This window comes from Sphaerodactylus townsendi, linkage group LG10 (genome assembly GCF_021028975.2).
Source record: "Sphaerodactylus townsendi isolate TG3544 linkage group LG10, MPM_Stown_v2.3, whole genome shotgun sequence".
NCBI lineage: Eukaryota > Metazoa > Chordata > Lepidosauria > Squamata > Sphaerodactylidae > Sphaerodactylus > Sphaerodactylus townsendi.
The window spans coordinates 31,716,842-31,776,159 of record NC_059434.1 but is presented as its reverse complement, the minus strand read 5'-3'; the positions used below and the strand labels follow the sequence as shown (position 1 = coordinate 31,776,159).

The following is a 59,318-nucleotide window of genomic DNA, read 5'->3' as shown; positions in this document are numbered from 1 at the left end:
ATAACATTCAGACCTACAGAGGCAGGTAGTGCTTGCTGACTGATGGAATGGACCCTGAAGTTAAACAGAGATTAGGAAGAGAAGTCCCTTTGTCTCCTGAAACAGTGCCTCTTTGGGCAAATACCGGTAAAGAGCATAAACATCTTAACATTGCTAAAATGCCAATTATGGTGCCTGAGTAGATGATTACCAAATTTTGGGAGACAGAAACAAACTCTACAGTGGTGAACAAAGTCTTTAGAACCTGGGATCTTTTGATAACTGGAGAAACTTTCACTGAATGAAAGCTGCAGCAGTTGAAAGCACACAGGAGGTCTTTCTGTCAGTAGGGTTCACTTTAATCTCTTATGCTGAAAGTAAAGCAGAGAGGGAATGAAACAGATCAGAACACTTCCATTCAGTCTATGTTTATTAATAACATTGTAGCACAATGATGATTGTACCGTATTACACCTAATAATAAGAATTGTTAACGCTTTTTAATACTGGGAGGAAATTTATATTTATCATAAGGCCTTGGCACATGAACAGTGAACAGAACAGAATTCACGGCAGACATCTCACTGTCTTTCCCTTCTCAGTGAGGTGCTTTGATCCCACCCCCAGCAGTTCTTGAGGATTCGGGGAGTGTCAGCGACAATATGGGTCAGGCTGCAGTTGGAGGAGATAATCAGCAGAAACCGCTCCACGCTTTTTGGTAAATGAAACAAGAGCTCCTTCAAAGATGATTAATTTATCCTTTCAATTTCTACCCCCTTCCCACTGCAAGCCACATTCACAGGCTCATTTCTCAGGGTCTCCTGACTCTGAGGTGACCTCTGTGAGGTAATGAGGGGTTTCTACCAGCAACAGCAAGATGGCAGAAGATCCCTTCTGAGAACTCTGCTCCATTTATGGCTCAAGGGACTCAATTCTCAAGTTTTATGTCTTTGTCTTTCTGTAATTTGTGTTTGTTAGCAACTGTCTTTCTGCATTTTCCTATTATATACCAGATAGAAGAACTTAGCAAACTAATGTGACAGATTATCTGTTACATTTCACTGTGGCGTAATGTTTCTTTGTAGTTTTCCTCTTACAAAAAATAACGTGAAAATGTTTAATAAAAGTTGAAGATAGACGGGTAAATACGTACAGTGAGATAACCCCTGGAAATATCTTTTTAACCTGACTTCTGTAAGTTATGGCTTGAATCATGACATTTATTTTCATGCAGCTAAGCTAGCAGAACAGCTGCATCATGAGAAAACGAAGGAAGATTCGCTTGCAAGTAAAGGCACTATATGTTATGTTCTGTATGCAGAACATATCATAAATCTGGATTTGACTTACATGAAGATGGAATGAGAACTGGCAAAAGGAATATTAACAATTGGAGGTATGCAGATGATACCATCTTACCAGCAGAAAACAGTGAAGGCTCGAAAAGAAAAGTTCTAAACTGGGATTACAATTGAACATGAGGAAGATTACTGGGGAATTACACAACTTGAAGCCTCCATCACCAGCTCCCGTGCGAACGCCCCCCCCCCCCCACCGGCAGAATTCCTGCCGGTGGAGGAGCGCCCTTTCCGCAGTGCAGAAAGGGCCTATGAGAAGGCAAGAGTCACTGGAAAAGACAATAAAGCTGGGAAAAATCAAAGGCAACAGAATAACAGGAATACCCAATATGAGATGGATTGACTTCATAAAGCCACGCAGCTCGGTTTGCAAGACCTGAGCAAGGCTGTTCATGATGGGACGTCATGGAAGTCATTAATTGCTAAGATCATTACAAGTTGGAAGTGACTTGACAGCACTTAACACACATACAAGCCACCTTAAAGACTGCAAGATAGAAAGGAGGCTAATTAATGGCTAGTTAATGTTTTAAATTAAAACAAATAAAAACAATACAAGTTTGCCTTACACAGAATTCTTACAAGTTGACAGCAGCTGTCCAGCATCTCTGGCACAGATCTTTCATACCACCTGCAACCTGATCATTTTAACTGGGGATGCCAGAGATGGAACTTGGAACTTTCTGCATGCCAAGGATACACTTCTGTGCCACAGGCACTTTTGATATAAATGTACACACCAGATCTCTGCTACCCACAAAACAGGATCTTCTCAAAGTCCCCCCTTTCAAGAACGTGAAATGTTATGTTTTAGGCATTTGTGTTGCTCCCCAGTTTTGATTGTTTTGTGTTGCTCCCCTAGGAGGGCGAAGATAGGCCCCTGTTCATGGATCTTCCGGAGAATAATGGGTTCTGACAACTGGGAGAAAGACAAAGCATATCAATACTCCAAATATTTAAATAATTGTCCCAACACATTTGAGTGCTCGTGAGTTGAGGGAACCCACTTTACAGGGCAGCTGGTCTACACTTGTCAAGGCAAAGCTCAGCTCACTCAAGTATCTTTTTTATTGCAAAGACAGATTTCTTACAGTCGATTCAGAATTAAAGCTAAAAGAACTTTGTCCGGATATCAGTCAGAAGTGATTTAGTGTCACAAAGGACAAAGCCATAAACTGTTATTGGATTTATAATAGAAATCTCTCTATCTCCTCCATACTTGCATTGTGACATTGGCCAACTGCCAATACAGTAAAAGCAGTATAGATATAATAATCTCAAAATGAAATGGCTTAAATGCAGCTACTCTCTTCCCCTTTTACAAGGAAAAATGTATTGGTCAAATCTAAACTCTTCCTGAGATCTCTGTTGGCTTTTGATAAATTTCAAGCCATTCATGTCAAAGCATACTTCATAAGCGAACATTTCATCTCCTGTTCCCCATACATTTGACTTAAAAACTACAGGGAACATCTCTCCTCATCGGAAGTCCCCGTCAGAACTGTTTTAGGCCGCGGTTTTCAAATAATAGACTGGAAAAAAACTAGGTTCATAGTAATTTTGCAGGAACTGAATGGACAAAATACTAAATTGGAGGGGGGGCATAAAGATGTATGAAATCATGTCTGCAGTGAAGGGGAATATAGAAAATTTGTCTTCTTTGTAATACTAGAACTTAGAGGCACCCACTGAAATTGATGGGCAACAGATTCAGGACAAACACATCCTTATTTATTTGATGAGTAATTAAATTGTAGAATTCACTGCCAGATGATGTAATGATGGCCGTAAGAATAGATTATTTCAAAAGGACATTAGGCAGATTAAGGAGAATCAGTCCATCAGTGATTTATGGAGAATAGGTCCATGACTACTAGCCATGATGACTACAGGAAATTTCCACATCCAGAGGCAGTAAATCCTTGCATATAGTTGCTAGGAGGCACCATCAGAGTAGTCTTGGCCTACTGACAATTGGCTGATCATTTGAAACAGGAAGCTGGACTATATGGACTACTGGTGTAATCCAGAAGGGCTCTTATGTTCTTCATTGATATGTATATCTGATAAACACCATGTCTATCATAACTTATTTTCTTTAGAAATATGCAGGCAGTAGGGAATGTTGATTATGTTCTGGGGAGTTCACACAGGGAAAGGTGAAATTCAACAAGCTTGTCTGAGCAGCCTAAAACACATCCAGTCCTCTACAACAGTAATCAATCCACCAAAAAAGCACAACATTTCAAGAGGAATCATGCACAAAAGCATTGTGAATGTGAACATCATGAAGGGTCATTCTATCATTTATGATGGACTTAAAATAAAGTTTAAAAAATTTGATTCAAATGCACTCAACAATCCAGATGATCTTAAAGACTGATATACAAATGAAACCAGGGACTTTTCTTTTGCATCTAATGGACAAACAGTTTTTATTTTAAAGGGAACTTTGCTTTATACATAACAGCAGCAACAAGAATATTATATGCACAGAAGTGGAAAACTTCATTGATACTCATGTATCTGATCCTCGCCACTGGACAGGGTGGGGATATGTTCTCTAAGGAAACCGGCAACCTGGGGCTCACCTGAATGGTCCTTGCTGTCTCCAAGGAGTTACATAGTGGGCCAAAAGAGGCCCCACCCCTAGGTAGTGGGATGCAGATTGTCCCTGATGGGCACAATATCAGGCGAACCCCTGCTTGGGCCCAAACAACCCAGCAGTCATCAGGAACCTTTCAGGATGGGCAATAGAATGGTTTGTGAAGATATTGGAACTGTGGTTTTTGTGTGGCATTTATGTTTATTATTATTTGTTGCTTTTTGTCTTTAAAAACAATACAAAGCAACAACAATTATTTAAAGTAATAGTAGTAGTAGTACCACAGCAAACAAGTTAAATGTGGGAAGCAATCCCTATAAATAAGGATCCCTATAATCCCCATAAGCAATCCCTATAAAGAACACTCCTACAAATGGCCATCATATTATCTGAAGAGCCATTGCCACTACAACTGAATAAGCATAAGCATTTTATTGTCATTGTGCACGCACAACGAAATTTACAATGAAATTTACAATACGAAATTTATAAATGGGAGAGACATCACGAACAACTTCAGTCAGCCAGTCAGTAAAACCTTTATTGGCATAATAAAAATAGACATGAATAGTGTTAATAGGGTGGATTAGAATCCATGCCCTATGAGGAGAGACTTAGGGAGCTGGGTATGTTAAGTTTGGTGAAGAGAAGGTTAAGAGGTGACATGATCGCCATGCTTGGATATTTGAAGGGATGTCATGTTGGTGAGGGAGCAAGCTTGTTTTTTTGTTGCTCCAGAGACAAGGACCAGGAGTAATGGGTTCAAGGTGAAGGAAGAGATTCCACCTAAACATCAGGAAAAACATCCTGACAGTAAGGGCTGTTTGTGGAATGCACTACCTCGGAGTGTGGTGGAGTCTCCTTCTTTGGAGGTTGTTAAAGAGAGACTGGATGGCAATCTGTCAGGAGTGCTTTGATAGGGTGTTCCTGCATTGCATTGCAGGGGGTAGGACTTGATGGCCCTTGGGGTCTCTTCCAACTCTATGATTCCATGAATTTTTATCAGCTAAGAGAAACTTGATTTGTATATCTTCATTGAGCTTGACCCAACCTTTGTAAATATTCTGTTAGTGGAGCATATTGGTGGATAAAATGCTTACAATTTGATAATAAATGTGTAAGGGAGTCTGGCATGTCACATCCAAAGTAACATGAACATTGCAGAAAGAGGATCTTTTGATATCTCCCCATGGTAACATGGGGGGGGGGGAGTATTAAATTGGGCCATCATGAATGCACGTCTATGCAACACTAACAAGTTCTGCAGAAGCAATAGCATATCTGCCTTCAGGGATTATTAGGTCATTCAGAGTGTGCTTGCTACAACAACAAAACTTAATACTATTTTAATTGGTACTTTTTATCCAGTGATAGCCCAACTGGAACTAAACAGTTTGACTGAGGTAGAAGCCTGAAGTAAGATATGTCTTCCCATTTGCTGAAGGTACATCTCTCTGTGTTGTGGACCAGCTAAAACATGTTATGACATAGTTTGTGTGCATGAATTGGTGGTTTAGGCATACTATGGCTCCTTCCGCACATGCAGAATAATGCACTTTCAAACTGCTTTCAGTGCTCTTTGGAGCTGTGTGGAATGGCAAAATCCACTTGCAAACAGTTGTGAAAGTGGTTTGAAAATGCATTATTCTGCGTGGTGCGGAAGGAGCCTATGTGTCCTTTTCCTCTGGTGTGCAAAAAGTATTTGAGCAAACAGAATACACATTAACTTGAGAATGAGACACTTGTAAGAGAAGAATGATTGAAAGGGTGGCAGTACCCAGCATATCGTTCATTCAAATCTGTTCTTACACATAATCTGTTCTTCAAGCATTCAAGCCCTGCTTAAGATCATTCTTCTGTTGTTTTGATCTCTCATTTTTGTTGGTCATGAACAAATAACAGAGAATGGCCTGCTTCAGGTTTGTATGAGGGTAGTACTTCCACTGAAAAGTTTGGGCCTTTCATATACCGGTGGCAGCAATACTTCCCTCAGATTTAGTGTCAATGTGGCAGAAATACCAAATAAGTAAGAACATAAGAACAAGCCAGCTGGATCAGACCAGAGTCCATCTAGTCCAGCTCTCTGCTACTCGCAGTGGCGCACCAGGTGCCTTTGGGAGCTCACATGCAGGATGTGAAAGCAATGGCCTTCTGCGGCTGTTGCTCCCAATCACCTGGGCCGTTTCCGCACGGCCTCCTGCCGCCCCCATGCCGCCAAGAGTGCGGGCGTGAGGCTGAGCTCCGTTCGCACGCAAGCATGCGTAACGGAGCGTAGAAGCGAGAGGCCGGCAGACGGCAGGCGGCTCCCGCGACGCGGGCCGCCCTGCTTCGCTCCCTCCCGCCCCACTCGCGGTGTCCTCCTGAAATTAAGCCTGCGGGGCGTCACAGCCCATTCCGCGCTGCCCTCCCGACCCCTGGAGGTCGGAGGGACAGTGTTAAAGGCGAGAACTGGCTGCACGCCAGGCTGGCGACGCAGGAGGACACAGTGAGTGGGGCCCGAGAGATAGAGACAAGCGCGTCTTCCGGCGGCGCGGTTAGCACTTTTGCGACCGCAGGGAGGACGCTCCCTTCCCAACAACAACCCTTTAAAGGAGGTTGTTGTTTAGAGCGGCTTGACGCCGCCCTGGGGAGGGAAGAAGAAGAGTCAGATGCGCCCGCTGCTGCGTTGCAGCAGCGGCGCCGAACGGGCGGCCTGGGGGCGCGCTTCTTTTTTTGGCGCCCCCAGGTCCGATCATTAAAGCTGGGCCGGGTCACGGAAACGGCCCTGGTCTGTTGAGGCATTTGCAATCTCAGATCAAAGAGGATCAAGATTGGTAGCCCTTTTAAAGCTATCCAGGTTAGTGGCCATCACCACCTCCTGTGGCAGCATATTCCAAACACCAATCACACGTTGCGTGAAGAAGTGTTTCCTTTTATTAGTCCTAATTCTTCCCCCCAGCATTTTCAATGTATGCCCCCTGGTTCTATCATATCATATCATATCATATCATAACTCTTCCCTTCTGGAACACTTCCCTCTAACAACCGCCTGTTAACAGGAATAATAGAGAGATGTCAAAAACATTTCTGCACCACACAGTTCCATTTCTCCAAAACATCATCAACATTAAGAAGAAAGCTACTGTGATCTGGCATTTAATATTTGCATGTTTCGATTAACCATATGCTTCATTGAAGCCTTATTGGTTTCCAATAAGATAGCTGTCAGTAGGCACAGGGCAGATACGGCTTTACTCTCAGTATGGAAATCCACTATTTTGCTCTTCATAAGTGCTACAGAAGAGTCGTTAGTGTTATATTTTAAATGTACATTTGGCCAAGATACAATTCCTTTAATACCCAGTTAATTCACTGCATGAGGAAGAACCTCTCCAGTCATCTTTGCTGTAGATTGCAATATTTGGAGGATTTCCTGGTTCAGAGCCTTATGAGCTTAGCTTCCTGTCGTAAATATTAGATTTTATGTTAAGCCATACAGCTTGTTTTATGAAATCACTTATCTAATAGTTTGCGTCCTGGAAGTATGGTGCATTGTCCTTTTAGGCTATAATTTGGATTATGTAAATTAATATAACAAAGCCCCTACTTCATGGCTCAGATTTGGACGTCAGGTTTTAGACCTGTGCTTTTTATCCCTATAATTTGGTACTAAACACTCCAAGTGATCAGATTTCAAAATGAAACTGTGTACCCTTGAAATAAAAGGTTTTTGAGACATTACCACGAAACTGTCAGTACTCTTCTCTCACAGGCACTATGAAACAATCTGGCTACTCCTTTCAAGTTGATGAAAGAGATTATAGAAGAGTTTCATGGGCAGATTGCTGTAACATAAGCTAATGAATCTTCTGTGATCCCCAAACCTCTTTCTAGAAAACCAGTGGCTAAATTAGCCTTCATTGATGTACGTGAAAAAGCAGACTTCTTTGCCCTAATGAACATCACTTTTGAGTTCATGTAACCTTCAAGTATCATTCTGTTACTCGGTTTGATGAGATCTGCTATCTGCTATATTGGGATTTAGCCTTCCTAAACAATTTGGTCAACAACTGCAAAATTTATCTCTCCATTTACTCAACTCCAGATCATTTATGAATAAATTTAACAGCACTGATTCCAGTAAACATTACTGCATTCACACTGTGCTTTCATGTCATTCTGAGAACTATTTGTTTTGAGGTGTACCATATGGTGTGGAAAGTAACTGAGTAAAGGAATTGTATGGGAATTCTGGGTACTCTGTTCTTCTACTACTTCTTTGTGGTAAATAGTAACCCCCTTCCACTTCCTTTCACACACTTCTCACAATGTAAAGAGACTGGAGATATTGTATGATTTTAATTGAAGAAGGGAAGAAATTAACTCTTCAGTTTAAAAACTATGCTGAATTCCTCAGATTCTCAAATTCTTACATATTATTTAATATTAACTCTTCACTCTCTGTTAAAGTGAAATATTTCCTCAGCATCAATTCAGTTTGTTCAATTCTGTCACAAGTCTACTTAGACCAGTGATGGCAAACCTTTTCGAGACCGAGTGCCCAAATTGCAACCCAAAACCCACTTATTTATTGCAAAGTGCCAACACGACAATTTAACCTGAATACTGAGGTTTTAGTTTAGAAAAACAGTTGCCTCTGAGGCACGCATTACTCTGGAGTAAGCTTGGCATTACTCTGGAGTAAGCTTGGCGAAGCAACCGTGCAGTGCTTTGAATGGGTGAATCACGACCCTAGGAGGGTTTACTCAGAAGCAAGCCCCATTGCCAGCAACCAAGCTTACTCCCAGGTAAAGGCCAGCCTAGATGTGTGTGTGTGTGGCACAGAAAGGACTCTGAGTGCCATCTCTGGCACCCATGCATAGGTTCGCCACAACTGACTTAGACAGTCACTTAGGTTTACCTAGACCTTGCATTGCATTATCTTGCATTGAGCAACAACACTGTTCCATTAAAAATCCCTATTTCCTAGCACCTATTGAGCTACTCTTCTGGCTTCGTTCACTTGTGCCAGTTTTGTTTTTTTTGCTTTCAGTCATATGGTCTCCCATGCTATAGGTAAGCCAGGAAGAGAGACTGGGCTGGGATGAAGTGCAGATGGGCACCCAGCATGATTATCGTGTCTATTAGAGTTCTCCTTCAAATATAAAAAAAACATACAAACTAGAAACATGTTTGAAGGTAGACATTCTTCTCCCTGAAAATAGCTTTAGCAGTTCTATCTCCACTAATGGCCAACAAACTCGCCCACACATGGAAAAACCTTCAAAACCAATTAAGCTAATTTCACATGGAAAATTCAGTCTCAGTCGCTGCAGAACAGAAAATATCTTTACACATTTGCACATAACCACCACAGTAACATCATAACCTTTCTTCAGCAGCCAAGTAATTTTTGATCATTACTCTTTTATGTAATGATATAACAAATGTATAAAATATGCTTTGAATATGATTGCAGAAACAGCAGCACTCTAGACTAGAGCCAAGTACAAGGCGTAATATCACAATAATGAGTCCACTTCAGCAAAGTTGCTTTTTAATAAGACTTTAATAATACTGGTAGCAAGCCAAATTGCATAATGTCTTAACATACAGAAATATTTCAAAGAGAAAATAATAGTCCATCACAACATTTGAAAAAAATAATACCTTTGGGACTGGAAACAGTTTCTAAACACACAATTAGGTTTATTTATTGTTTAAAACCCTATCAGACTGAAGAGGAAGATAAAGAAAAAATTAAAGGGGATCTAGTTTTAGTAAACGTTTCTAAAATGTATGGCGTAGAGCCAGCTTTTAACAACTAAAAGCAAGCTAAAACTATAATTATGACTTATAGCATATACTGTCTCAGCACAGACTAAATCCCCTTGGTTTCTTTTAGAGGAAAAGTAGTGATTACCTTGGAGAATGGTTCTAGAACTGGAGTATGGTGCATTGTCTAGTAAAAATTTAGGCCAATAAAAGTAATTTCCCTTTTAGACACTAAAAGCAGCTCCAAACAAGGCCCCATAGGTGAAAACTGAATGATTTATTAACTTACCCTTTACTAAACTGAAAGTATCTTGGGGAGAAGGAATTAAAGCTACTCTAAAACTACATCCAATACAAAACATTCTTCAAATGTAATTGAACACATGCTCATGTGCTACACTGCAACAGGAGAAGCAATTAAAGAAACGAACATCTGGTAAAATACCACAGTACAATGCATTAGCATAGGTATCACACATACCACAGTATTCTGTCTGTTATATAGATGTCTAGGTTATTGTTTGAATGTCAACGTTATCATTGTTAATAGTTGTGTTTTCTGTTGATCCAGGCTAGCGCACATGTCATATACATATGTGTTGCTGAAGTTTTCCATTGGGGTTTTTCTCCACAGTCAACTGCTCATAGGTTACTAGATTGGAATTTCAGCTTTTTAAAGTCAGATCAGACGTCTGACAAAGGATACAAGGGATAGGACAGCTTTATTGCAGTATACACAAAAGTGCAGGTCTCATTTGTAGATTCCATTTAGGAGAAGTTTAGAAAAATACAGCAAGTCAAAGTTTAAAGGTATGGCAAAGGATGACAACAATTCTTTAGGCATCAAATATAGATAGTAGTGAGTATTAACAAGTTATGCCTAACTGCAGGGTGAAAGCATTACCATCTTCTTAGGAAAGGATAATCACAATCTTCTAGAAATGTAATTAGATGTAACTCACAGAAGCTTTTGACTTGATCTGTTATTAATTGAATCAAAATCAATTACTATCCTACTGCACTTTGGTTTGAATTTCCTAAAAATAAAGAAAAGAAAAAAGATATTAACTAGTGAAGTAGTTAAGCATTTTGTTTGCTTTGGCTTCCAACTAAATTTTAAGAAGGAAAAAATATCTTGGATTCACTGTGTGTTTTATCTCTATGGGAGCCAATTATAGTGCACCATACTGAGAGAAACCTGGACAAGAAAGACTAAGACAAAAAAGACACATAGGGTTGCTTAGACTGTGTGTTTCTCAGCTATTGGAGTTCATAAATTAGCCAGGAGTCAAAGGATTTCTCACAACTTAGCTGCAGGAGGCAGCATCATGTAACCAGTTTTCCTATAAAATTTGATATCTTTCTTTTTCACACCAGCTTTTCATACAGAAACTTGCAAAGTTTGTTTCAGTAGTTTAGAGCAAAGGAGAAATCTGATGCATTATATAAGTAGGACAAAAATATATAAATTAGCTAATATGGATTTAATCACAATTATACAACTGTAAAATTAATACTACCAACTAAGCCCTTTCTTTCCCATCATTACAGCATCTGCGGCTGCAATTAGCAAGAAAGGTATTTGAGGACTGTGTATATATTTTACAATCTACCAGTAAACAGAGGATTATGTAAACAGTGTGGATTTAGTGACTCATTAAGCCTGACAATTCAGTTCTCAAGATTCATTAAGTATAGCCATATCCTCACAAATCAATACACAAGACAAAAACAGTCAACACAACACTGGATAAGCTTGGCAAGGTAATTACATACAAGCTTCATTCCAGCCTAACAGCTGGAAATGCTGGAGGCATTCTAACCATGGACATGTTCCGAAAGGATCTCACTTGTGATATTAGCCGTATCGGGGTTTCCCAATCAGTTTAAGCCTGCAGGCACCTTTGAAATGTTGACACAGGGTAGCGGATGCAACTACAAAAGGGCTACCACAGGAGGCAGAGTCAACCACAAAGTACCAAGGACAGAGGGTATGCATAATTCTAATAGTAGCTTGTCAACTTTGCAGGCAGAAGTTCTGTTTAACAGGGTGTCTTTTAAAGTAGCATATCACACAGTGAATATCCTTATTCAGTGATGTTAGCTGCTAGCCATAACAATACTGTTGGGTTTTTTTAAATCTGCACAGCTAATCAGATCTCCAATGGCCAATCAGAACTCTGCTGGGCAACCCCCCCCCCCCCCCCGGTCTCACTTACTTTCTGAGGGCACTTGGGTGGTGCCAGGTAAGGTGTCAACATCCATAGTGCCCATGGAGACCACACTGTGGACGGACCCCTGGGCCATACAGCATGCTGAAGAATTCTTGGAATGGAATGTCATACATTGCATACTGGTTCATGATTTTCACGGAAGCCTATCAACTGGTTCTCAATCAACATGTTTCAGCATCAGTAAAGTTATGTGTGCAGGCATATTAACATAAGAAGAACTTTGCAAATCAGACTAGTGATCCGTCTCCTATAGCATTCTGTTTCACACAATGGCATCACCTTTCCCTGATATTGCTTCCTAGCTCTACTGTTCAGAGGTTTACTGCTTCAGAGAGCTCACAGTGTTACCAAACCACAATTTACTTCTAGAAACAACTTACCAAAAAGCTACCCCTTTTTCTTTGCACCTAGAGAGTCTACCAAAGAAATTTGCCTGGGCATTTTCCCTAGAATACATGTTTTACTTCTAAATAGATGACCTGGTTTCACCCAGACAAAATTGTTTCAGTGTAGAAGTATGTGTGTCCCAGGCCATAAAATAAAATGTGTATTTTTAAGAAACCCTGATGAAAAGTTAAATAATGCAAGCTGTCATACAGAAATATCACTTAATGAACTGGATCCAAATAACCATAAGTAGAACACATCTTTCCCACCTCTACTGCAATCCTTTACATCCTATAAAGAGCAAAAGAGCATTGTGGGCCTGCAGTGGGATGGGAAAATGGGCAGAAATCGGGGGGGGGGGTGTTAATGGAAAATGCCCCTTTCTGCTTACTGAATGGAGAGTTTGGATCCAATTCATGATATAGATGAAGAAGAGGAGTTTGGATTTATATCCCCCCTTTCTCTCCTGTAGGAGACTCAAAGGGACTTACAATCTCCTTGCCCCTCCCCCCTCACAACAAACATACTGATGCTAAAAGGTTTCCATAAAGGGTATAGTCCCCATAGAAATTAGTATTTACATTTAATAATACTCTGTCATGAATTGCTTTTTTCCTGCAGACCTCATTTTCAGAGTCTGAAGTTTGGCAGGGAACCCAAGCATTTTTTTTTAGGTGGCAACATGTTTGAATTCACTGTGACATCATACACACAAAGAATTCAGAACTGACCACAGAAAATGAAGTCAAAAGCCAACAGCACCATACCCTGGAGTGAGATCATTTAATTAATTAATTAGATTCATTTGTACCCCGCCTTTCTCCCTTATGGGGTCCCAAAGCAGCTTACATGGCTATCCTCTCCTCCATTTTATCCTCACAATAACCCTGTGAAGTAGGCTAAGCTGAAAGAGTGGGAGTTGGCTAATGAGCTTCCATGTTATGTGGGGATTTGAACCTGGGCCTCCCAGATATCAGTCTGACACACTTAACTACTCTACCACACTACAGACTACAGCCAAACATGAAGAAATCCTGAGTAGGTGTGGGACACCACAATATCATAAAATCATGGAAGAATACGGAAAGGCAAAAGTCCCCGAGAATCACCTCACCTGTATATAATTCCAGCTAAATCAAACAAACGTCGAGCAGCTGTCATCTCAGGAGTGTCATGATATTTATCTGACATAAAGATAACTTCTTTTATACCTACAATAGTAAAAAACACTAAAATTACAAAAGTGTTACTCAAGATAAGACAGATATGCTGTTGGTAGAAGATATGCATACAAATCCTTAGACTGCAAAGTAGCTCTGCTGCCAATAAAATATTTTCACATATGTCAGAATTCTTCAGTTGGTCTTTTGTTCACATAGTTCAGGGGCAGCCCAATGCAAGGGTGGGCAGGTGAACCCCCTCAGGAGATGGCGCAGGCTTACGCTGCAGATTTGCACTCCCCGGGGGGACATGGGTGTGGCCGTTTCTGGGGGTGGAACTGACCTTGCTTGGCTACCATTAGTAGTTCAGCCCCCTTGCACTGGTGGAGCCAAGCCTCAAAGATATGCCACAATTGCAGATCTCTTCTTTCCCCTATGGGGGATTCTAGGGTTTTATTTTGTTTTACATGTTAGCCTTCCCATGCCACGGGAAAGCCCTCTGGAGGGTGTGGAGCACCACTGAAGCAGAATCATCTTTACCCACCCAACAGCTCTGAATTGGGCTGTAATTTTGCTATTACTACATATACTGCTAGTTCACTCACCCAGTCCTCCTGGCATGAAGACTCTTCTGCTTTCCATTTTGATGCAAATGTAACTCTGGCTGCCATTATCATATATCTAAACAATTCTTCCAAAGTATTGTGGAAGGCTTTCACGGCTGGACTCAACTGGTTGTTGTGGGCTTTCCAGGCTGCGTGCCTGTGATCTGGTAGATCTTGTTCCTAACATTTTGCCTGCATCGGTAGCTGGCATCTTCTGTTAGGAACAAGATCTACCAGACCACAGCGGCACAGCCCCAAAAGTCCACTACAACCAATTCTTCCAAAATGTTTGGAATATTTTTGGCAAAATGTCCAACAGCATACTCCTAGCTTCCATAGCAAGTTTAATTTTTAGAATTTTCTGGATTTTGAAATGTATTTTCTTTCTATTTTTAAAAATCTTTTTGCACATTCTCCACATATGATAGAGTGCTTTTCCCCCTCTTTACATCACCAGCATTTCCCTTTATAGTTTTTGTTCATCTTCTCAATATTTTTGGTATAATATACCACTGATAAAAACATCTTGTACCAGTTTCCTCTTAATGTTTGACTGGACTGTAAATTTTATATTTTTCATCCACAAGGTTTTCCATTGTTGGGAGAGGTATTTCTTCCTCAAAATTTTGTATGCATCTAATCATGCATGTTCTTTTTCTGTCAAATTGACCTTAAAAGGTTATAAATTCATCTTTAAAATGTTCTTTTTGTTGCATTATCATCCCTTAAAATTTAGTCAGCTCCCTTATTATGCCATTACACTTCTGTGTGATTTTTAAATCCTGAAACTAATTGAAAATATAATAGACGTTTTACCTTTTTGCCTTCTTCCTTCACCTTTTGCCAATATTTTATTTCTCCTTTGAGAGTTTACCATGCCTCCATGTTATAAATATATTATTTTTGTAACATTCTTACCATAGTATGTTTCTATAGGTAACAAGCATGGAGAAATTGAGGGGCTAACAGTGCAATCTTTAGGAGAATTAATCCAGCCTAAGCCCATAGAAAAAAATTGCTTAGGCTGGATTGCATTGCAACTCTTCCTGGGTAGATTCCCACATTTTGAGTAGTCCATCTCTGATTATATGGCTTTAATTTTGCACTGTAGCTTTTTAAACTGACTTTTAGCCCATGGAGAATTAAGCAAGCCTACTTTCAAATCACTATTTCCAATTTTATTATTCTTTAAACTGGGTTTTTAATCTAATCTGCAATCCAAACCAGGCCAGTTTCTTGACAATATAATTTAATGTTAGATACTGCCAGTCCTCCTCTCTTTTCTCATTTTGTAATACTTTAAATCTGATTCTTGGCTTTTTTGCGATTCCATTTTTATCCGTTTCTGTCATTTCTTCAAGGCTTTTTTCCTTGTCCATAGATTGGTTACATGAAATAAAAACATAATTTTGGTAATACACTTATTTTCATTATGGAGATTCTTCCTAGCCTAAATGTTTAGTTTAGACTGTCTCTGAAGGCCCTCTTTTATCTTCACCCACATTGTTTTTTAAACAGTGTGTCATTTTGTCCAGTCTGGTTTATTCCCAAAAAATAACTGGATTTTATATTACTGCATATCCTGTAGACTTTCTGATATCTTTCTCTTCCTGTTCCATTAAAAATTTTAAATTAATTTGTCTTTTTCTTGTTGATTTTACAGTCCAAAATAGGAACAAATTTTTCAATTCGTTCTATTATACATTTCATCAAGAGGTGAGGGTTTATGATTGCCAGCACCACATCACCAGAATAACCTTTCATTTTAAATTCTTCTCCATCCACCCTCCATCCTTTAATTTGTGGGTCTTGTTGGATCTTAGTAGCCAGCACTTCTAGTGCAATAAATAAAAGTGGAGATAATGGACATCCATAATGTGCTCCTTTAAAAAAAATTTAAACCCATCAATTAAAAATCCATTTATTACAATATTTGCATGCTGTTTTATATAAACACTCTGTATCCAGTGAATGAATCTTGAACCACAATTTAAACCTCCAAGGATTTTCAGAAAAAAAAAGTCAAGATACTTTGGCCCCTTCTGCACGTACAGAATAAAGCACTTTCAATCCACTTTCACAATTGTTTGCAAGTGAATTTTGCTATTACACACAGTAAAATCTAGTTGCAAAGTGCATTGAAAGTGGATTGAAAGTGCATTATTCTGCGTGTGCAGAATTGGCCATTGTTAAAACAACTTAGGAACACACAGCCCCATCTAATGGCCGAGCAGCTGAATGCAGCGCCACAGTCACATTGCCTTGCCATTCCCAGGAGGGCTTTCAGAAAGCACAGGGAGCCAAAAGACAAATAACCTCCCCCGCCAAGCCCTCCAAAGGGCTCTCATGGACTTATGCCACTGAAAAGGTGGTGCAAGTCCAGGAGCTGGCATTTTTGGTGGCAAAGTGGGGGTAGAAGCCAACTAATGTCAGCTCCACCCCAGCCACACCTTCAGAATGCCCCCACAACACTGGTATAAGCAGCGGGGGTACAGGAGCACTGGCATGATATGCACCTCGGTGTCTGGCCATTTCGGCAGGCCATGGCAGCTGCCCGCTAGCAGATCCACCCTTCAACCAGGGCAAGAACTCTAGGACAAGTACTCTAGGACAAATGCTTGCACCCAGTGGTGGGATTCAGCAGGTTCGCACCACTTCGGCAGAACCGGTTCTTAAAATGGTGCTTGTATACAACCAGTTGTTAAATTATTTGAATCCCACCACCAGAACCGGTTGTTAAATTATGTGAATCCCACCACTGCTTGCACCGGCTCCACTGACAGATCCTCCCACCCTTTGGATGGAACCAATAAACACTGCTTTTTCCCTTCTTTTCACAAATTTGTATTAACTAGAAAATGTTCATTGTCTTTCATGATTTTTTGGGTATATAGAAAGGCAGTCTGATCTGTATGAATTATTTTTGTTCTACATTCCTTTGCCTCTTTAACATTACTGAGAAAAAAGTTTCAAGCACATCTAGTTGGTTTAATTGCTTGATCTCAGTTAAAATTGCTTTATTAAGGCAATTTTTATGCTATTCCTCCAGCATTTGAATCCTGACCATTATTTTCTGACCACCTTTTCTTTTTGGCTGAGTCTATTAGGTTCCCTCCTATGTAAGCCTTCTGGTTTCCCATATAATTGCCATCAGGATATCAGCTGTGTTTTGTAACATTAAAAAAACTTCTATATCTTTTCTACCTTTTTAAACTATATCTTCTTCTAGTAGAAGATTGTCATTAATCTCAATCTTTTCCTTCTACCTCTGTTTTGTTGCCAAGCAACTGCTAACAGTTTTTTGATCTGAAAAGGTCTGGTAGAATCTTTGTACTCTCTAGATTGATAACTTAAGTTTTTGATATCCAGCACATATCAATCCTTGAGTATGTTTGATGCCCGTCAGAAAATTAAGTGCAGTCTCTAGTATTTGGATCTTTGATCCTCCAAGCATTTTCCAGTTGTAATATTCCCATACAATTAAGCATATTTTTAAAAAGTTTGCTTCCTTTGTTTTTTGGGGCCTATATTATTTAGGATCCAGTACCCCATCCATGTCTTTAAGTATCATTATTTCTCCTTCTTGAAAATCTAATGTAGATTGAAATAAATTTTCAAAATAAAATTATCTTGCATTGTTTGGGGCATAAATCGTAGCTAGTGTGTAAACTGGACCATCCCGGAGCCTGATTTTCAAAGCAATATATCTTCCTTCAGAGTTTCTTAATTATTTTATAAGATTCATCTGTATTTTAATTATATAAACTATAACTTCTTTTTTTGGCCCAACTTCTTATTATTTAAAATCTGTTCATTTTTTCTTTCTATGAGTTTCTTGAATGTATAATATGTTTGAAATTTGTTTTTACTGGGTTAAATATTTTTGTTTGCTTAGAAGGAGAATTTAGACCTTTAGTATTGATTGATACAATCTTCATTTTGCTCATTTTATCCTAATGCTGCACCTGATTTAATTTGTATTCTTTATCTTGTGCTCTTCCCCCACCCCCTTCTTGTTTTTGGAGAGCTCTCTTCTGAACTAACAGGAGATTTTCTTTCCAGTTCTTTCTCAGATTCTTCGGATATATTTTCAGTTAACAGTTCTTCTGCCAGTTACTTAGCATGTTCTGCTGAAGTGATTATTATTAAAGAATTTCAAGATAAATAGAAATCATGCTACTTATATTACTCTTCAAAAATGGGGAGCAGAGAAAGAGGTTGTTGAAATGAGAAATATTAGTTATGAATAATCCTCTTGACATACTGTATTGAAAAGTGTTTAAAGGGTGCAAACATTCAAATATATTATGGATAGATGATATGTGAACTCAACTTTTAACATTTGGGAAATATTTCTAGAAATGTATAGTAGTAATAATCACTGAAGCTTTTTTGCTAAGTTTATTTCATAATAATTTATCATACAACATTATTATCATGTTTATCAAATATTGTATAGGGTATCTTATGATTTATTCTATGATTAATTACTATGATTGCCATTCAATGCTCATTATTATATTTCTATTCACTGCTCATAATTGTTGCTATTATTTATTGTTTATTATATATGTATATTTTTCCTTTTTATGGTGTAATAGTAACTATTTGATATTACTTTTTCTGTTCTGTTTATATTTATAAAAAATCTTATTGAAAAATATATCTCCACATATTCAGCAGAGTTTCACCACTACTTGGTAAAGAAAGGCAGCACACCACTTCAGAGTTCTGTCTGCCATAAGCAGTAACAGCAGTCCTACTGATCATGTATTTTAGCTACAGGGTGTGAAAATGCCAGTGGATTGGATGCAGAAAACTTTTCCCCTGATGATAAAGGGATTACTAACAAAAAGACTACCATCTTCCCTCACAGGGCAAGGTGCTAGAGAAGGCTGATTCTCAGTGGAAGGAGCTCTTGGAAGAGACTGATTTTCAGGACACATTTCAATCTATTGACCATGTTATTCAGCTGGCCACCTCTTGGCACTGGGACTAAGAGATACCATGTTGAGGTGATCCAAGTCTTATCTGGGATGTTGGTCCCAGAAGATGGTGCAAAGGGGATCCCTGTCCTGCCCAGTTTTGATAGGATTTGATTTTATTCCCCATGCTATGTAATATCTACATGAAGCCACTGGGAGAGGCCATCATAACCAGATAATATTCAGCTCTACTTTTCCACCTAATTTTGAGGAAGCTGTTGATGTTTTAAACTGGGGTCTGCAGTCAGTAATGGGTTGGATGGGGGTGAACAAGCTGAAACATAATCTTGTGCTCTGGGTTAATAGAAAGGCAGACCAAACACTTGAGATTTCCCTGGTCTTGGATGTGGTTACACCCCCCTTGAAAAGTCAAATTCATAGCTTGGAAGTGTTGCACGGCAGTCACCTTAGAAAATCAGGTAGCACCCACTAGTGTGGATGGGCCAGGGCCAGATGCCGGGCCCCCTCCCCTTCCTTCCCCTCCCTTGCATGCCACCACCTCCCCTACCCCTCCCTTCACTAGGGTAGATGGGCCAGGTCCAGATGCTGGGCTCCCTCCCCTTCCCTGGTTGGGAGTGCTTTAACCAAGTTCAGCTAGTGTACTAGATGTGTCCATTACAGATTCTAATGGACTGATTTAGCCATAGTTAGCCATGCCTTAGTTATCAAATGCTCTCTACTTGAGACTACTCCTGGAGAGTGTTTGGAATTTGCAACTAGTGCAGAACTAGGGGCCATTATCAAGACCCCAATATTATGGTTGGGGCCATTATCAAGACCCTGTGGCCCCAATATTATAGCAATTACTCTGGTTTCCAGTCCCCTTTGGAGATCCATTCAAGGTTCACTTTGATGTTTAAAACCCTAAGTGGCTTGTTAGCAGGGTATCCAAAGAATTATTTTCGTTTATACCTTCCTGTCCAGGAAATACGATTACAGGGAGAGGCTCCCTTAGCTGTCCCATCAACCAAGGAAGCTCATCTAGTGGGTACATGAGAGAGTTTTTATGGCAGCAACCCCACAATTATGGAACAACCTCCCTGGGAGGTGTGCCTGGCCTCCTTACTCTCAACCTTTAGAAAGAAGCTAAAGCTGCTTTTACTGATGTTAGCTTTCAATTAATTTCAGTTCTGCCTTTTAGCAGTTTTAATTTATTGATTATAAATGAATAATGTTTGTTATTTTTATTATATCATATTACTGTTCCCATTGTGAACCACCCTGAGTTCCTGTAAGGTAGAAAGGCAGCTAATAAATGTATTAAGTAAAGTAAGAAACGATAAATATGCTGTCGATCAAGGGATTTGAATGGACAAAGAGCATAAAGGACTGAGTTGCCATAAGGAAGGAGGCTGAGTGACACTAGACAAAAAGATGTAACCCAATATGTCTGACTACATGGGCAGCACATGTCAGTTTTGGAAAAACTGATAAATACTGAAGATGAGTAGTCACATGCACACATTAAATTACTTGGAAGTTCTGTAGAAGCTGTGGGCATGAAATGTGTTAATTTGTATCTCGTTTCCACTCAATGTGCTTTCTATATACACTACCTTTTTTCTTTAAACCAAACACCTTCTGTTACCAGGTACAGAATTATGACATTCTGTTATCACACTTTAGAAACAAGCTAAAATAGGTCACCTAACATGACAGCAACAACGAGAACCTGCATGACAGATACAGAGCGATGGTATCCTGACATGCTTAATTTGGAAAAGGATAGAAGTGATACAGAGGCCAAGAAACACATCTGCAGCTCAAGGACATAAACAGAAGAATGTTGTGGCATGTTTTTAGGTACAACACATTTAAAGGAATGCATACAAATAACTGTTTATAGTTTCATATATCCTTGGCTCATGGTTAGAATTTATAGGGAATGGTAGCATGGATGGGAGTGCCAGATACTGAACAATGAATTTGTAATTACAAAACAGTTGTTAACCCAATTGTTAGCAACTTTACTATTTTGTTGGCTGAATTTGAAACTACCACCACCCAGTGCACAGTGCCTTACCCTGAAATGGAACTTATATGTCCGAGTTTGTTCATTAAAAATCAGTAGAATATCTCTAAATTATTACAAAAGATTCTAGGTAATAGGTTCTAGGTAATTTTCTAGGTAACTTCTCTTCTGCAATTTCAGCTACTACTTCTACTCCACTGCTTTCCCCACTGAATGTTGTCATTATCTGCAAGGGGACCAAACCAAGCTCATTGTCAAAGTGTCATATCAAGAAAGCCTGTTCTGAGCAAATAAGGAACAATCCTTTACAAAAACCAGTGAGTCATTAATTACTTTACAGTGAAAACTTGGATGTACTGGAATGTTTCTTCAGATGGAAAGGCTTCCAGTTGTGAAGCACGACTTTCCTGTCTTCTCACACTTGCTGCAGCCCAGCATGGTGTAGTGATTAGTGTTGGATGAGGATTTGGAAAACCCAGGTTTGAACCACTGCTATGTATGGAAGCTCTGCTGGGATACCCTGGGCCAGTCACATACTCTCAGCTTAACTAAATTCACAGGGTTGCTGTGAAGATAAAATGGAGAAGAAGAAGAAGAAGAAGAAGAAGAAGAAGAAGAAGAAGAAGAAGAAGAAGAGGAGGAGGAGTTTGGATTTATACCCCCCTTTCTCTCCTGTAGGAGACTCAAAGGGGCTTACAATTTCCTTTCCCTCCCCTCCCCCAAACAAACACCCTGTGAGGTGGGTGGGCCTGAGAGAGCTCCAAAAAGCTGTGACTGGCCCAAGGTCACCCAGCTGGCATGTGCTTGAGTGCACAGGCTAATCAAGTTCCCCAGAAAAGCCTCCACAGCTCAAGTGGCAGAGGGGGGAATCAAGCCCGGTTCTCCAGATTAGAATGCACCTGCTCTTAACCACTACGCTACTGCTGCTCCATGTAACCACTGGAGGGCACGGCAGGGTATTAATGAAGTAAACAATCAAATTAATAAAATACCTTCCTCTGCCCCCATAATTTTGGTCCTGTTCTGAGGACAGTGTGGGTTGCAGCAGAAAGGGGAAGCAAAATGTCACAATCCACAGCAGAAATCCTTCTGTTTGCAGAAACATTCCAGTAGTCTGTGCAATATTTATAAACAATATAGCTTAAAATTACACATGCTTAACTATTGCACTACTGTTTAAAAATGCAAATGTGCACAATGACAAGTGAAGGTAATTTTGGCAACCTTGCCCCATTATTACATGGAGTATCCAGCTGATTAGGAATTAAGAAATTACTACACAGCAGTGGAGATTTCAAAGGCTTGCTCTCTCTCTCCCATAAAATGTATATACGCTACAGAATTAACCATAAGTGGTCTTTATTACTAAAAAGGCAATTATTATTAGATCCAACTTACATTTATGTACCCGACGCTTAATTTTTCTCATTTTACCGATTCTTATTTTACATTTATAGTGTATTTTGGTGATCTGATTTTATAACTGCCCTTTACCTTGTGTTAAATAATTCTACCATAGCCATGAGCTACAGAATCTCATTTTGATGCCTTTAATAGGTATTACTTGTTCTTTTATATAACACGTTAAATGTATCATTTTTTCCCTGATAATGGACTCAACTTTTAATGGTATTAACTGCAGGAAGTCTTCTCTCTTTTCATTTTCTAAAATTCTAGCCAGCCAGAACACAGGATGAATTTGCCAACATGTTACGTTTGTGTCAAAACAAGCCCACTTATATCTAGCTAAAACTTTCCCGTATGCAGCAGATGATATTTTGAAGGTCAAAACAATTGTGAGGTATGCCTATGTAAAAAAAAAGTCAATTCTCAACATTTTACTCTGTTCTTCCAACACTTTAATATGATCAACGAACAGAACCCATAACAGGCATGAAAAGTATCCTGCTGGATCAGACTAGTGAGTCATCCAATCCAGCATCTCTTCCATATAGTGGCCTACCAGCTGTGCTGGAGAGTAACACAAAGAGGGCACAGAGACCAGTTTTCCAGATGTTGCCTCTGATTTTCAGATGTTCTGTGCCTCTGGATGCAGAAGACTTTGGTCATCATCTTTGTTGGACCTATTATCTATGACTCCATCTAACCTCCTTTGAAGCCGTATCTCCTCTTAAACCCTGCCCACATAGAAACAGGCTCAAATCCCAGTGATTAAGCCAAGAAGGAACATGTTTATACCCTTCAACAATATATCTCTTTGCTTGTTCTTATATAAGAAAAGTTAGAAAGAAATAAAGGTTTTGATCTTAGACTCAGTCACCCTCAATTCCCCTACTAACTACAAACCTGGCTCACTTGGCTTTGGTTCATGCTAGAGAACCAGCATGGTGTAGTGGTTATGAATAGGTGGATTCTAATCTCAAGAACCAGATTTGATTCCCCTCTCCTCCACAAGAAGAAGAGTAAGAAGAGTTTGAATTTATATCCCCCTTTCTCTCCTGTAAGGAGACTCAAAGGGGTTTACAATCTCCTTTCCCTTCCCCCCTTCACAACAAACACCCTGTGAGGTGGGTGGGGCTGAGAGAGCTCTGAAGAGCTGGGACTAGCTCAAGGTCACCCAGCTGGAATGTGTTGGAGTGCACAAGCTAATCTGATTCACCAGATAAGCCTCCACAAATCGTAGAAGAGCGGGGAATCAAACCTGGTTCCTCAGATTAGAGTGCACCTGCTTAACCACTACACCACACTGGCAGCAGACTCTTATCTAGTGAACCAAATTTGTTTCCCCACTCCTACATTCCTGGCTGGGTGACCTTGAGCTAGTCACAGATCATTCAGAACTTTCTCACCCCACCTGCCTCACAAGGTGCCTGTTGTAAGCTCCTTTCAGTCTCCTTATAGGTGAGAAAGGCAGGATATAAATCCAAACTCTTCTTCTTCTTCCCATGATTTCCAACATACCGTATATACTCATGTATAAGTCGAATTTTTCAGCACATTTTAATGCTGAAAAAGCTCCCCTTGAATTATATGCGGGTCATTTAAAAAAATTGTGTTTTTACTTTGCCGGCCAGCAGGGGGCGCAGTTGTCATGCTAGCGACACCAAATTTTCAGAGTACCCTCAGAAGACACTCCTGATGATACCAGCCAAGTTTGGTAAAATTTGGTTCAGGGGGTCCAAAGTTATGGACCCCCAAAGGAGGTGCCCCCATTCCCCATTGTTTTCAATGGGAGCTATTAGTAGATGGGGCTACCCTTTTAAGGGTCCATAACTTTGGACCCTCTGAACCAAACTTCACCAAACCTGGGTGGTCTCATCAGGAGAGTTTCTTTATGATACCAGCCAGGTTTGGTGAAGTTCAGGTCAGGGGATCCAAAGTTATTGATCCCCAAAAGGGTGCCCCATCCCCCATTGTTTACAATGGAAGCTAATAGTCGATTTTCCATTTCTGATAATATCCCTCTTAAAATCTAAGTTGAGTTACATTTGGACATACAGATGATGATGAGGAATCCAGTTTTGAAGAATTTTAACTCTTGTGTTTTAGCTTGGTTGCTGATTGAGCTAAGGTTTTTGTACTTTTAAAGTTATTGTTGATACCATATTGTTCTTGTTGACCCTCTTTTCCATTTACAGAGCCAGTTTACTGTTTTTCTTTGAAATAAATATTCAAAAACATTTAACCTACTGATGCCTCAATTAATGTAATTTTATTGGTATCTATTTTTATTTTTGAAATTTACCAGCAGCTGCTGCATTTCCCACCCTCGACTTATACGCGAGTCAATACGTTTTCCCAGTTTTTTGTGGTAAAATTAGGTACCTCGACTTATATGCGGGTCGACTTATACACGAGTATATAGGGTACCCTTTTTGGTGGTCAAATCAGTGGAGAAACTGTTCCAATCCAAACCCAAGGATAATGTTGTAGTGAGGTCAAAGCCTGCCTACTACTCTGGACAATGAACAGATGAGACGCCAGTGAGAGAGTGTCTGTACAGGGGAAAGTACCTTCCCTTCTGGGCAACACAGCCATTTCTCTATGCATTCTCCAACTGTCATTATCAAAGATATTATGCTAGAATCTAATCAGATGGAAAAGGGCCCAGAAGTCAGAGCGGCATATTTAGCTGCAGCAAGGAAGATTTATAACTATTGTAATGAAAGACATAATTATAAGAGAGATCATAGAAGTCTTATGACATTTATGATCAGAGATATAAAATCTTCAAGTGCCGACCATGTCTAATGTTCAAATTAATATGTTACATATATACTCCCAGTAGATCTTTTGTCACACCAAGTTTATTCTCTTGCACCCCCTCCGCCTCCAAACTCTCTCTTCACAAATGTGTCAGAGCACTGTAAATTGACAGTAATTATATGCAATGCCTGCACAGTTATTTGGCAGTTCGTGGACTAGGAAGTTGCGGACTTAAATTAAAAACAAGCTAAGAATCACAGAGGATGCAATTAGCACTGGAAAAACCTGGCACCACTCAAGTAGAGAAAACGCAAGGAGTGTTTTAAAAGTTGATAGTGCAATTAATTTAGATCTAAACAACCACAATTTAAAAACCAAAATACATCTGTGATGAGGTGCTCCACAAACGGGAAAGTGAGGCAACAGTGACAAATAAAGCTGGCAAACTGTTCCTTACCTGCCTGGATGATAAGCTTGGCACATTCATTACACGGAAACAAGGCAACATACATGCTGCAGCCTTTCACATCCGCAGAGTTTTTGTTCATTATGGCGTTCAGTTCAGCATGACACACTGATTAAAGATGAAAAAGAAACCCAACAAATATCCATATGAACATTCATTAAAGTGAGTCATCAATCTAAAACTTAACAAAGTGTTAAGCGGCCAAACGCTGCGCCCTTCAGAGGCAAACAGCCAGTGCAATTTGTCACACAAGGGAGAAATTTAGAAAGGGGTGGAGGGGGAGAAGCGGGGACATAATCCAGAAATACCAAGATCAATGAAGGTCAAGCAGTCTGGCCAGGCTTGCAATGAGTAATGAAATCATTAAGCACATTAAGATGGCAATTTGTGAACACCTACAGGACGAAACAAAGCAGGAGGCTGAAGGCCAAGCAGTTCCAGCCATCCTGAATGTGGCAATATCTCACGGCATCACTGCTTCCACAGAGCATCTAACTGCTACTATAAAGGAGCTCACTGATGTGTTTACAGGCACAGACAGGAAGGTTCTTTCGATTATGCAAGGATACGTTTGTGTTCTTTAAGGGTAGAGGACTTGTAAAATAGAACCAAGCTGTCGCTTGTCCCATGTCTGAGAAGCATTCAGCTCTGCTTTATTGTATTACCTTCTGAACAGACAACTATGTTCAGACATTGTACCAACCTAGCATTAATGACTGCATGAATCTTGCCTACTGCTTAGCTTGCACTTGCATATCATTCCTCCACCCTCAGTTTTCAGAGTGTGAAGCAAGAATCCCAACTGAAAGAATCCCGTATTCCCATAATGCATGGATACAGATAACCATCTTAACTATTTCTCACAACCTTGCCACAAATTGAACCCTGGTGTGTTTGTTTTTGTTTTGTTTGGATGAGGAAATGAGTTAGAACACACTTGCATGTGTAACCAGTTACTTTAAAATCAAAATGCCTTCACTGTGGTCCACAGCAAGGAAGGAGGGAAGAGGTATAAGGCTAGCAAAAAGCCAAGGCTATGCATATTTTCATGTTACCTAAACTTAAAATTTAGAGCGTGTTCAACATTTATGGAAACTGTGGCCCTTTCCGCACGGGCCTTTTACAGCGCCCTGGGGACGGAAAAAACGCCGTCCCGAGGGAGCTGTTCGCATGGGGGGGCGCAGCTGCTTTGCAGCCGCGCCGCCCTTGCTCCTCCCCAGCAACGCAAAGCTGCCATTTTCCCACCTCGCACCCTGAGTGAGGTTTTTGGGAAATGGCAGCTTCCAGCCGCTGCCATGCGAACGGCAGCGGCTGGAAGGCGCCATCCCTCCCCCCTTGCCCAATCGACTTACCGTCCCTGCGACTGCCTGGCGCATCGCCGAGGCCTGGGGACACCCCCCCCCGCCCTGCGACTCTGGAGCAGTCGTGCAGGGCAGGGGGCGTGTCCCCTGGCCTCGGCGATGCGCCAGACGGTCGCAGGGACAGTAAGTCGATCGGGCGACGGCGCAGCGCGGCGCCGTCTTCCTGGTCGTTACCAGGACCGTTTGTGCGAACGGTCCCGGGGGGGTTGAGTCGGCGTCATGTACGCCGACCCGACCCCCAGCGTGGCCGTGCAGAAGCGGCCAATGTGAAGGTGAACGCCTCTTGTTCTAGAAGGAAAGAATGGCTTGGCTCCACTTTAAACTTCCCTCTCTCCTAAAAAACACAAAACACACTTGCATAATCAAAGGCAGGCATACAACAGCCCTACAGAACACTCCAGTAGATTCATTTGGGAAACACGATCAATAAATCCAAATTTGTGACTGCCTCTACTTCATTGGGCTGTTCCTACCACCAACATTTACTTGACTCAAAACAATAATTGCCAATGTGAGGACATGGTTCATTTCTTTTCAGTTTTGCACATCAGGTCTTGAGATTTCCAACGCTGTTTACCAAAAATATAGTTATTTGTAATTCAGAAAAGAAGTCATCTTTTGATATAGGCTTCTACAGGACAATCAATTCTAGAAATTGTTGACAATATGTTTTCATATGGATATTTCTGCTAACTAAGATTCTGCTTTGGGAAGTACAATGAAATAGTAAGAAAGTCCTTTTGCTTTCAACCAACAGCTATATTTTAATCACAGGCAGTTAGAAAAAGCTTAAACAGAAGATTAGCACCAAGTACTTTGAAGGGACTGGGTGAAAATGCCGCCTTGGACACAAACCAGGAGGGGAAATAACTACAGCCCAAAATGTCTGTTTAGACCTGTGATACCCATTCAGTGGCTTGGGAGTCATCTGCTATTTTGAAGAAGAAGAAGAAGAAGAAGAGTTTGGATTTATAGCCCCCCTTTCTCTCCTGTAGGAGACTCAAAGGGGCTTACAATCTCCTTGCCCTTCCCCCCTCACAACAAACACCCTGTGAGGTGGGTGGGGCTGAGAGAGCTCAGAAGAGCTGTGACTAGCCCAAGGTCACCCAGCTGGCGTGTGTGGGAGTGTACAGGCTAATCTGAATTCCCCAGATAAGCCTCCACAGCTCAGGTGGCAGAGCTGGGAATCAAACCCGGTTCCTCCAGATTAGATACATGAGCTCTTAACCTCCTACGCCACTGCTCCCCAATGTGGCACCTACCCTATGTTTCAGAAAAGTGGGCAAGACTCTTCCCCGATGAAAACTAAAGTTGTCAGTTGTTTCCCACCTTGCTACAGCTCCTTCCAGAGAATAGAAAAGCCTCCCTGAAGTCCAGGCCTCATGCTCAGGATAGAAGTAAATACGACTGTTTCAGTTGATGGTAATTGTGAATGTGGTGCTCAACAAAGAGTGAGTACAACTGGTTTAGAAAATCTTGTACCTGTTACCATCATCAGTAATGACTGCCAAGATCAGTTTGGAACAATCCAATGAAAATGGCTCCCTTTTCAGTCGCCAAGGACAACATACTAGGCTCCTGTGAAACAGCAGAATAAATTCACTGGTACCAAATTCACTGGTACTAACAAAATTTATTCCAGTATAAGTTTTCAAGAGTCAAAGCTCCTTTATCAGACACACTGAAATGTAAATCCATCAGGCTGAAAGCTTATGCTGGAATTAATTTGGTTAGTTTTTAAGTTGCTACTGGATTCCTGATTTATTCTGCTGCTACAGACTAACAGAGCTACCCACCTAGAATTCTAATTGTGAAATAATAGCAGCTTATTAAGAAGGAACAAAATCTCCTTTGGTATCACATACAAATTCTACATTAAGCACACTGCTTGCAAACAAACCATGTGTCCAAAAAGTATCTCTAATCTCTGTGCCGGAGCCAATCAACTTTACTACAATTCTGAAAAAAGAGAGGATAGAGTCCATTTCAACCAACAAAATGGCTATGATGCAGTAAGGAAGAGAATTGGGCATGACTGAACAAAAAAACTGACTGGATCCTACCCTCTGTCTGGGATATACACCTTGGGTATCATATGCCCTGTCGGATTCTTTTCTGAGGAAACAAACCCAAATGCCATATTACATATTATAATGTGGTACAGTGGTTAAGAGCAGTGTACTTCTCCACATAAAGCCTGTTGGGTGACCATGGGCTAGCCACAGTTCTCTCAGAACTCTCTCAGCTCCACCTACTTCACAAGGTATCTGTTGTGTGGAAGGGAAGTAATTGTAAACCACTTTGAGACTCCTTAAAGGTAGAGAAAAGCATGGTATAACAACCAACTCTTCTTCCTATGTTTCAAATACAGTATGCCATGTGGCACAGAGAGCTACTATTTGAGAAAAAGAAGCCCATATTACCAGACCAACCCATGATGGGTGGGTACAGGGACTCTGTTTTAAGACAGTGATACCTCCACCCATTCTGCCAACCCTTGGGATGCCTAGAAGTACAGTGCCAAAAAGGGGATGTCCATTCTCTGAATTGGCTAAGAGTACTCACAAGAACACAGTAAAACTTGTCTGGACTTGCCCTCACCCATATCTGCCATGCAAAGAACCTATCTCACCCTCTTCCTGAAGGGATTAAGAGAGCACAATGTCTTTGCCCTGGAGAGAATTCCCATCTAGTCAGGACTTTACACCCATGCAAAGAGTAAGGACTTGTTAATGGGTTTGCTCCAAATTTTCCTGCCTAGTGTTGTATTAACCCAATACTTCCTCCTCTGACTAACCTCTCTAACAACCACTTCATTTGCATTGTCATTGTTCTAATTTCATGAGCTACCTCCCCCCTTTCAGGCACTCCCAAGTTTGGACCATCAAGCTTATGCCTCAACCAATTAGATTAATGACTCAACCATTAAGGTTGATGTCTGTCTCTTGTCTTCCACCAGAAAGGCAGAACTCCTCTTTGTCCTGGGAGATTAAGGGCCACTATGCATCACCCCGAGGGTCCCTTTATAAGAAGCCCCCTCTCCCAGTAGCCCTTGTTCAATATCTCTGGACACCTCTCTGTCTGTGATGTTGTTTCACAATACATTGTTATTCCACCAGAGTTAAGTGCAGACTGCTCAGCTCTGTTCATCGGACCATTCCACTCCAAAATCAGGTGACTATAACCGTTACTCCCCAATTCACTCATCTATTCCAGACCTATATCCTAGGACTATGTTTGATTGTATACCCCCATTATCCCTAAATAAATTTGTTAAACTTTAGTTGCTCTCCTGCAGAATTTCTTACAAAAACTGATTTTGGTAAACCTAGGCAACCAAGATTCTGAGCTTGCCAAAGCCAAGAGTCTGCTCTCACTAATTATTCCCACCCTAAAAGAGAGGCTCCCACCATTTCCGGTAACACCTACATTCATCTTGGATACACAGAAATGATTGTACAGCTCTCTGGATTCTCTTTCAGCTTTGTAAAGCTTCTTCAAACTAAGCAGAGATGAGAATGTTATTGATTAAAGTTTGTTTTTGTTATTGTTTTTTAACAACAACAGTTGTATAAAATTCCAGACAAATCATTTGGAAGGGCCAAAACACATATGTATATCTCTAGAATTATCTAGCCAACAAACATGTTTTAGAGTAATTAATATATTTAAAATATGACTGGAACATGTACATAACTAGGATTTCTCCTTTCTGAAGAACATTTACTTGTAGCATATATGCCAACATAATTAAAATAGTGATAGTCTAATTTCATTTTGCTCACCCTAGCTTGTGGAGTGACTTATAATACAAATGTTTATTTCTTAAAACACATACTTAATCATTTCTGAATCGGTCTTAAAATATTGGAAATCAGATCTGTTCAAAGTCAGCTCCTATGCACAGAATAAATGTTCCTATATTTGCCAGTCTTTTGGAGGTAAACAAACACTTATTCTAGTTAGACTAGTTGTCAGGAAAGAACTCCTGTGGCTGAGTACAAATAAGATACCAGGGGAATGAAATAAAAAGCTTAAGATGTACGTTATGCCAAATTACCGGGAAAACCATCAGTTATCAAACCGCAAACCGAAACTTTTGCATTGCAAAAATAAAACTTCCTGTGCTGAAAGATTGAGAGCAAAAGTGTGCTGCAACCATTTAACCAACTGGGCTATTTCAGGCATCCAATACAAAGAGATCTGAAAAAAAACAATCTGAAAAAAAACCCAATACTGGTAAGATCCAGATCATCTGATTATGGTCTCAAATATATGTGGAAGGCTCAAGTTACTATATATCTGAACAAACAGAATTGCTATCTGTCTAGATGGGGTGAAACTGAGGCATGATGATGATGTATAACAACTTGTTTTGCCATGGAGATTCTATTGTAAAGTCCCGCAAAACACAAGATACCAAGTATACTTTTTAAAACAAGAAAATAATTAAGAGCAGTCCAGGCTTCAGTGTGACACAGCTGTTTGTCAGGAAACAAAAAGTGCAGGTCCCTGGAATTACCTGCAGGTCCCATTTATGACTTGAGGAGTTGTATGACAGGCCAGGCCAAACAAGTATCATCCTCCGGAACTTGCAAGTTTCTTCCTAGCACCCAGGCAGTTTTCATAGGCCCCAGCATCCCTCATCACTGGCCAGCCAATCAGAAGTCTAGCAACTCATGAGCGGGTCAGGGCAGGCAGAGCCTGGAGGACTGGTGTGCCCATATAAGGGCCCCAGGGATGAAAAGGGAGGCAGAAAAGGGAGGTGGAAGCTGAGAACAAGGCAAGCCTGATAGCAGGCTTGGGAACAGTGTAATATCACACCATCGGGTCCCAGACTCCCAGCGGAAGCGCAGTAGTTAGGTTCAACAGCAGAGAGAATCCATCAGGAGTGGTATAGAAGCCTCAAGGACATGACAACCTGCCCAGCATATAAACAGCTTTCGGTGCACGAGGTTTAATTTGCCTTCGGCTGCCTTTCTGAGCAGATGCTGGGAGGAGAGCAGCAGCAGCAACCAAGAAGTGGCAAAACAGCAGCAAGGTGGCACAAAGCAGCAGCACAAGTGGCATTGGCGTTGCCAGTCCCTCACTCTTGTTTGTCTTTCTGGCCCTTGGTCCTCCTCCAGCTTCACTGCCTGCTCTCAGGTATATGCAGCAGTATAGAGGGATGGCAGTCTGGGCCTTTGAACCCCACAAACAGTTTTATTCAGAGCTTCTCGAGAACTGAGAATACGGTGGCCTTTTAGGTCTTGCCCACCCACCCAGCCTTGTCTGCTAGCAGGCAGTAGGCCTGCAGAGGATTTTGGGGTGGCAGGGCTGTGTCTTTTTAGCTATTAAGGCCCTCTTCCACACACGGTTTTTCAAACAGCTTTTTTGGAGCTTTTCTGAAATCACCCATTTTAATTTGAGCCCCACCTGCCGGGTTTTAAGCAGCTTTTTAAAGAGCTACTGTAGCTTTTTAAAGAGCTACAGACTGAAGCCGTAAACAAACTACAATAGATGATTTACGATTAGCTGCATGATGCGTCTGATAAACTTGATATATATATTTATACAAGGAACATTGCATTCTCATGAAAAGCTGGTTTGCCATCACTAGGGCCCTAGTGGTGCATCAGCCTACACAATGCTGACACACACACCCAGGACTGTTCACACGGACAGTCCCGGGAGGGTGGCAGGCAGCGGCGCAGCCTTCACACAGGCTGCGCCGGCCCTAAACGCTTACCTCGTCTCCTGGCTTCCGGCTCGTCGCAGAGGCCAGGGGACACGCCCCTGCAGGCTGGAGCGATGGCTCTGGAGTTGCAGGCCTGGGGGGTGTGTCCCCTGGCCTCTGCGACAAGCCAGAAGCCAGGAGACGAGGTAAGCGTTCAAGGACGGTGCGGGGGAAATGGCACCTTCCAGCTGCTGCCGTTCGCGCGGCAGTGGTTGAAAGACGCTGCTTCTGAAAAATCTCGCTGGGGGAGGGAGGTTCAGAAGCAGAGTCTTCTCGCCACTTGGGGGTTGCGAGGCTGGCACTGCTGCAATGCAGCAGCTGCGGCCGTGCGAACCCCTCCCCAGGGATGCTGTTTTTAGCGTCCCTGGGGCGATCTTTACCGCCCATGCGGAAAGGGCCCAGGATAGGAATCAAAATCAGAAATGAAATAAATCCTTGAAATATTTTATCTCAGTCCACTTTCAGAGCTATTATTATTTCAGAGCCTTTCTTTATTAAAACACTTCAGCCGTAGATTTTTAATAACACTTCTAATCCACCTGTCCTCAGATTCAATTACCTAATTAGGATTTCTGCCATGCTAGCAGCAGTTCCACATTCTTTCTGCATGCTTATGTAACATCTGTCCTCAAAAGTTGATAGGCTATGAAAGAAAAGCTTCCATATTGGTCTGTGTTGGGCAGGACAAAGCTACAATGGCCCCTTTTTAACTGATGTGGTACATCTCCAGGGAACAGATTCAGTAGCACTTCCTATGTGGACCAAGAAGTTAGAAGTGATCAGGAGAGGTGTATTGTAAACCTCCTTGAGTCCCTTATCCTTTCTCTTATTATGCTTAGAAATATGGAGGTACCAGGAAGCACTGAGGGTGATCAGCAATAGTATAAACTCCGTTAATACCGGTACTAGTACACATACCAAGGTGTGTACTAGTTGTGCAATAGAAACTATTTCTTTAACTCTCCTTTCATGTTTAAAATTTTTCACAGTCCCTAGTTACAGGCATGCCTTCATGATTTCCAGAGTGAATTAATGTTCTGCCAATGGCAGAACTGAGAGCACAAAATCCATTTTCAGATTATTTTCGTAGTTGCACTTCTGGTGCAAAAAGACCATCTTACACAATAATGGATCAATGGATAGTCCCCAGAGACCTTTGGATTATTCCTGTCCTGGCTATATATCAACTTTCTGATGAGTTCTGGGGTTTTGTCAGCAGATTTTGATCCAGAAATAACTCGATCTGTTGCCAAATATCCTTAAAATGCTACTAAATGATATCCTTAAAATGCTGCTAAAATGAGTTGTAGTTTGCTGACTTTTTATAGGAAAATTGTGTATGTATATTAATACTTTATATTGCCTCGTGCCCTATTTTGTTATATTGTATTGGCTTACCACTTATCTCTATTGTTGTGAACTGTCGCAGCATTTATCATTTACATATTTGGGCTTGACAAAAATATATCAGAGACATGTAGCTCTTGTACTTAATCATCTCTTTTTGCCTTTCCAATGGAAGACTTCAGGCAACTGATAAAGGAGACTTCAGCCTACAATAAATATTAGCCTTCAACCTGGCTTTCTGTTTTTCTACAATACAATAACACAGCTATCCGCATGCAATTTAGTGACAGCAACATGCAAGACATATTCCTTACCATAGGGATATTTTGTTTCAAGTTTATTATCTGCTGTTCTCGACCAAGGCAGCAAGTCATCACTACATCCATTGGGCATGCCATTGTATCCAATCCCAACAATCTTGTTCTCAGAATTCACAATGCAAGCGCCAACCTAAAACAAAATAAAGTTGCTGTTGAGCACTGGAAGGCTGATTCCGCACAGCACATTTATAACGAGTTGCAATCATTATAAATGAACTCATTTTCCTTTGAAAACGAATTCACTTATAACGATTGCAACTCGTTATAAAAATGCTGTGTGGAATTCATTGAAGTTAGCTAGTTGTGAGAGCTAAGTGACAACATGACCCCTGTAATAATTAAGCTGCACATATTACATAAGAACATAAGAACAAGCCAGCTGGATCAGATCAAAGTCCATCTAGTCCAGCTCTCTGCTACTCGCAGTGGCCCACCAGGTGCCTTTGGGAGCTCACATGCAGGATGTGAACGCAATGGCCTTCTGCGGCTGTTGCTCCCGATCACCTGGTCTGTTAAGGCATTTGCAATCTCAGATCAAGGAGGATCAAGATTGGTAGCCATAAATCGACTTCTCCTCCATAAATCTGTCCAAGCACCTTTTAAAGCTATCCAGGTTAGTGGCCATCACCACCTTCTGTAGCAGCATATTCCAAACAAATATTAGTTTAAGATCAGTTAAAAGATGAACCTTCATTCTGTGTTCATAATATTTTTTAAAGAAATGCCAACAGGAAGCCAACGAGGGAAAAACAAGATGAAAAGCCCTCTTTTAGTGCTCACTTGAATTCTGTAGATGACTGAAAATCCGTTTGCCTACGTTGCCTGTTTGTTGCATATGAATGAGGAGCCAGCTCCAGGTTATTGTGTGACAGAACAAATAGATATCAACAAAGAAATAAGTGCAGCCCTACTGAAGAAGAACAATACTTCGGACTTACTGTGAAGGTTTCTTCTCTTCAGTGGGGCAAAATCATCCGGGCTCAGGCAAGGCTACGAACATTTTTGCAAGGGCTCCTGGACGAAGCGGGCTGAGCCTCTCCAGACGTCCCAAAGCCCTGCAATTCTCCTAGTTTAAATTACTGGCCTTTCCACCTTATCACAGTTGTATGCTTGGGTGGGTTCTGGATGACTTTGCCCCACTGAAGAAAAGACATCTTCACGGTAAGTCCAAAGTATCACTCTCCTTCAGTGGGGCAACAGTCATCCAGGTTGGTTATGTGCCAAAAATTCAGGGAGGGAATACTTTTCTGTTCGAATCAGAACCAATGTTCCACCCAATTTCCTGCTTCTGGAGCACTTGTTGCAGGACACATTTGCAGAAGGTCACTTCAACTGATCCGTATTTGTCCAGGCAGTAGTGGCAAACAAATGTTGAGAGGGATGACCAGGTAGCTACTTTCCACACCTCAACAATTGAGAGACTGTTGGAAAGGAACGCAGACTTTGCTACAGGCTTGGCTGAATGTGTACTACTGGATCTGTGACCTGTGAACCTAGGGAACTATAAGCCAGGTGAATGCAAAGGTTTAACCCCTCGTGATGGAACTTTTAGAGGCCTTCAGCCCCTATCTACTGGACCCGAACAGCACAAGGAGGGCATCAGACTTTCTACAGGTCTCAGTGACCTTGACACATCTCTTGGGCCCCCTTCTCATGTCCAACTTATGCCATTCCTATTCTTAGGATGGCTGGGCTAGGCAGAAGGAGGGTAGTGCTATAGTTTGTTATAGATGGAAAGAGGGTGGTTTCCCATCTTGGGGCAAAGGACAGATCCTTCCTCAATACTATTGCATTATTTTGGATGTTGCAAATCTCCCTTCTGATGGAGAGAGTCTCAATTCAGCCACGTGCCTGGGTGACATGATGGCAACAAAAATACTAATTTCCAAGAGAAGTGCTTAATTTATATCTTCTTATATCTTCTTCAAGGCTCAAAGAGAGGACCTGGGAGTGCCTTCAGCACCTTCCCCCAACTCCAAAAAGCCCATTCAGGAGGCCTTGCAAAAGTGTGCATAACTCTGCCTGAACAAAAGAGGAATGACCTTACCAGTAGTCCCACTGAAGAAGAACTTCTTAAGCTTTGATGCAGAAGCTGTGCTTGCCAAGTTCTGAAGATGCCAAAAGTTGCCAACATATTAATTGACAAACAGGAATACGTGCAAAAAATGAGACAAGCTTTGCAAAAACTGAATAAATAACAGGAGATGATCCAATGTGAGTCGTCCATTTACAAGACCTGTTTGCAAGAATGTTAATGAGAGGACGTTTTGAAGGTCATCAATTCATTAGGATCACCATAAGTCACAAGGAACTCGGCGACACATAATATACACAAACATAATATATGGGTACCTCCTACTCCAATCACAAACATCCTGACTTGTTTGGCAGTTATTCCCATCAGCTGTATGAAACTATATAGTGAGAGCAATTAGATCTCTGAAACAAGGCAAATTAATAACATTTAGCCAAATACAAATCTTCCGAACTCCATATTCAGGATAACGTTCATATCCTGGCTTTCCCCCTCAGTTCCCAAACTCAGTCCCCTCATCCTGTCACCAGTGTTTCATTGCTTAGGTAAAGGTAGTCCCCTGTGCAAGTACTGACCCATGGGGCGATATCGCATCATGTTTACTTGATTTACAGCGTGGTTTGCCATTGCCTTTCTCCAGTCACCTCATTCTAATATATATCCTTGTGTTCTTCGAATTTCTGTCACCTCAGCATGTCTGCTAAAGGAGCACTGGCACAGTTGCTTCACAACACTTGCACGTTGCAAAGGATTCTGGGTGGCAGATACTATTCAGTGGGGACAACATGTTGAATAACAGCGGGGACAACAGCGCTCCCTGTCAGAGCAAGGGGAGGGGAGGGAGGGAGGGGTGGCATGCAAGGGAAGGGGAGGGAGAGGGCCCAGCATCTGGACATGGCCCAGAGAAAGGAAAGTACCAAAGGGCTGCCCTGTGGTGCCAGATTAGAAGAAGCTCCCCAAGGAGAAAAACACTTCAAGTTCCCTCTGCACTGAATACTTAAAGCCACATTTCCTAGGCATAGGTTGGCACAGCCCAATCATTAAATTTCTCCCAGTGAGGAAATACTTCGTGTGTGTGGTTTTCGATAGACAATACAGTACAGCATATCATGCTTGGTTGCCCAGTTCTTACCTGTGAATTTGGATCTTTGCTTCTTTGTGCTGACAAGAAAGCTACAGCCATAAAATATTCAGGCCATTCCAAATAGTCATCACGTTTTTTACAGGACTTTTCACAGCTGCACCTGCATATTTAAAAAAAGATGACAGTAATGGTTTCATGAACTTTTTCCCCCATTTTTAAAAAAGAATCCATTAGATGTACTTTGACTTTTGTATTTGAATCTCTGGAAATGTCAATTACTGTTATGTAAAATTCCACAGTGACATCAGAGTTTAATTAGTACAACTAAGAGGGCAGCATCTGACTCTGAAGGTTATAGATTCAAATGAAGAATTTAATGGTAGAAAATATCAGTGTTTCATGTGTGCCCTGAACCTTGGAAGCAACACTTCTTTTCAAATCAAAAAGGCCAAAAGGAGACTGAATTATCTCATTTAAAGTTGCAATTTGCAGTCTCTAGGCAGCATGATACCAACTACTACCCATCCCTCATCATCACCTTCTTTGGAAAACATGCAAAAGGTTACATTATCCAGTTCAGCATTAAGTTACTGGAGCAAAGATATCTCTTAGGCCAACAGCAAGCAGGCAGAACATGAATCTTCCTTCCTTCGGGAAACACTTCTTGTGGTGTTACTCGTTCCAGATAACCTCCCTGATGGCTCCACCCTCTGACCTCCACACATTTTAACTGACAGTCTGAAGGCAGCACACATGTCTCTCCACCCATCCTGAAGCTCTGTCAAATGTATTTTAAAAAATATGAACCCATATAAAGCTTGTTTATACTCATCTTACTTTTGTGTCTGATTGATACATGGCACAAGTAGTAATCAATCTTTCAAGCCACCTTCAACTTCGGAGAAAAACATAATTTATCTCCTCCTCCGTGCAAGTTCACTTTGTACTGTAATACCCCAAAATCCAATTAACATCTTTTCCAAGACATCATTTCCCAGTCTTCGGAAGGGGACCTTCCAAAACCTGAATTTTATGAGACAATCTAAAATTGCTATTTTGGAAATGACCTGTAAAATACATGGGCAGAAATGGGGGATGTGCTCTTATTTCACACCACCTCAGATGTACAACAACCTTTAAGTATTTTTCTTCCAAGGTTTTTATCTGGCGATTCACTAAGATTATGCTTCCAGGGTTTTGTTATTTCTTCCTTCCTTCCTTTCTAGTCACACCTGAAAGACCAGAGAACTTCTAGCTAGCCACTTTATGTTGTGGTTGTGGTGTGCTGAGAAAAAAAATATTTTGCTCTAAGGTCGGTTTCAAATTTGGAAGTGATTGACACTAACTACATTTTTTCCTTTGTCTGGAACTATACCACTACCACTCTTCTTCCAACTGACTTTGAGTCAACCATGAAGACTTCAAAAGAAAGCTTAAAAGAATAAGAAAAACACTTTCACCCCAACTTTTCTGTTCCTAGGGGAGCCCACCTGAAGGACAATCATTACTTTAGCTCAAACGAAGATATAAGAGGTGTACTGTGCAAAATTGAATTTAGCTAAGATACCAGTCAAGACAAGGCAATTTGTTCATTACATCATGACAGAGGGTCAGTTTAAAAGTTTAAGTGAGCCTGGGCTTGAAATTAAACTATTTCAGCTCTTGCCGAAATACAAGGTTTCAGTAGCAACAATAGCATTCTTTCTAAGAACTTTGATGACTTATTTCTCCAGCAATTAATAACTTTCAGAAGTAGCTGAATTCTAGGATATTCATAGCACTTTTCCTCTGGACCAAACCTGATGACTCTAATGACACAAGAATTTTTGGCACACTATATTATCTAGCAGCCCTTCCAAAATAAAAGTTCTGCAGAAATTAACCTTCACGTATCAAAATTATTCCTGAACTATTAATAACTATTTCACATTTTGCAGAAAACATAATTACTTACTTAATCATTTACTTGATTTATGAAAGAGAATGCTATTTGAAACATGGTGGAATTGCACATATTTGGGAATGCGGCAGCAAGAATTCCTTGTCATAGCTATCTTTAATGTTCACATTAGACGGGGGTCACAGTTTCATGGAGAGAGGCGATGCAAGATATATGCACATAGGCTCTCTTAAGAATGCATATGGAGAAGGCAGAAGGTATTATCTCACTCTCTTGCATACACTCATTTCTACACAAATTAACTCAGGAAAAGACCTACAGAAACTGAAAATCCAAGCGTATGTTCGTCTATGCATCATATTTACAACGAGATAGAAGGTCATGTCTTCCACATACTCATAAATTTGTTTCCCAGAGTGGGTGACTTTTCAAGCTGTTTTTATACCACTTTTAGTCATTCAATAAAAATATCTTATCACATTTTATATATATAATGTGATAAGATATTTTTATTGAATGACTAAAAGTGGTATATATATATAGAGTTTTATTGCAATTTTAAAAGCCAAAAAGGACTTTACTGAAGATTGTGGAAAAGTCAGTAACAGTACCACAAAATTCTCCCTTCCAGACCAAAATAAAACCAAGTCCTTAAGAGTTGTACGCCTACAAAAGGAAAGTAGTTAAAATCTACCAGAATTTCAACCCTATCTTGGGGAGGGGGGCAAATCTGCTGATGGAGGCTGCGCTGGTGGTTTTGCCCTTCCCAGGGCACTTTTCCCCTGCAGAGTGGTAAATCTGCCAGAGGGCAGCTGCCATGGTCCTCCACGGTGGGCAGACATGGACAGAGCACCACATCGGGTACTCCTGTGACCCTGGCATAGCGAGAACATTCTGGACGCATTGGAGGGGATGGAACTAATATTAGTCAGTTTTCAGACAGCTTTTGCCTGCCGGAATGCTGGCACAGGGACTTGGAAAAAGAGTGGTGCAAGCCCATAGAACTGAATGCAAAGATGTTCAGCAGTGGGGAGACTTTTTTGTTTTTGTTTTTCACCTCCCTATGCTGCCAAGAAGGCCTCCTGGGAGCAGAAGGGCAGCACTGCAGCAGCTCTGCATCCTGCCACTGGGAGCTCTGGATTGGGCCACCCATTACATAACATGATGCTAATTAAACTAACACTGTGGTCCAAACCCTAAAAGAAGGTCCATGTGGTGTAGTGATGGAGCTAGAGCTGGGGAGACTTGAATTTATATCCCCCTTTGCCATGAAATCTCTGGGTGACCTTTGGCTAGTTATTCACACTTAATTTAACCAACCTCACTTTCAGAGGGTAGCTGTACTGGTCTGCAGCAGAAGATCCAGATTCAAGATAAGTACTAATTTAGAGACCAACAGAGTATAAATTTTGAGAATCAAAGTTCCCTTCATCAGATATAAGCAGAAATGCAGATCCTTGAGATATCCCAGTCAGAAGATAAAGGTGTTGCAAATAAGGTAGGATTCAAAGATACAATGGACTCAGGGATCTTTATTTCTACTTATATCCAATGAACGAAGCTTTGACTTTTAAAAACGTATAGCTGAAAATCTTGTTGGTCCCTACGGAACTACTGAACTCATATCTATCTCACAGTGTGGTTCTAATGATAAAATGGAGATGAGAAGAACCATGTACATCGCCCTGAGTTCCTATACAGAAGAAAATGCACTAAAACAAATAAATTGCCATCTTTTGAGGAAGCAGAGTTATGGTCCACTTTTAAGAGGAGAACAGTAATTCAGTGACAGAGAAAAGGTTTCATTCTACAGCCAATCCTATGCTCAGCCCTTTAGTAACTTGAACTAAAAGATCTCCACTGGATCTAAAAAGACATCTGCCCAATATCTGAAAACAATTTCTTCAGTTTGACAAAAGTATACTTAATAACACTGGCTTTACTCAGTTCAAATCTTCTCTAATCAGATTGTATAAATACTGTCTTGTTAATACGGCTTCTATGGAGCCCAGCCAAAATGTGTTACAAACTGTGCCTCGATTTACCATGTGATCCTCATAACCAGGCTAAATATTAATAGCTGTCTCTCACTAGTAGTTTGTCATATTATTCAGCTCAGAGATTCAGATATATTAAGGCGTTGGCATTATTCCACCTACCAAAGACCCACATTCATCACCTTGGCTAGATCTTGTTGGACATTAACCTTCTTTCATGACTACTGAAGAACCTCACTATTCAAGCTATCAGCTTTCCCCTTTACTTTAAATAGATCGGTTTCCTTTTTCACTTTATAATCAAGATTAAATACCTGCATAAAAAGGTATGTTATCTAAATTGGATTTTTTTTTGCAAAAAATATGTATGGTACCCTCTGCAATGAATATCACCTGAAATCAAAATCTTTATAGAATATAATATTGTTTAGTTGTATGGATTTCCAGTTTTTGCCAGTTATCAGTCCTTCATGAATATCCTCAGTTTTCTGTAATACACAAATAGTGCTACATTCCTCACAGTACTGTGCACTTAAATAATTTTGTATAATTTATTATGCCTCTATCTCTGCATAGCAATGAAAGCACCATAGCAATGTTAGACGTCAGGTATTAGTGGGAAAAGCTACATGATATATTTTAAAATGGCCTAACACTGGCAAGCCCCTCGTTTTGCAAATTCATTGTATTCTTTCCAGTTTCCAGCTATTACCTGAAGACTTACACATTCAGCATAGAACTTAGGCAACACTCACAGCATAGCTATGAGTAATAATTCCATGGGATGCACAAAAATTGTATACTCAGTGGGGCTTAGTCACAGGAAAATGCTCTTAGGACTGAAGTGCCAGAATCAAAGGTGCCCTATACCATACAAGCTCATTAACTGACCTTGGGCAAGTAGCATACTTGAAGCCTAACCGACGATTCAAAGCTGCTGTTACGAGGCTAAAACACAGCAGAAAATATTGTAAATGGCTATGATTTCTAACTGGGGAAAAAGTAGCATGCAAACCATTAGCAATTCAAAGTACAACACTCAAGCGGCCGTTCTAGTATTACCAATCCGTTTGTAGAATAGAATAGAATAGAATAGAATAGAATAGAATAGAATAGAATAGAATAGAATAGAATCTTTATTGGCCAAGTGTGATTGGACACACAAGGAATTTGTCTCCGGTGCATATGCTCTCAATGTACATAAAAGAAAAATACATTTGTCAAGAATCATAAAGTACAACACTTAATGATTGTCATATAGATCTAATAAGCAATCAGGAAACAATCAATAGTAACGAAACCATAAAATGTAAAATCATAAAATAAAATGAAATGAAATGTCAGCACAGGCTATAGTCATACAGTCATAAATGGGAGGAGATGGGTAATAGGAATGATGAAAAAAGTAGTGCAGTAATTATATAATAAATGTATAATAAATAGTTTAACATTATCGAGGAAATTATTTGTTTAACAGAGTGATGGCATTCGGGAAAAAACTGTTCTTATGTCTAGTTGTATTTGAAGAATGCAGGTAGGGATCCACTCGTGCCACAAAAGTCAGAAGTTTTAAGATACTGCTTTCTTAGTTAACCTCATTTAAAATTATTTTGCTCTTCAGAAATCAGGCAGCCTCTCTTACTTTTGGAGTAATTCAGGACGGGTGGGGGTGAGATTTAAAATGCATCTCTAAAGCAGGGCGGCTGTGTGTGAAGTAGGCAGGAGCGTCCTCTTCCCCCACCCCGCATCTAGGCCAAGTTTTTTCACTACGTGCAGCTCAGGCTGTTTCCGAGAAGCCCCGGGAAAACACAAAGGAGCAGATGTGCAAAGCCATGCCCAAGCAGACAGCAGGAAGGACTTGCAGCAATGAAAGAAAACTGCAAAGACTCTCACCCATCTCCCCTCTGTAGCCCTACCCATTAAGATCATTGCTCAGCGAATGATTCCCAGCACTCATCTGGATGCAATCTGGTAAGGAGGCCAAATCAAAGACCACTTCTCGGCTGGAGAGACCCTTTTCAATTTGGCGCGAAGCGGCAGGAGGAAGAGGAGGAGGAGGAGAAAGAGGCGGAGCCTCAGGCAATCCCCTGCAGGAAACTCAAATGGACACCGCGCTGCAGCAGCTTTCGCAAGTCCGATTAAAGAGTGCAATCCTATACAAAGGCACAGCCTTCTAACTCAGGGAGTTGAAAAAGCTATGACTTTGTTCAGGATTGGACTAACTTCTCAGATTCCTGCCAAGTGTACTGCAATTTAAAACTTGATGGACAAAACAAGAAACAAAATATTCGTGGACTACACCTCCCAGGATGCATTGCTCGGTCATGCCCGGACAGGGAAAAGGCGCAGAAGTTATGGCCAACTGACCTCGAAAATAAGAACACCCTTCTAAACCTAAGGATTTAGAAGATTAATATCGGTGATTGAAGAATTCTCTGCGGCTCCGATCTAATCTCAGTGATTTTCTTATTAGGTTTTCAGAATCAGACTCTCTTAACACTTATTTGAAACTAACTTATACATCGCTTTATACTATCATCTTCTAGGAGCTAATTCCTAGATATGAAGCTTTAGGTTTCTCTGTATGATAAATTATATAAGTACGTGGTGTTTAGTCACAACCAATTTTTGGCAATGCAAGTAAGGGGCTTTCAAGGCAAGTGGGAAGCATTGCCTTCCTTGGTGGTCTCCATCCAAGTATTGGCCCTGCTTAGGTGCTGAGATCTGACAAGGTCAGGCTATCTATCCGGAGTCCCCAGCCTTTTTGAGCCTGAAGGGACTATTGGGGTTCTGACCTAGACTGGTGGGCACAACCGCCAAATGCTGCCTCAGAAGGCAAAACCAGCCACAAGAGGCTGCTGCAGCTAACTTTAAGTCACACTAGGAAGCTCCTTGTGCTGTGGTGGCAGCTGCTGTCAAAGCAGTTTTTAAATATCTGCCCCGCTAGTCAGAAGTCTTGCTGGGCAAAAGCCCTACCTATCCCTGGCAGGTGCCAGGAAAGATACTGAAAGGTGCCATAGCACCCATGGGCACCATGATGGGGACCCCTGCTGTGCGGCTAAGGCCAAAACTGCAAGTGAAATTGGCATCAAATATTGAATTACTTGCAACCGTTGCTTCTTGCCTTTCTGCCCAATCAGGACCACTAAGGTAATATACCTGTCATTAAATTATATGCAGTAGTTTACAACATACAGCAGTATTTTTTCCAACTGTGCTGCTTAAATGGTATAAAGATGAAAGAGGACCTACACAGTATTATTTGCTTGATTGTTTCTATATTGCTTATGCAATGCTTCCCATTACAGTTTCTGTTAAGGACATATTATGAATTCTGTTAGATGTACCAAGAAGAGTATTGCAAAGAGAAACTGAAAATGCCGCACCCAGACAGGGAAAGACTTGTGGTAGACTGAAACTGAGATTGCCTGGAGTTCATATTCCCAGCGAAAGAAAAGGACAGAGCAAGTGATTGCACATGGACTCCTGAGACCCCTTGTTAAGCATACCCTGATTGGAATCATGTGGATGAGACTGTCTTGTGTCTTTAGCTATGTGTCAAGTGAATGAAGGGGGTCAAAGGCTATAGCTGCTGGTAAGACTACAGGATGCCAAGCAGTAAGCCTAGTAACAACTACAGTACAGTCTCATTTAATAAGCCAAGACTATGTAGGTTCTCTCAGAATAGGTTGTCAACTTCCAGGTGGAATCTGGAGATCTTCTAGAATTGCAGTTCACTACAGAGAGAGAGAATGGCTGTTTTTGAGGGTGGATTCTGGCAAATTCCACCCTGCCTAGGCTCTACCTCGAAATCTCCAGGAATTTCCCAATCCAAAGTTGGCGGCCATATCTCAGACATCCAGAGAGGCCCAGGCCTATAACAACACATGATACATATAAAACCAAGGTGTAAAACTTATCAAATGCCAACTTTAGCCGCTGTCTACATGTGAAACATCCTTTGAGTAGACCAAATGCCATTCTATTCCGCTTTCTGGCCCTGCAGGTGTTTACCCTTTTTTCTATATACTTTTTAAAAAGCAACCCAACCCCCACCCCCAGCTGTTATCTATTTTGAGAAAAAGCATACAGATACCTGAGGTTTTCTTGTTGATTTTAGTTTTGTGAGGGAACTAGAAGGTTGGGATGAGGTGATCCTTGAAAATACATGGAGGAGGAAGAGTTACACACACACACACACACACATACACACACAGAGCGCACTATTGTTAGCCCTCTAAAAACTGAGAGAGACCACAAATCCCTTGGGTCATGTCTAGTCTGATCTTAAGGAAGGACGTTATCAAGGTCTTGGTCATTGTGTTAGTAAGTCCTTTATCACTCCCTGCCAAAACTGAGGGAAACAATGACTTTATACACTGTGGATGTATAACAAATCCATCTTCCTAATGCTAGCATCATATGAAGTCCTTTGGTGGCTCCTCTGTCTTTAAAAGTCAGATAATCTCTGGGTACCACTAACTGTGCATTTCTTCTCTTGCATCAAGCACAGTTCACTCTCTGAAGAAGTAGAATTTTGCCCTTAGCCTTTTCTGAGAAAGTGAGATGAGGAGGGTGTTTATCTCTTCCTGGGAATGTGACAGTGTCACTGGAGTTTGACTCTTTAAAGTCACCTTTAAAGTAGGTGTAAGCTCAAAAGAACAGGGTAGGGTGAAATATAACCCTCAAGTAAGTTCTTCACCCTTTCTTTCATTTGCTTTTTTTGGTTGACATTTCAGCACTTTCATCATTTATTTTTTTTCTCTTCGTTCCGTCATTTTTTCCCCTCTTTGTTCCAGAGAAACAGAGAATAACCAACAAAGAATGAAATATTCCAGGGAACGGCCCTGGAAAATGGAAAGTTAGAAGATTCTGTTTAGTCTTTTTACAAGGAGTGTTCTACTTAACTGGACGTAGTTTCCCACAAGTAAACCTATCTAAAGTAATCTAGGTGAAGTACCTGCTATTGCAATCTACCTGCTTTCTTGTTAGGAGCTAGTACTCATTGGATATTGCACTATAGCCATCATTCGTAGCTGGATTGGCTTGTTGCAAAGTATTGCTAAAGCATAGGAATGGCACAATATAATTATGTGTGGATGCAGTCTAATAGAGCTTTTTATAATAAATTATTTACAATCATGGTAAAGTTGTCAGGTGTGAGTGCATAAAACAGATAATAATCCTAATCATTCACTAAATTCAAGTATGGCCCTCACTACCAGTCAGCTGCAGAAACAAATGTCATTCTAGGAGATCTATGTTTAGATACTCCCAGCAAATTTAGAAGAACAAGAGTTTGGATTTACGCCCTGCCTTTCTCTCCTGTAAGAAGTCTGAAAGCAGCTTACAAACTCCTTCCTTTCTTCTCCCTACAACATACATCTTGGGTGTTTGGTCAGGCTGAGAAAATTGTAAGAGAATTGTGACTAGCCCAAGGTTACCCAGTTAGCTTCATGTGTAGGAGTGAGGAATCAAACCTGGTTCTCCAGATTACAGCCCACTGTTCTTAACCACTACACCATGATATTTAAAAAGCAAATAGCTGTTTTGTGGAACTCTTCTTATAGACCTTGGCAGAGGAAGGAAAAGGGCTTAACCATTTCATCCCTACACAGTTTTCCTAATTAAATCCCATTCTCCATGCTATGTTGGTAGCTCTGGAAATGAAGTGGAGGACACCTATCTTTTTTCCAGGGTTGCCAGCCTCCAGGTGGGACCTGGAGATCCCCTGGAATTACAGTTTATCTCCAGACTGAAGAGATTAACTTCTTTGGAGAAAATGAATGCTTTTTAGAGGGTGATCCTTGTGGCATTGTGCCCATTGAAGCTCTGTCCTCAAAGCTCTAGGAGTTTCCCCAACCTGGCAACCCAATCAGAGGCATATTGGGGGGAAATGGCGCCCGGGGACAACACCTGCTCCAGGTGCCCCCCCTGCTCAGGGGCAGGGCATGGGAGCGGCTTGAACGGGCACCATGGTGGCAGACTGGAAAACCACCCACCCCCGAGCCACCCCCTGCCTCCCTGCAGGCCTGGGGAGGGCAGAAGCCAGCCTGCAAGGAGGCAGGGGCAAGGTGCTGTGGCAGGCAGCCCAGGAGCCAGCCTGCTGCTGCGGTGCCCGTCTGAGCCGCCCCTGCCCACAAGGGCCTGGGGAGGGAAGGAGGTGGCTGGGATGAGCACCGCAGCAGCAGGGTGGCTCCTGGCAGCAGGCCCGCTCTGTCTTTAGGTGCCTCCCCTGTTCTGACCCAGCTCTTCTGAGCTGGGTTGGCATGGGGGAGGAGCAGAGGTGGGATCCAGCAGGTTCTCACAGGTTCCCGAGAGTAGGTTACTAATTATTTGTGTGTGCCGAGAGGGGGTTACTAATTGCTGATTTTGCCACGTGATTTTTGCCTTTGTTATGCCCCTCCTCTCAGCAGTAGCATGCAGAACTTGACGCAGTCTAGCAGGAGGTGCACCGGCGTGCGTGGCAGCCTGCACCTGCGTGCATTCATTTCCCGCCTGAGGACCGGCGCAGTGGCTGCGTCCTTGCCACAGCCACGCCCAGGAATGCCCCGCCCCGGAATGCCCATCCATGCCCCCGTCGTGCCCAGCCCAGCCCCATTGGCGCTACGCCACAGTTTGAGTCCCATCACCATGGGAACCTGTTACTAAAATTTTTGGATCCCACCACTGGGGAGGAGGGAATGGGGTGATTTCGCCCCCCCCCCTGCCATTGTGCCCGGGATCATTTGACTCCCCGTCCCCATGGGCGGTACACCACTGAACACAATTCACCCTTCCCCTACCCGTGGTCCAATCCTGAGTGCTAGATAGTTTTCCAGGTTTTTTTTTTTAATTTTAGATGATGTGACTTCATAGCATCACAGACTTGATATGAGAATCAGTGCTGAAGATATGCTCTCTAAAAATACAAAAACCAGGAAAACTATCCAGCACCCAGGATTGGGCTCTCCCAATGCCAAACCACGTCCAATCATCTCTTGTCATGAAAACCTTAAGGCACACAAACATGGTGCCATTGGACTCATTCATTATACTGCTGAAGACAAATATGACTATCTTAAGAATGTTAACTTGAAGGATAAGAGATCATGTTCCATGTAACTGAAATACCGTATAATACAGATCTGAATGTTCTCATTAGCCACATGGATAATGGATATGTTGGGTCAGCTGCTGATGCAGAAGGAATCATTCTGTCAGATGATACAAAAAAGACTAAACTGATAGATACATTGTTACATTGTTTCTCTTTTCACAAAGATAATCTGAGATAAGGCAACCAGAAACATCGACAGAAACAAGAAACGGGAAAGACAGAGGGCCTACGTGTCAGGATGACTAATGGCTGACATGAATTTGTTAGAAAGAATGCCTGTGAGCTAGCTGAGCTTCCATTGATAAAGCAACTAATATAGTAGATGAGGGAAGTACAATTGGATGTTCTTTTATTTTTAATTGAGCATACGTTTGATTTAATTTCACACGTGTCCTCCAGAGAAAGCTTCTGGACCAGAAAGACTTGTTGTCAGGTGGCTACTAAGTGAGGTCATTCTTTCTTTAACTTTCTTCTTTCAGGCCCTGAGGATTCTTATGTTGAGGATGTTCTTCTGTGGTTTTGAAAGCTATGGTTCTGTTCAGCAGTCTTTCATCATGGAACATGAATCCTATAGAAAGGCAAGCTGAATCCCTCATAACATGATAAAGAATTTATCTTGTGGATGTACTTCTTTTGACTGAAACTTTCCTTCTAACAGAAAGTCTCAACAAGTGCACCAAGGCTATTCTCCTAACTCTCCATAGTTTTTATTTATTTACTTATTGCATTTACAGTCTATCTTTCTCAAAGAGACTTCTTTTTATCTTTCACATATGTATGCCACATTTCTCCAAGAACCCTGGTTCAAGCAAACACACTATGCACTTAACCACGCTGCCTACTGGTGGAAATTGCTGTCAAGTCACAGTTGATTTATAATGTCCCCTCAGGATTTTCAAGGCAAGAGACTATTGCTATTGCCTTCCTCTGCATCACTGCCTCTGGTGGTTTCCCAACCAAATACTAGTCAGGGATGCTGCTGCTTTGATTCCAAGACCTGACAAGTTCAGGGCAGCCTAGTCCATTCCTGACTACCATTAGCATATTTACCTAGGGGACATGGGGTACCCTATGTCCCCGGGCACCCCCTAATGGGGGGCGCAAACATTTCAGGTTCATTTGTGTGGTTTTTGTATTTTTAGTGTTTTTTCTGTTTTTGGCCTGCAGGGGGTGCATTTTTAGTCTAGCAGCACCACAATTTCAGGGATTTTTCAGGAGACCCTCATGATGATACCACCCAAGTTAGGTGAGCTTTGGTTCAGGGGGTCCAAAGTTATGGACTCCCAAAAGGGGTGCCCCCATCTCCCATTGTTTCCAATGGGAGCTAATAGGAGATGGGGGCTACACCTTTGAGGGTCCATAACTTTGACCCCCTGAACCGAACTTCACCTGACCTGGGTGGTATCATCAGGAGAGTCTCCTAAATATACCCTGAAATTTTGGTGCTGTTAGCTTAACAATTGCACCCTTGACAGCAGGCACCCTCCAAATTTCCCCAGATTTTCTTTTTAAATCCACCCGCTTTGGCATGGACTTAAAGGGAGAATGTGAGGTCCCCAGTTTAAACATTGAAAATGATGCTGTTTGGGGGTGGATTTCCCTGGAGGTGTTTTGTGACATTTGTTTGGTAAATATTTTGCTGGGGGTGATTTGTGAGAGATTTACATGCTTAATACCCACTTGCAGTGGCTTGGAGCTGTTTCTCAGGCTAATAACATAGGGTTGGTGTGAGGACAAAATTATGGAAGAGAATTGGTGTAGAGAGAGCCATGTACGTTTTGCTGGGGGTGGGAGGTGTTTTCTGAACTAGTGCAAAAAATCATTGTTTGGTCGTGGTAGGGGAGGGTGGCCACCCATGGGGGGGGGCAAACTCAGGTTTTGTCCCCGGGCTCCAGTTTGCCTAGATACGCCTCTGCTGACTATTCATTATTTTAAATCTTCTGATTGTCATGCCTTTCAAGGTCATGAGTAGCCATGAGGATTAATAGAAAGGGCAGGCAATCACAAGGTCTCTAGCAGTCTCAGTCAAAACTCTGTTTTGGGCACCCAAAGACAATGTGGGTGCTAGAGGCATACCTCTTTGCCTTTGTTTGTAACAGATTCAACAACCATGAAGATTCTTCTCTGCCCAAAGATAATTGGGGTATTCCCACCTCTGTAGACAACAGAGTTACCCATCCCAAGTGGTGTGGCATAGGACACAGACTTTTGGAACAGATGATCCCTCGGACTATTTATTGTCGAAGGCTTTCACGGCCAGAATCACTTGGGTGCTGTGTGGTTTCCGGGCTGTATGGCCATGTTCTAGCAGCATTCTCTCCTGACGTTTCGCCTGCATCTGTGGCTGGCATCTTCAGAGGATCTATTTTTTGGTAGACTTGAAATACACAGAGAGCTCATATACCCTATCTGTCCATTCTTGTTTTGTGCACAACTCTGCACTTTTTGTGATAGCAGTAAACTATGTTTTACACTGCTCTTCAAGCCAGAATTTGATGGAGTCAATTTCAAACAGTAGGAAAGCACAAATCATACATTGCCAATTTTGATATCACAGTGAATGATGGTCTCTGCTAGATACAAATTGCAAGCAAAGCTGCATAAGACAATACAGGTGATATGATGCAAGAGCCCGTTACTCCCACGCTCATGTACTATCTTCCAAACCATGATCTGAAGCATCATCTGAAATTATCCTGAGTGTTAGATGGAGGTCCCAGGATTTAAAATCTCCGTTCAGTCATGAAACTCACTAGCTATGCCATGCTAAACAGATGCTAAACACACCTTCTAAGTCCATTGAAGTTTAAAAGGGTATAACTGTTTAGGATTGCAGTGTAGATGATCTTCAGCTAAGCTCCCTCCACCTCATCATGTTCAGTGTGTTGTTGAGGATTTACATGCCATAATTCTTAGAGGGGAGAATGTTATTCCAGTACAATCCCTATATAAATAATGGATTTCAGCATCAGTCTGAGCAAGGATTGCTAGGGTTTACATGTTTGGTTATTATTGCAACTGCAGGATGAGATAAAGTGCTACAGATTTGACTTTGCAACATGTTGTTAAAGGATAAAACCAAAGAATTAACCAGCAGTATTGGTCACATCATCTCCTTCCAGCATAAATGCATTTCTTATGTCAGAAATAGAAATCCTGTAAGAACTGCTCATTCACCATTATGTAAATGGCAGGGAAAAAATAATTGATGTTTAATTCATGATGAGGCATAAACTAATTTGTTAAGAGCAAGAATAACTGTTATGGTAGGAGGCTGCCTAGGGACAACAGGGTATTGGTTTTTGGAGAAATTATGGAGAGTCTGGTGTTTCTTTTTTATGCACATGCCTCACAATATGTTGGAGCACAAAGTATAAGAAAAGCACAAAAGCAGATGGATTGTAACAGCAGTTTATGAATAAGTCCTCATATAAAAATTAATGCAGGGTGCCTTCCCAATGTCTACTTTGAAGGGGTTATCTGAGGCTGAATCTGTGTGCTGTGAAGACATCTAGAAAGCATGACCTGAACATTCTTGGCTCTTATCTTTCAAAGGACTAAAGAAGAAGTGAATTCCCGGCTATCAGTAGACAATATAGACCTTATTTCTGGAGAGGTTTTCAAGCACGCAAGCAAACAAAACAATCAAAGCCGCAATATAAAATATTAACTTAGATTTTTGAAAAGGTAAAAGAGAGGCCAGCTGAAATGCTGTATTATTCATTTATTGGCAGGACAGCTTACCAGGACATTCCCTATTGCCATAATAAAAACTGTATTGTCCTCCCACTGAATTCATACTTGAGAAGTAATTGTCTGGTGAGAAGCATTTTTTTTTTCTGTTCAGAAGCTAAATGTCTTTTACAAATACTATTAGGAATGGGCCGGAAAGCACCACTGCTTTAAAGAGCTTTTCTTTCTTTCTGAGCTCTAATCACTATTTAATCATTTACAGCAGTGGTGGCAAACCTACGGCACGGGTGCCAGAGGTGGCACTCAGAGCCCTCTCTGTGGGCACGCACAAACAGAGTCCCCCCCGCCCCCACATCTAGGCTGGCCTGGGCCACTGGGCTCGATTATTAGCATTAAACCTAAGACCTAGTTTTGGGGAAACAGTGTAGGTAACCCTGATAAGCGCTGTTAAACTCCACTGATTTTCATGCAAAGAACTAAAGCGCAATCCTTTACCTGGGAGTAAGCTCGGTTGCTGGCAATGGGGCTTGCTTCTGAGCAAACCCTCCTAGGGGTGTGATTCACCTGTTGGAAGAGTTGCACGGTTGCTTCAAAGCAAAGCCACTGACTACCATCAAGCTTACTCCCAGGTAATCTACATCACTCTAGAGCCAACCGTTTTTTCTAAACTAAAACCTCAGTATTCAGGTTAAATTGCCGTGTTGGCACTTTGCGATAAATAAGTGGGTGTTCGGGTGCAATTTGGGCACTCGGTCTCTTAAAGGTTCGCCACCACTGATTTACAGTCTTTTAAAAAGATAGTAAAGATAATAATACAGTTCTTATATCACACTGGAAAGAGAAAAATCAGAATAGCAAAAGTCATATCATGTACTTTGAGACAGAATTCAAAATGTGGACATTATCATTATATTGTCCACTGTGAAGATCAGAAAAGGAATCCTTTGGCATGGAGTAGTTAGCTGCAGTATTGCAGTTAAAGCTCTGCTCATAATTTATTCAATCCCAATGAAAGTCAGTGTTAGGTAGTCAGCTCAAAGTTGACTCAACTTCCCATCCTTCCAGGTAAAATGAGTACTCAGCTTGTTGGAGGTAAAGTGTAGACAACTATGGAAGGCAATGACAAACCATTCCACAAACACAGTCTGCCTAGTAATTGTTGTGATATGATATCACCCCACAGATCAGTAATAACCCAGTGCTTGCTCAGGGAACTACCTTTATCTATAAAAATCAGAAAGTGGTCTCTTTTTCAATAATTCTTCCATCTTTATGTTCTTTTCTCTAATGGTGTGGTCCTAAGAATACTTTCCTGAAAGCGAACCCCATTGAATGGGCTAAAGTGGGATTCTGAGTAGATCTGCTTATTATTGTTCTCTAGCATAATTTACCTGTTTAGACATATGGGCAATACCTTAGCTCGAACACTATTCATTATGTATGTCCAATAGCATGCAGTACTTTTTGTGTCAGGTTTTTCTGCACGTGTCAGTAGGGTGAAAAATCTGTTCCAAATTTGCTGATCTATTATGATGTTATTCAGAATTCTGTAGCCAGATATAATATTTCTTCTTGGCTCAGTTCTTGCTAATTATAAAATAGACCCATGCAGCAAGAAGGGAAATTGTGAGAAGATGGCTGCCATTTTGTAAGATCCAGGGTGTTGGTCTCTCTTCTGTTGCAGGTAAGGCCTGGGAGTCGTCAAAGAGCACAAGCCCTTTGGTACAAGCTAAAGGGTTTCTTGGAATTCGGCCTTTAGACAAAAGGCTGTAGCCTAGTGCTGGCAGGAAGATATCCTGTCAGAGGGAGAGAGGAAGAACTGTTTGTTTCTGTAGTGTTGCATTTTAATTTTGTGTTGTGGGCCAAAGCAGGATATGAGTGGGTGAATGAAAAAGTCTGGCTTTATTGCATGAAATCTTCAACTGCCTCATTTCTCGAAACCTTTTGTTCGTAAGGAGTCAGATAACCTGATATATCACTTTAAAATATTATTTTCCCCAACTATCCACTTACGAAACATTGTGGGATATTTTTCTGCATACTCCTCATCAGAAATCTATTGCCTTCATACTTGACTATTTTTCACAGAATGGCTCTCCAGAACAATGTCCGACAGCAACATTTTTAAAAAAAACCCTTCAAGCTGATTTGAAAATGTACTGATTCTGCTAGTATAGCTCCTTGAAACATGGCACAAATATGATAATGAGAGATTATTCTTCGGTTGGAAGGATTTTAAATAGTTTTTAAGAGTTTTTTCAGTGGATTTTTAAGCACCGTCCTTTTAGGTCTAAAGCTTCAAGGCTTTGCAAAGCATCTTCAATATCTTAAACGTGGTATCAGCTGAACAACAGTGTGAGAACCTGAAATTATCTAGTGCCCTGGAATCAATATCAAGCAATATTTCTCTTTGAAAGAAATTTACTCTGACAGAAAGGAGTTAGAGCAATGTAAGGGAACTGAGACCCCAGCTAAAGAACTGGATATAGAAATTCCCTCTAAAGCAGTACAAATTAGTTGATGTCACTAGAGCAAGAAAACCATAGTGACAGAGTAAAATGTTATCGAGTCTCTGGAATACTTTATTATCACCACCGTAGGTCACTAAGCTTCACAAGCTATATCCATCAACTTTGATAGCAATTTACAAGCTAACAATGGGAGCTGGAAAGTGGGGTGTTTCGATGTACTAACCATTTCCAGAAACACCTGGGTTCAAACATGGCTTGGGTCAGAAGTGAAACAGGATTACTGATCTCAGCCTGCTCTCTAGTGGACAGTGAGGCATAAAACCAGCGCAGAACGAGGTATATACTGAAAGAAGAATGTGAGACTCGAATCTGGGAGGGAGCACCTGCAGTTTTAAAAATCCTAAACACAGTATGGGATTTGCTTGTTTTGTTCCATGCCCAACTACTGCAGTGTATTTCAAATAATACTACATTTAGTCCAGCTCTTAGCATCTTGAGAAGGCTGTGGTAGAAATTAGACATATGGAAAGAAGGACTATTTTGTGCATGTGGGGCTTCGACAAAAGAAGAATTTGAAAGGCTTTTGTGTGAATAGAGAAGTGGTAAAAATGAATTGGTAGTGAAATGACGAAATAATGGATGGTGCAAGATCCTGTTCTTAAAAGAAGAGATGCCACTGATAAACAAATACAACAAATGCAATGCTGGGTAAGTGGACTGTGCCACAAAGCATTATTTAGGGTTTAGATCTAATGAGTTGAATGTGAGCTCATGCCAAGTACAGTAACATAATGGCACTAAGATGCTTCACAAACATCTCGCATCTTGTGAGGTTGTGAGTAAGAGCTTGTTAAATTACGATGTTGTAGCAATATGCCCAAGTGTTGTACCGTTACAGAACGTTAGAACAGTACACTTATGCCCAAGCAGCTGCAGTTTGCAGGGCCATATGCAAATCAAATAGGAGGCAGATAGGAGGTATGGCAAGGGCAGAATGAGAAAGTTGTGGGTTTGGGATGTCGGGGATTTTTTTTTTTTTTTTGCTGTCTAGTTGCAGTCAACTTAAGGCAACCTCATAGACTTTTCAAGGTGAGAGATATTCAGAGGTGGTTTGCTGTTGCCTCTTTGTAGTGACCCTGGATTTCCCATCCAAGTACTAATTGGAATTGACCTTGTTTCGCTTCCGTGGTCTGATAAGATGCAGTCAGTCTGAGCTATCCAGGTTGGGCAAATTCCTGTTGTCTCTCTGTATACGGGAACGGGAATCCCACTTCCTAGCACTTGGGCAGCATTCAACATGAACGTCAAATGGATGGCATGAACAGCTATTGCCTGAACATCCACCAAAAATCCATTGCAATCATTTGCTCTCCAAAAGCAGTGCTACAAGCTGTGACATTCCTTTGTGATGGCAGTCCTGCCCCCCCCCCCCCCCCGCCCCATGCAGCTTCAAAAGAATTTGAGTCATGCATTTAAATTCCAACCTGTGATACTGGTGGAGGCAATTCACCAGGAAAGTACCAGCTTTTGCAGCTTGTCAGTTTCTGACCTGACGATGAAAGATTGTATATCTGGAAATGAGATACAGATTATATGAGAACAAGTGCGGCTCATCTGAGCTCATGCTTTTAGCCTTGAAGCTGGAGCTGAAAAGAATATTAATAAAGCCATATGTGTCTTTGCTAATTGTCCAATAAAACAGATCTGCTAATGTAAGACGATTTTTGATGGATGCCATGTTCTGTCGCCAGCTGGCACCAACCGTAATCCTTTAAAAATATTTTCTCCCTTTTTTTTCTTTTGAAAATTCCCTAGCAATAATGATCTACAAAAAAGAAAGGAAGAAAACGGATGTGCTGCTACCAACTGGAATGAATGGGAGAGGAGGGAAATAGTTGAGTAGCTTTCTGTGTTTCTTCTAAAATGAGCTTCACATCAGAGCTTTCTTTAAAAAAAAGATTTATCAAGTAAAATAAATGTCTGTGTAATAGGAAAAACAAAATATTGTTTAATATGGATGTGAATATAAAACACATGTGAAACTGTAGCTATGAAAAAAATGCCCTTTCATCCAAAAACTCCTTAATAATAGTGTGAAATAACAAGCCCCTTTTGGACATTTTCTATATGCTTGCAATGTGGGCAGGTTTTTGTTCCTCAGCATAAGCATGAAGGTATTTATAGTGCAATCTTAAACAGAGTTTCAGCCTTATGAATCCACTGAAGTCAATGGCTTTCATGGGATGTATCTGCTTAAAGATGCTGAAGTAGTATATTAATGTCAAGATTCACTTTTTTGAAGTAAGATATTATGGCTAAAAGGTTTTCCTATTTTCCTCAAAGAAAATGTTTTGATTGGGGAGATCAGAGAGGGATGTAAAGCAGTTACAGATTGCGTGGATCTGCTTCAACAAAAGCCATTCTTCTAATGTTAAAATGGAGAGCAAAGATCTCTGATCAGTGGTGGAAAATGAAAAGAAGCAGTCAGATACAGAGTACCAGTCAAACACCATGGAGTTCAAATAACAATCATGTTATTCATGGAGATTAGAGTTCATGTATAGAATTGTGGATTTTCCACAAAACCACGCAACCCATTCATTGCTGCCTGAGGAGGGGAGGAAGCAGTCTGAGGGTGCAGAAGGAGACACACAAAATCCTATTGCTTGGGTAAAATTTGGCCACAGTCGTTTTATTGGTGTGCTAGGAAAAGGAAGCAGAGGTGCGGCATAGGGGACGGATCTGGCACAGGGAAGCACGTCTGCTATCCCCCAGTGACCAATGGGAAGCACATCTGTTGTCTCCTGGTAATAACTTTTCCCCAGTCCAATGCGCCAACGCCCAGAACAGCAAGATAGTGGGAGCCATCTGGACATTGGCCTCTGGATGTACTCCCCTTGCTGCCAGGGGGCGTGAGCCAGCAGCAGCCCCCACCTGTGCATGTGGTTCACAGGCTCGCTCCACCCCCCCCCCAGGCCTCTTATGGAGGCCCCCACCAAATGGGGAGGGCTGGCACACAGGCTCCTTCTCTTCTGAATGGATCGGTCCCCATGCGCAACCCGCCAGGCTGTGACAGATGAAATGCAAATAACAACAATCACTGTAGCCAGAATGCTAATAACAAAAAACTCAGACCCACGAGGGAGGGAGACACTGTCGGTGCTCGGGCAAGAAGAGGTGTGGGATGGCCCAGCCTGCCCATATAGGGCTGCGGCCCCACCTCTTTCAGGCATGTCGCTTGCGCTGGCAGCTGGACAGTCTGCCCAACTCCCTGCCCCACCCCTGGCAGCAACGGCACCCAAAGTAAACCTCAGCCATTTTTTAATCACTGCTGAAAGGCTGCCTATACTGCCAGGTGAGTTCTATGCTGGGTACTGTGTTACACTATAAAGCTGAGATATTTGGTCAGCATGAAGAATGACCACAAACTAAAGAGATGGAACAGGGGGATGCAGTGGGGTTTCAGGAGGATAAGTTGTTGTTTTCGATGCTCTTTTGTAAAGCTTGTAATTGTATTTATTTTTTAAATTGTATATGCGTTATTTCTTCTGTTATGCATGTTTAGTGCCCTTTATTGTATCTGTCTAACACACACACTAAGGAAGCATATTTAAGGCAGTGACATTAAAATAACTACAACCAATAAAACTACAGACTGGATCTGAGGGAGAAAGAAAAATAGACATATGACATTAAATACCAAAAGTTCAGGTAAACGGGACAGATTGCCTGACATCGCTTAATCTTTTTTAATCGCACTCTTCCTCCCAAACATTCAGAGCAGCATCTGTCACCATCGTTGTGCTGATTCAACACTCGAAATGCTGCATCATTGCAGCAAGCAAATCTTTCAGGGGCAGTTACACAGTCAAGGGTGCAACTGCAGAAAAAAAGCCCTGTCTCCAGTAGCCATGTACTACACACTTTAGAAATCAGAAAAGCTGGAGAAGGACCTCCAGTGATGGGCCTCAAATAACGAATGTTGGTTGTATCATGAATTAATTCTAAATCTGTACTTCCGTTCTGTCCTATAGCATCACTCTGTACTTCCACTGAGGAAGAATGGATATGAGGGGGAGAGAAAGATTTGCTTTACATTAAGACGTATCCTCCCCTTCCCCTATTGGTTTATTTCTGTAGTGCTGTATTTTGTGTTGTGAGTCACTTTGAGACCCTATGGAGGAGAAAGGAAGGATATAAATGAATGAATGAAAAAGCTTTGTTCCCACACAGAATATCTATTTATCTAAAAGTTCCCAAATCAATACAACAATGAGCAAATGGGATTATTTACGCCTTTATATTACAAACAGGTAAAACTTGGCTGCCTGTCTGGTAATAATTTATTTCTCATCTTGTAATAATTTATCACAGCAGGATTTGTCGGGGTGATATATCCGTTCATTATAGACATGAGTCAAACATTTCTTCCTTACCTCCTCATAATAGGGGCAATAAAACAATATATGGTCCGTGGTCTCTATGGCATTCAAGGGGCAAGTGCATAATCTCTCCTCATAGGGAGTCTTTTGACTTATATTACTGCACACCTTGCTTTACTGCACACCTCATAGGGAGTCTTATCCCTTATATTACTGCACACCTTGCAAGAGTAAAGCTAGA

At 41.3% G+C, this 59,318-nt stretch overlaps 1 protein-coding gene across 2 annotated transcripts; it reads right to left on the bottom strand.

Moving 5' to 3' along the window:
• Positions 1-9,471: 9,471 nt before the first annotated feature.
• On the bottom strand, positions 9,472-43,474 carry DCTD (dCMP deaminase). Of its 2 annotated transcripts, none has more exons than XM_048510226.1 (6): positions 43,326-43,474; positions 37,584-37,695; positions 34,411-34,546; positions 25,664-25,780; positions 13,432-13,528; positions 9,472-10,733 (listed from the first exon to the last, which is right to left on the bottom strand). In XM_048510226.1, exons 2-6 carry the CDS (start codon positions 37,632-37,634, stop codon positions 10,655-10,657), a joined length of 480 nt encoding a protein of 159 aa, XP_048366183.1. In that variant the 5' UTR covers positions 37,635-37,695; positions 43,326-43,474; the 3' UTR covers positions 9,472-10,654. The 2 variants fall into 2 exon arrangements, with proteins under 2 accessions (XP_048366183.1, XP_048366182.1); XM_048510225.1 differs by having other exon boundaries at positions 43,349-43,474.
• Positions 43,475-59,318: the final 15,844 nt, after the last annotated feature.

What these genes read in the sequence shown, in the direction of transcription:
- DCTD (XM_048510225.1), bottom strand. Translation starts at nt 43,389, where the DNA reads ATGAGTGCTGGGAATCATTCGCTGAGCAATGATCTTAATGG. An exon ending in CTGAGCAATGATCTTAATGG is followed by an intron (nt 37,696 to 43,348) that starts GTAGGGCTACAG and finishes TTAAATATGCAG; the next exon opens with GTGCAGCTGTGAAAAGTCCT. An exon ending in GCAAAGATCCAAATTCACAG is followed by an intron (nt 34,547 to 37,583) that starts GTAAGAACTGGG and finishes ATTTTGTTTTAG; the next exon opens with GTTGGCGCTTGCATTGTGAA.